The 72,089-nt window shown below is 41.5% G+C and overlaps 1 protein-coding gene across 1 annotated transcript; it reads left to right on the top strand.

Annotated features, from left to right (window-relative positions):
- Positions 1-41,750: 41,750 nt before the first annotated feature.
- On the top strand, positions 41,751-52,892 carry sall1a (spalt-like transcription factor 1a). Its single transcript, XM_061668954.1, has 3 exons — positions 41,751-41,935; positions 45,997-49,385; positions 51,552-52,892. Exons 1-3 carry the CDS (start codon positions 41,863-41,865, stop codon positions 51,999-52,001), a joined length of 3,912 nt encoding a protein of 1,303 aa, XP_061524938.1. The 5' UTR covers positions 41,751-41,862; the 3' UTR covers positions 52,002-52,892.
- The last annotated feature ends 19,197 nt before the right edge of the window (positions 52,893-72,089 follow it).

The raw sequence follows: 72,089 nt of genomic DNA on the forward strand, positions 1-72,089 counted from the left end.
CCTCACAGTTCTGAGGACCGGGGTTCAATCCCCGGCCTCGCCTGTGTGGAGTTTGCATGTTCTCCCCGTGCCTGCGTGGGTTTTCTCCGGGCACTCCGGTTTCCTCCCACATCCAAAAAACATGCAATGGTAGGTTAATTGACAACTCTAAATTGCCCGTTGGTGTGTATGGGAGTGCGAATGCCCACGACCCTTGGGAGGAGAAGCGGCTCAGAAAATGGATGGATGGATGGATGTTTCCCATGTTTTTTTCTTTGTACAACCTTTCAAGGAGAGCAGTCACACAAAAAAGTTGAATTTTTACAAAAGACCCCATTTTTTGACTCCATCTGTTGTTTGAGTTTGAAATGTCCCCCGGTAAAAACTTTTTTTATTTGTTTTTATTCAGAAAATGAACATGTGTTGTGATTCATCTTTTTTTTTTTTTTTTCAGAAAAGTTCAATGTTTGAATATCAATTGATCTTGAAAATCTTGACACTTGCAATGTATCAAACTGATTTTTGTTGTCTTGTAATTTTAATTAAAATTACACCACCCTTTACACACATTTTACAAGTAGAAAAGTAAAAAGTAAAAATGATCCATTCATCCATTTTCTACAGTATATACAGTATAATAATAATGGGCGCCACGGTGTGCGGCTGGTTAGCAGATCTGCCTCACAGTTCTGAGGTGCAGGGTTCAAATTCGGCCTCCCCTCTGTGGCGTTTGCATGTTCTTCCCGTGCCTGCGTTGGTTGTGTCTGGGTACTCCGGTTTCATCCCAAATCCCTAAAACATGCATGATTGGTTGTCTGTAGGCGAGAATGTGAATGCGAATCGTTGCTACATGTGCCCTGCGATGATGATAATAATATTAACATATTTGTATGAGTAATAATAATTTTAATAAATTGTCTTTTAATTCGACAGCATATAGCATCAGCTTTAGCATGTTTCTCAAAGCTTTCAGAAAGTTTGGACGTCCCTGCGTTTGTGTAAACGATGCATGGCCCAGCATCAACACATAAGCTGTGAGGTGCTATTGGAGATGGGCAGTTCGCATAGCTGCTGTGATGAAAGTGTGTTTGTGCAAAACAATAACTATATCCACAGCAAATAGAAAAAGCTGTGAGTGTGATGGCATCGACAAAATTATAGTTGTTTGGCAGCAATAACAGCCGCTATTCTTTTTGTTGTTTTTCTGTGCTGGCTTATATCACAAAGTCATTTCACTTGTGATAAGTACTTTGACAAAATAGAACAGAGACCCTGAGCAGCTGTGAGGGGTGGGGAGGCCCTGCAGCACTTCCCCCGCTCTGCGCTCCCCCTCCACCTCCACCCTGGAAACGAGCCGAACGCTGAGTTAGGCCTTGGAACTCCTCCTGTATTGTGTTACGCACGGCAGCCAGGACAGCAGCCAGGCGAGCCCACTTTACTTGGCTCCCAGAGCCCCGGCCCGGACCACTTTGTGGCCCTCGGCTGCCCAGTAATTGATGCCTTATACCGGGGATGCATTTAATCACCATAAAGACAAGTTAGTCAGATTGAAATGATCTTGTAAAGGTTATGAAAGTATTTTCCAGCAAAAGCTGCAGAAGATTATATTATCAATAATATTATGGTCCTCCCCTTGAGTCGATTTTCTCCAGGTACCCTGGCTTCCTCCTACATTCCAAAAACATGCTTGTTATTTTTATTGAAGACTACATAGGTGTGAATGTTAGTGTGAAAGCTTGTTTTTCTACAGATTATATACCCTACAATTAGCTCACCTCTTGTTCAAAGTCAGCTGGGATAGACTCCGGCTCACCCACAACCCAAATGTTGATAAGCAGTCGGGAAAATGGATGGATTTTTAATGTTACAGGAGGAAACATTGTAAAAAGAATCCGGATCATACAGCCCAGCAAAACAAATAAATGAATAAAAAAAAAAACCTGCAAACTCTGTATAAGCATGCCAGGCCAGTAGTTGGCAATGTCAGTGGGAAAAAAAATAATAAAAAAAAACATTACTCTTATTCAAACCAACCACTTGCCTTGCAAATAGACCCAACAATTATTAACACTTTTACAAATGACCATTTTCAGCGTTTAAACACAAACAATAACATCCCTTTTACAAACACTCCTTTTTCAGTTGATTTTCATTTTCGGGGTAAAATCAAGGCCAGTTATTGTGGGGAAAATAGCCAATCAACTGCTGTTTTTACAGATGACCATTTTCAGCATTTAGACAAAAATGACAAAACGGTGTCACTTCAAGCTTCAGCAGCGTTTATGTTTTCATCCTTCAAAACCTATTCTACCATTTTCACCGCTGACAATTTTCCGTCTTTTGACACAAGCATCACTTTAAAAAAAGTATCTTTTTGAAAGAAGATAAATAATATATTTGCAGTTCCAGGGTCTAAAGCATTTTCAAAATCACCCAAAATAGCTTTTAGTTTTTGCAATGGACAATTTTTAGTGTTGAGACAAAAACGAGAACAGTGTCACTTTCAAAGACATCCACTTTCAAACCCATTTAGAAATGTTTGTGTTTGCAGGCTCCAAAACGCTGTTGTAGGAGACAAAAAAGTTCAGAACAACAGTTTTCACGAGTCCATTCTGACAGCCGTTATCATTGGAGAAAAACATTAAAAAACACATTTCGACAACTACTTTTTAGGTTTAAAAAACATTGACCGTAAAACCTGCTGAGAAATGTTTGCATTTTCAGACTCCAAAACACAGTTGTTGGGGGGGGGATCATCCAAAACTATAGTTTTTTTCCCAAAGTTTTTTTTTTTTTCCAGCAAGCCAGAAGTATATGCTTTAAAACCTGTTTGTGTTAACATTCTCACTTTCAAAAACTTTGAGAATCATTTTCAAATGTTTGGATTTTTAGGCTCCGAAATACTGTTGTTGGAGGAAAGAAAAAAACAAACACAAACAAAGGCGACAACCATTTTTCGTCTTAAGATAACAATGCTTTCAAAAATGTTCAGACCTGTTTTCAAATGTTTCCCTTTTCAAGCTTCACAAACATTGTTTTCATGGATAACAATGTATCCAAACCTACATTGTTTATCAAATTTTAGTTAAAGACAGACCCTTGGGCTACGCCATTTGACTATCCATAAATTTGTTCTCATATTAGGAGGTTTACTTGTCGACTTTACTATTCGCTTGCAGCAACAGATGAGTGCGTAGAATGAAATTAGTAAGTCACCTTTTTATTTCTGAATGAGCAGCTTTGATAAGTCAAGGAGAACCAGTAAAAGGGGAAAAAGCCTCGCTAGGCTTTTGAACAATTTTTTAGCTTACACTATCAAAGTGGAAGCAGAAAAGTATACCACCGCACACAAAGAGGTGCGTGATTGTTCGCAAACGCCGCAAATTCTCGCCACGCTGAGTCCGCTATTGTGGTGGGCTCAGAATGGGGATGGGTTTCCCCATTTGGTCATGTTGTGCAAATGTTACCTAGCCGTCCCAGCAGCAAGCACACCAAATGAGAGGATTTTTCTCTGGGTGAAAATATTAATATGTGACAGTGGACGAGCCACATCAACGCTTTTTTTGTTCTAACATATACGTATGTTCTCTGTAAATTGTGTGTATGAGCATTGAATTTAGATTCATTCCCTCCTCCTGTGATTTCTTTTTAAATTATTATAGTACTCTACTGAAAAAATATCAATTACGTCATCAGCGACTCGTCGACTCGACTTTCATCGCATTAAGAAATCTGATGTCGTGCAACCCCGACTTCATGCACAGCCCTATTCACTGGTGCATGCATGTCATATTCCCATGGGTCCGCAACAAAAGAGGGAAGAAAAGTGCAGTGTAGAGGGGTCACCTCATCCACCCCTTCACTACCCTGGACTCCACCCTAGAAAAATACGGCTAGGGGCCTACAAACTTCATTACGACGGCCCTAAACTGTAGCATTTCCGAGCCTTCTAATTATTCCTCTCTCAGATGTGGTTGTTTCTTGAAAGGCCATAAATCAACGCAAGTCAGAGCTCAGAGCAGGCTCAGAACCGCTGAGGAAACTGGAAACAAATGATACTTCCCTAAAAACATGACTATGCGGCCGCAGGCTGGTGGGCTTACTAGGGAGGGCCTGATACACCCTATTTATTCTTATGCCAAATTAATAGCCTTTATGGAGGACTCAACCTGCCTAAAAAGTCGTTTACGTTTTTACAAGTGCATGAATCATGGTGGAAAGGTATACATTTTAGGGGTTCGACCGCTACCCCCAAAAACTCACTCAGTGGCGTCCCTTGGAAAACTGGAAAAATTAGCCCCTGAAGCCAGTTTGACGAATTGCCACAAAATTAATTGGACATTGCTCAACGAGTCTCAAGGGCTAGGGCTCGTACTAACAAACTTCTACGAGGGAATTTGGAATTAAAATTCTTTGTCCATGCCTTCTTATGTGGGAGAAGCACAGCATCAAAGTTTGATGATCACTTCGAGGATTTGCGATGGAAAAGGGAGTGAGAGGGCCACATGAAAGTTCGAAAACTATCTGCGACACAAAAATATTGTATAGTAATATCAACGGAATGAAAAATAAAAATTATGGATAAAAGATTAACTATAGCAGGCTTGTCGTGAGTATAGTTGTTATACTAAAATGATTACTATATATGATGAATTTTTGGTTTTTCCGTGTCAATAATTTAAACGTAAAACATGAAATATAGTAATATTAGTGGACAACAAGAGTTTTTTTTCTTTCACCTATAGGATCAGCATAGAAGAAAACTGTGATTCTACTTGATAAAACATTATTTTTTTTTATTAATGACATTAATGAGAGAGAGAGAGAGAGAGAGAGAGAGAGAGAGAGAGAGAGAGAGTCCCCTCCAAAAGTGTTGGAACGGCAAGGTCAGTTTCTTTGTTTTTGTTGTATACTGAAGACATTTATTTGGGTTTCAGATCAAAAGATGAACATGAGACAAAAGTTCAGAATTCCTTTTTATTTTTATTTCATGGTATTTACATGTAGATGTGTTAAACAACTAAGTACAGAGCACCTTTTGTTTGAAGCCACCCAGTTTTCAAGTGAGCAAAGTATTGGAACAGACATTATTAAATTAACTTTTTTACAAGTGCATGTACATTTGCATTTACAAGTGCATTTACAAGTCCTGTTAAGGAGGCAAAACGTATCCTCTATTGGGTTAACGTCCGGTGATTGACTTGGCCACTCTAAGACCTTCCACCTTTTCCCCCTGATGAAGTCCTTTATTGTGTTGGCAATGTGTTTTGGGTCATACAATGTGTTTTGGGTCATTGTCTTGTTGCATGATGAAGATTCTCTTGATTAATTTGGATGCATTTTTCTATAAATTGCCAGATAGAAATGGTTTTGTAGACCTCAGAATTAATTCTGCTGCTACATCATGAGTTACATCATCAATAAAGACGAGTGAGCCCGTTCCTGAAGCAGCCATGTAAGCCAAAACTGACTGTTAGTCACATTCCAATACTTTTGCTCACTTGATGGTGGGGTGGTTCAAACAAAAGGTGCTCTGTCCACAGTTTTTTAACAGATCAAGATGTAAATACCATGAAATAAAAGCTAGAATTCTGAGGTTTTGTCTCATATTTATCTTTTGATCTGAAACCCAAATGTCTTCAATATACAACAAATACAAAGGAACTGACAATATATATCTATATATATATAGATATATATAAACTTTTGACTTTTTTAACAAACGCTAATATACTGTGTAGCGTACTGTAAGCTTCATACAATGATGTAACTATATATATAAATATGAATTATATTGTAACAAAATAACAGAATTGTATATCAAAGTTGCTCATGAATACTGTGACTTTTTTTGCATGGGGCAGCTCTTGCTGGCATATTTCTATTCTGCTGCTACAAACATCCGGCTGTCACCTGGTGAGGTCATGCCGGTGAAGTGGTGAAGTAATAGACACCTGCAGCTCAGCAGATGTCCCGTCAATTATCACCGCTTGTTCTTTGCCAGCCTTGCCCGCCACCCGCTCCACAAAACGCGTTTCCCAGAGCAAAGGCATAATAGTCCTTTAATTACAGCTTCCCCTCAAAGAAGTCATCAATGAGTTCATCCTTTTTTTTTTTTCCCCTTGTCAGTCCCATCACTGAAATGACGGAATCCTCGCATGCTGTCACCTTGACAGGCGTGTTGCTCAACTTTAATACCAGCTTAGCCGCCGTTTCATGGCATTGTGCGAGGGCAACATCAAGCAGGGTGTCCTTGCTTCTTAAGACTTAGAAGTTAACCTGCTTAAGCATCGGGTGATGCAGGATATCAGGTGAGGATCATTCAGCATGATGGATCAAATCTCATCATTGGCCAGCACGCAAGCGCTGCCGTGCTAAATTAACCGAGAAAGGGAAGGATGGCAGCCCAGACTGGCAGACATTCCATTTTCAAAGTTTGAAACCATGGATTTACTCATTGTCGACTCGACACTCAGCTTCAGAGGTAGTATCATCAATCCCTTTCCCACCACCTGTAAAAGCTATCATTTTCCACATTTTTATTTTTTTATTTTTCACTTTGTATACATGGCACTAACATAGAATGAGTTGTACAAAGGGGACCCAGAAATGACTTACCCTCGGGGGTTGTATCTGAAGTTTCTATTTTTTTTCCGAGTCACTATTTTGTAATTGACATCGACGTAAAATGTGGGACAAAGTCACACCTGCATTTTTCAGTTTCAACGGTCGCAACATAAGCCCCTTTCACACTGCCTCTAAAAGTTGATATTTTCAAGTTTTTTTCCTGTGTGGCTGTTGTGTATGGATGGCACTGACACATAATGGAGAAATGAAGTAGACCCAGCAGTTTTCACCTTCAGGGGTAGTAGAAGCTTGGAATTGCTTCTGAAAACGGATATTTTCCAGATTTCTCTCATGTCCGCAAAGTCCACCTGGCAATCTTAGGTTAGGGGGTAGTACCAGAAGCTCCTTTCCCAACAACTTTTAAAGCTTAGAATTTTCCAGCTATTTTCCTGTGTGTAGGGGATGAAGAAGAGCCAGCATGCTTCACCTTCACCTTCAGGGCTAGTAGTACCTCTTCAGGGCTAGTAGTACCTCTTTTACATTAACTGTAAAAGCTGACATTTTCCGGCTTTTTTACCATGTTGCTGTTCCAAGAGAGGACAACGTTGAACTGGCAATTTTCTGGCTCAGGTGGTAGTATCATAAGCCCCTTTCACGCAACATCTACCTACCTCTTGATATTTTCCAGCTATTTTCTCTCTCACTGTTCTGTACAAACGGCACCGAAACAGACTGTGAATGAGGTCACCTACCTGTAAATTTGCCACTTTTAGCAATAGTTACAGAAGCCCCTTTCCTACTGAGTGTAAACACGAACCCAACATTTTCCCAGTTTTTACCAATATCGGTCTTCTCTATCAATGGCACTGAAAGAAAATGAAGGGGATGAAGCTGGCCCAGCAGTTTTCACTCTTTTAACACAGCCTGTAAATGCTGGCATTTTGCCGGCTTTTTCCTGTTTCGCTGTTCTGTATAAACAGCACCGACATGGAATGGGGGCACAAAGTCGAACTGGTAGTTTTCTGTATTCAGGGGTAGTATCAGAATACCCTTACACACTACCTGTATATCTGATATTTTTCTGGCTACCCCTACAACTGAAAGCGGTTTTAGCGAACTAAAATGGAGTTTGCTTGTGAAGAAAAGCCCCCCCTAAAAAAAAAAAAAAAAAACACAGAAAAATACGACTACAATGAATATTTTTGGAAAATAAATCCTCATCTTTGTGTGGACGTGGCCTCGGTGAACAAGGAATGAAGAGTCAAGGAGAAAGACGAGGGCTATCAGCGGAGCGTTTGAAGTGGATCGGCGCAGGCCAAACATCTGAAGAGGACAAGACTGCAAACATGTCACGCCGCAGCCTGCTTGCACTTAACAGCACATGTTTGGCCTCTTCTTCTTCCTCATCTTTTTCTTCCTCTGAACGTCCAGGTTGCCCTGACCTGGAAAATTAATAACATTAATAAAACCCTGCAGCTTGCACTTGTTGATACCCTCCAGTTTCTTCTATCAGGAGGGCGTGTCCCCAGTTCTTGTTGTGGGAATGCTGAGGAGGAATTCCCACCCAGTTTCCCCACCACCTCCAAAGAAAAGGCTCTTCCTCCTATAATAAACCTCCTCCACCTCTTTTCGAGTCAACTCCATACATTGTGTCCACTCACTTCGCAGCAGAATGCTCAGCCACGTTTCCTGTTTCTGACGTGTAATTACACGGCATTCCCCACCGCCACAGTTAAATTTACGGCTTCGGGTTTTAATATTATTTGAGGCATACACCGACAGGCGGAGCGTGATGGATGTAACCCAGGGCCCAGACCATTGCGATTCCGAGCATGACGCGGTATTGGCAGCCGGCAACTTTATGCCACCGCGGCCCCTCTAGGCGGCTGCCGGCGGCATGAGAACACAGCCGGCAGCGGGAGCTCGATGAATTATAGATGATGAGGCGGAATGAGCGGGTAAGCGGGAGATCAAGGTGTTGACCTGTTTGGATTCTCACATGGATTTATGATGGGATGTTGAAAAAAACTTGTGTGGTTAGTAGTGAAGCCATCATGTGAAGCTGTCACTCCACTTCCTGTACAAGTAAGCTTTTTCCGCCTTTTTACTGTGTCGCTGTTCGGTATAAATGGCACTGATGCAGAATGGGAGGATGAAGTTGACCGTTTACAGTGTCGACTTTGCCGCCATTCCATGCTTATGCTGTGTATACAGAACAGCGAGACATTTAAAGGTGGAAAACTTAAAAACTCTTCCTGACGGTGTGAAAAGGGCTTCTGATTTTTCCTCAGAAGGTGGAAAATTGCCATGTGGATTTTATCCTCCGTTCAATGTCTGTGCCATTTTTATAGAATAGCAACACAGAAAAGTCATAAAAATGCTAGCTTTTACAGGCAGCGTGAAAAGGGCCTGTGATACTACCACAGAAGGCGGAAAATTGTAGCGTCGACATTTTCTCCTTTACAAGCAGATGTTGTTTATACAGAACCTTGACACTGAAAGAGATGGAAAATTGCTCTGAGCTTCCGAGGTAGTCTGAAAATGGGACCCCATTCCCCAGCAATTTTCCACCTTGTGATATTGTCAGATGCCCCTTTCACACTCCTGGTTAAAGCTACCGTTTTCTCACCTTATTCCACATTATTGTTCTGCATTAAATCTCCTGTCACAGAATGGGGGACTGTTTCATCCCTGCAATTTTTCACCTTTGGAAATTAGAGAGTGCCTGAAGCCCCTTTCACACAAACCGTAATTTTTCCCCATTTCCCCCATGTCGCTATTCTGTAAAAACAACACAGATGTGAAGTGTAGGATGAAGTTGACCTGGCAATGTTTGGCCTGCAGAAATAGTATCGTCCATACTGCGTGTAAAAACCTTCATTGTCTTTTTCCAGGTGTATTTCTCCATTTTTTTCATTGTTGCTGTTCTGTATAAAAGGCATAAGCATGGAATGGGCACAAAGTCGACACTGTAAACTGTTAACTTCGTACCCCCATTGTGTGGAACGGGGGATGAAGTTGACCCAGCAATTTTATGCCTTTGAAGGTAGTATCAGAATCTCATTTGACACTGCCAGTAAATGCCGACATTCTTCTTCCTCTTCTTGTGTGGCTGGTCCCGTTTTTTTTCAGACGTTTTTTGTGTTGCTGAATTGTATAAATGTCACCGACACGGAATGGAGTCAACGCAGCAATTTTCCAGCATCTTAGGTTGTGTCAAAATCCCTTTCACCCTGTCTGTTAAAAAGCCCCCCCCCGTGTTAATGTTCTTTACCAGTATGACAAAGTGGTGACCTGGGATCAGAATGTACTTACTCAGGCCTTTTAAATTCCAGTTCGGCTAATTTTGGAACTTGTGTGTGTTAATGTATGAGTTTTTAAACAGAGTTGAAATCAAATTGACAGTTTTCGGGAGTTCTGTTATGATGTTATACTGAATCCATAAACCACTTTTGAGCTGCCGTTCTTCGGGAATTAAAACATTTCGTTGTAATGAACCACTTGTTGGGAGGAGCATTGATTGTGCAGACATTAAGCTGAGATAAGATAACACAGTAGTACATTCTCTAATCTCGCTCTGTCCTACTTCACACTTGACCAGATGGAGATGTTTTTTTCTTTCCACTGAAACACCAGATAGAATCGCTTTAAAAATGAATACATTATTTACACCAACGTAGCGCTTTAGTGCAAATCAAGCACACGGCAGGGCTCTTCGCTTAATGAATTGTAAAACATGTTTCGCCCTCTTAATCGCTCTATTTGTCCTTTATTCAAGCATAAAAGATAGAGTTACACCCTGTCATTTCCGCAGTGACAAGAACTTAGAAGAGAGGAGGTCATAGAATCTGCTATGGAGGAGGTGGTATTAAGCTTGACCTGCTGTCTTTGTCAACATTTGTCAGATAAAGCAAAGCCATTGTGGAAGCAGGTAACTGTTTCTACATGCATCTTACAGGGGGTGGGTTAACACAAGAGGAGAAGGGGGGGGGGGGGGGGGGGGTCAGCACCTGAGATTTATTTAAATGGTCAGTGATTTAAAAAATAAAAATAAAAAATAAAAACAATGGGGGCTTAAACCTGGGTGCGTATAAGTGAGGGAACTAATTCACGACAGGAAGAGGAGCGCACCTCCAAAAAGAAGGAGGATGAATACGGTTCGCAAACAAGCCTCGCTGGCTGGGATTGTCCCACAGACAATTGAGACAATGGACGTTTGATGCGGAGCAGGCGGGACAGGAGATAAGTTGCAAGCTATTGTATGTGTGACGGCCTGGCTGCAGAGAGATGCCTTTCTTTAGCGCCAATTAAATCAACCCAATTGTCCCAACGATGCTATAATATAACTATCCCATCTGTGGGGCCTTACAAGCTGTCAACAGAGTGGTGGACATGTTTGAAACCACTACAGCCTGTAAGAGACAGAATCTTGACACATTTTTCAGTCTCGCTGTTCCGTATAAACGGCCCCGAAACAGTGAGATCGGATCAGAAGCCCCTTTCACACTGCTTTTAAAAGCAGACGTTATTCCTTTTCTGTATTAAAGCTTCTGTATGAACAACACCAAAATGGAGTAGGGAACCAAGTCGACCCAGCAAACTCTCCGCCTTCTGAAGTAGTAATAGAAGTCTCCTTCACATTGCAGGTAAAAGCTGGCATTTTGGATTTTTTTTTCTGTGATTTTCTGTATAAATGGCAAAACATGGGAGGCAGTATCAGAAGCCCCTTTCACACTACCTGGAAAGCCGGCATTCTCCCCCATTTTTCTGTGTTGCTCTTCTGTACAAATGGTACCAAAATGGAATGGAGGACTAAACTGACCAATTTTCTGCATTCTGAGGTATTATCAAAAACGCCCTCCACACTGCCTGTAAAAGCCAGTATTAATTTGGCCTTTTTTTGTCTAGCTATTCGGTATAAATTGCACCAAAATGAAAATGGAGATCAAGTCAACCGGCAATTATCCACCTTCTGGGGTAGTATCAGAACACTACACACTACAAGGAAAAAACGGCATTGTTCCACCATTTTTGGACACTCTTCTGTATAAACACCTTAACGCGCAATGGGGGATCAATTGAGCTGTCAATTTTTCACCTTCAGGGCAGAATCATAAGATCCTTTCACCCTGCCTGGAACAAAAAAAGACATTTTTGGGCTTTTTATGTTCAATGTGACTTGACTCATTGCCTGTACACTTAATAAAGGTTTTATGATGGTGTCAGTTATTCCAAACATAATTGATATTGATGGATTGGCTTTGAACCGCTGATGGGTTGTGCTGGGCCTTGGCAGTACCACTGTACAGTGCACATCATTATCTGTGAATGCTGAGCTCTCTTATGTGGTTTAATAAATATTTTAAGATTAAAAGCTGCGATGGTGCAGATGTTCCAGCCAGCGTATGTTTTTCCGTGTTAAGAGGATACGTTTAATTCAAGCAGAAAATAATTATTGAAAATGCCCAGCCGCAGTCCTAATCTGGGGTCCAATCAAAGCATGATAATCTTAGTCAGATTAAATTTATCCCCTACCGCCATCCTCGCACATTTCCATCTGCTTCAAGACATTTCAGAGGAAATACACATTTTCCTTAAGAAGGGAATGAATTAAATGTTGTTGAGCATGTTTGGCGTCACTTTTTGCTGCATCAGGATGGATTAAAGCGAAGGCCAATGAAGTAATGTCAAGCATTACTCAGTCAAATTTTAAACAGCTATAATAGAGAGATGAGCGAAGTATGTCCAATTGATACAAAGCCCGGCAGGTTTGTTTATCATGACTGGGCACAAAAATCAATAGCAACCTATCCTGTGAAAGGCACGGGTAGTCGGCCGTTTTGGTTTGCATTTTTTTTTAATTTTAGTTTGGACATTTCCAGGTGTCGTACCTAAAAACAACTTCTCATAGGGAATCCACCCAATCAACTCTATATTTTGACTGAGTATATATTTTTTTCATATGGGTAGAATTATGACTTTTCATAATCGGTGTGGACAGAGCATGGCGGCTTTATTATTCACTTGTGTTAGGGTTCGGAGTGTTAGGAAATCGTCACGTCCGCCCCCAGCGTGTCTGATGGACACGAAATCTGACACACATTTTCATTATGACAGGATGCACTAAAACAAAGAAGAACCGTTACTGTAAAATCCAAAAGTTGTCATCCCTTTTGGTTTGAAAGCATCGTTTTTCTGGGATTTTTGACATTTCCAAGGGTCGTACCTGAACAAACTCCTCCTAGTCGTTTGCCATTTTGGTCTGAAGGTGCCGTTTTAAGGCCTCTTTATACTCCGCTGTCGCGCGGGCCGAAAACGCCCGCATTGCATCACGTGACCGACGAATTGCCCCGCGCGGCCCGTCTGCGTAGCTTGATGCGCACACGTCCAAAATTGTTGCTGCGCGTCGAACGCCGCGGAGACCATCTCTCGTGATTGGTCCGTTTTCATCACATGCTGTGATGACGTACTCGGCATTCCCCTTGGTTTTACATACCATCTACGCCGCCGCCTCCTCGATCGATTTTGCAGCATAATTAAATTAAACGAATCATCTGGTCATCTAGGTCCATTTGTTCTAGCGCACACTGTTCTACGGTCGCCATTGTTGCTTTGGTCCTTGTTACGGAAAGGAAAGTAAAAACGGCTACCGGAAATGGCCATAAAAGATGCAGAGGAAACTCTACCCTGTGGTGTCCTAGCTAATACCAGCCGTAGCGACACCCCCGACTTGGAAGTGAACTGCAGTATATTTTCAAAACAGCGCGCGTTGGTTGGGCTCGAGTATAAAAGCAAACTTCGCGCGGGACAGCCGCAGTGACGTCAGCGCGAGTATAAAGAAGCCTTTAGAAGGCATTACGATTCAAAGAAAGTTGACCAGACTGTAAAGTTTGAGAGTCACACATCAGCAAGATGAAGACTACATGTATTTACACACATTTCTAGGCCACATTCTTAAATCTCTCACATCTTGAGAGAAGAATGCATCATCAGGCCAATAAAGCCAATGACATCATCACACACATACTCTCAGTTTCTGTCGGGCTGTTTTAGCTTGACCCTGGTCCCGTCTCCTTTATGAGGCACAAAGTGAACGTCTCTCAGTTCGTAGCAGATCGGGGCAGCTGGGGGGAGCCGAGGCTTTAAATCTTGTTTGTGGGGCTCTTGCCCAGCTAGACAGCACTTAACCTCCGACTGTCACCTGTGGTAAACAGTCTGACTTGTTAGTGTGACTGGTTGGGCTCGTCTTCGAGATAAGAAGAAGTCTCAATTCTGATAGAAACAATGTACAAATGTGTGCTCGCCCCAAGTTCAACTTTGCAGGATGTACCTTTGACCCCGAGACAAACTTTCTTGACATGGTTGACCTTAAAGCACCCTCACGATGGTGTGTGTGGTCCACATTGGCGGTTCCTGTTTGCTGCTTTAAGTCTCCTTCAGACTGAAGAGTTCCAGTTTTCTGACCCACATTGGGTGGTTCTTACATTTCTTCACTAAATAAGACCATTAGTAGTCGCTGTTATGGGGTTTTTAGTAGTCGCTGTTATGGGGTAAATAAGATACCTTATAATTTAAGACAAAATGTCTTTTTTTTAAGACATTTTGCAATGTTTTCAATATAGCACAGGTCGGCAACTAAGTTTGGCCATGGGACAATTTTTTTTCCTGACAATTCAATCGCGGGCCGAAATTACATTTTTATCAGGCAAACCTTGCTTTTCCGACAGAAATGTTTTGTTTTTTCCTCATTTATCCTATTATCTCATGGACAAAAATGTAATTTAATGCACTTATAATTTAAAATATATGAATTTACTACAGGCTGTTATTACTGCGTTACTGCTGCAGCGATAATGAGGCAGCTATCTTTCATCACTTACACAGTCTTTTAAGACTTAATGGTAAAAATAATAATAATAACAATAATAATTGTCATTTTAAATCATAAACATTTCTATGAGCCTAATCAATATATTAGTCATTTAGATGACATTTAGCCCTACCGTAATGATTTGGCTATTTATGAGTAACTTTGCCTATTCTCACGTGACATCTTGATTCTGTTGTATCTTTATGTTGGTATGGTGTGTGAGACATTAGCTCAAGATTGCTAGCGAGCAAACTGGCAAAATATCACTGTCAATAGCGATGAAAAGAAAAGTTGATAGCAAATTTTAGAAAGTACAAAGGAGAGTGGAAAGAAAAATATGCATTTATCCTACCTGTGTTTATAAATTCCAAGGCAACTGGTTGCAGCGGGGAATTGGACGGGACGTTGGCTGCACGAAGCGGCGATCCACCGCAGCTGCCGGAGGTCGGAAGTGACCATGATTTGTCCTGCAATTCACATGAGTTACAGCCGCCTTTTTGCAGACATTACTTCCGTATTGAACATCGCATTTCGGTCACTTGGGCAAGTCAGCCCATCAGTGTATTTCTTGTGATGTCGTCACGTCACATGGGTTAGGCACCCAGGTGCTTAAATAATGTAAAAAGGAAGTGAAGTGAGCGCTGTTGCAGCCTTTTTTTCCCACCTCCATTGCACTGTAACAGCCAGGCCCGCGAGCCGCTAGTTGCCAACCATTCCAAGTTACAGTAATGTGTTCACCCCCTTAAACATCCAGAGAGATCCACACACACACACACACACACACACACACACACACACCCTCAAAAAAGTCAAGATTGTTGTTTTTTTTACAGCCTTTTATTGCAAACCTAAGTTGCCGCACTCCCTCTACCCCAGACACGCCCTCAAAAAAGTGAAAAAAAGAAAACATTCATTGCTAATTTATGAATTATTCCTAATTCAACATCCTGACAAAGTTAGCGCACCCCCCCCCCCTTTCTCAACAAAGCAAAAAAGTCTGAAAAAGCTTTAATTGTAAACTTTTTAAGCATGTAGTTGGTGCACCCCCTTTCCCACACATACCCTTAAAACCAGTCAACAAAGCTTTTCTTGCATTCATTTTGAACACACACCTTTCGACATCCTTGGTTGGGCACCAACGTCCTCCTGTATACCTCCACACAAAAAAGCTTCTTTTGCTAACCTTTTAAGCCACAGATACACTTCAACATCCCAGAGAGTTACTCTTTCTTCTGGGCCGTCCATGTTGTCAGTTCAGTGTGTCTGACCAATAAATCATGGAGAATAACTAGAACACTTTCAGTCAAGCTTGTTATAGTGCGTCTTATTTTTTAATGAGCGTGACCAATTGGATATGTTCAGTTGGCAACTGTTTCTCTCGCGTCTCTATAACACTGGCCCATTGTGAGCTGCCTCCACGGTGGAGATGTTTCTTCTTTAGCCTTCTTTTAAGCAAATTTCCCCTTGAGGGATTATAATCAGGATACAGGGGGAAAAAAGTAAAATAAAAAAATAATAGATATTAAATACTTGACAACACTAATTTGCACAAATCAGAGGCTTATTATTCGAGGGAGACAATAAAATGTTCACTGAATCACATTTACAGGTAATTGCTCATTTCGTTGTTGTTCAACTTGTATTTATTTGCTTCAAAACAGAACAAACTGTCTCTATTTGATCATTTGTGTGTGTAGAAATGACAGAAAAGTCACATCATAAAAGCAGGAGGAAGTATCATAATATCTCTTTACATCATTCATGGAGGTTATTGCAAAAACATAAACCACGGCTGCAGGAAATGACTTGACAACTGTTATAAACGTCAGTTGAATGGGATTGTTCCGTTTGGCCCTCGTCTGCAATGCATTTGCAGTGTTGAAATGACAAAGGTGCTGATTCCCCCCCCCCCCTTTTCTAACAGCATCTTGTCTTGGTGCTTCTGGATTTATTTTCTAAATAGTCTTCCCCTGAATTGTTTAAACCAAGCTCACCTTCAAAATCTCTGCTGAATTGGTGAACCTCATTTTGCTGCATACACCCTCAAATAAAATCAGAAACGCTTTTATTACAGCTTTTTATTGAAAACCTTTTAAGCCACGCACCCCCTTCAACATCCCAAAAGAGTTGGCGCACTCCTTCTCTCCTGCATCCAGAATAAAAAAAATGTCACAAAAGCTTTTTATTGCAGCCTTTTATTGCCAATTTCTTGAAAATACGTACACCCTTTAACATCCTGACAAAATTGGTGCACCCCCGCTTCCTCACACACTCCATCCAGAAAGTTGGAAAATCATTTATTGGAAACGTTTTCATTGGTGCACGCCCTCCCCACTGGCACACATCCTCAAAACAAGTCAGAAATACTTTTTAATCATAAACTTTTGAAGTCCCTCACCAGTTCCACCATCCCATCAGAGTTGGCACACCACTCTCCCTTGCTTACACCATCCAAACACCCTGAAAAGTGTCACAAATATTTTTATTGCAACCTTTTCCAAACATTTTAAGCAACACACTTGCTGCAACATTCCGACAGAGTTGGCGTCACCCCCTTTCCCATCATCAGAACAGTTTTTATTGAAAACTTTTTAAACCCCTAAAGAGTCCGTGCGGCATGGATTGCAGCCTTATATTCCAAACACTGTAAAAGAGCAATTACAACAGCCCGGTGTGACACGATTCAACTCCCGCACCTCCTGAAAGGCGCACCACAGTTTTGAGACTCCCTGTTGGAGATGAATATGACCACAGTGCTAACATCACTGGTGAACCCCGAGTCCTCATTAAGTCAACTATAGGCTTCCGCTGATATTTCGCAGGCTGATTCCCACAAATTGCTTGTTCGTGCTGGTTTGGGGATGGTGCGCAGGGGCGGACTTTGAAGCAGGCGGCCCACGTCCAGATGACTTTGTAGATAAAAGACATTTAAATCTGGGGGACAACACATCAAATGGAGTCTACATGTGGTCAAGAATATCACTGCAGTGAGCCTTTTATCCATGTGTAAGCCACCCTCCAAATAATTGTCCAAAACCTTGCGTTGGAGAGATATCAGTCTTCCTTGCAATGACCTATTGGACACTTTGCTCAGGTGATGCGTCTTATTATTTTCTCAACTTTAGGACCTCCGTCTCAGCAGTGTCCTAATTATCTCTGCAGGCATCTGAATGTCAGGAGTGTCTTGTGATTTTTTTTTTGGCTCCCACAAGCCTTTTTGTGCAGTGAATTGGGTAATTAGTACCTGTGGGATGTGTCAGTGTGATCAGAAGGGCTTCATAAGAGATTTTTGCTTCTAATAACAAACCCCCTCGAATCAGAAGCTATAGTGTGGGTGCAACCTCTTAAGTCACATTCCCACTAGCACTGCGAGAGGAAAAAAAGTTTTCAACTACAACAGGAAACTAGTGTGGTTTGTGTGGATTCCTGCCGTAAATAATCAAAATTTGTGACTAATAGACACCTATTTTTATTATTATTATATTGTACTATTAGTGGCGGCACGGTGGCCGACTGGTTAGAGCGTCAGCCTCACGGTTCTGAGGACCCGGTTTCAATCCCCGGCCCCGCCTGTGTGGAATTTACATGTTCTCCCCGTGCCTGCGTGGGTTTTCTCCAGGCACTCCGGTTTCCTCCCATATCCCAAAAACATGCATTAATTGGAGACTCTAAATTGCCCGTAGGTGTGACTGTGACTGTGAGTGCGAATGGTTGTTTGTTTGTATGTGCTCTGCGATTGGCTGGCAACCAGTTCAGGGTGCACCCCGCCTCCTGCCCGATGAAAATGGATGGATGGATGGATGGATGGATAGCCGCAGTTACGTCCGCGCGAGTATAAAGAAGCCTTTGGAAGGAGTAAGATGTTTTGGTGGCATCTAAGGGCATTACATAAAGAGCACAAAGTACGCACATAGGCGTGAATAGGTGCATTCGAGTTTCTCCGCGCGTGACTTGTAAGCTATGCTAGGCGAAGATCCAGAAAGTCAGTAAAAGTATGAATTGTATTTTACTTGTGATGGCAGTACTACATCACCAAGCCTCCGATTTACATTTTTCAATTTGTGGAGCAGGTAGTGCAAGTGGCACTTACAGAGGATACATCACATCACAGCTTCGCTGAACAAAAATGTGCCGTTTATCAGAAGCTAACGCTGTCAGCTAACGCTACTCTGCAAGTCTAACTGCACTTACTGCAGTTATTTGAAGCGTCCATTGTAGCTTCATACACCAGCTAACAATAATTGCATTGCTGTGATCTTGTCACTCCCCAATGGTGGTCAAAAACATTTATTTTGGAGAGAAAGTGGTAATTAGGGCCAGAGCAAAGTGGCCTTTCCAGTCATTACAATATTATCAGATCTTCAAGCATGAGGTTGGCATTTGAATACTTTTGAGCACACTTTTAACTCCACCTGTGCTGCAGTGCGTTCAAGCGCCTGTAACTAAGAGCACAGGTGATAAAGCAACGCGAGCGCATCGACCGATGAGGTCCCGCTTGCCTCTGGTGTCTCCATTTTATATAAGAGCCATTCTATGCAAACACGTCTTCCTTGTCCTCCTCCTCCTCTTCCTCCCCTTTTTGTCACTTAAAGAATGCCGGGTGCCCGTGTGGATTAATTAAAGTCCAAACATTAAATATTGATTGATGCATTATCAGCGGCTCACAGTCGCCTCCTCTCAGATTGATTCCTGCTGTGATTTATTGTCATATTTGCGGAGTCATTTCACTTGATAACAAAGAGAAATTGCTTGCAACCTGAGCAACCCCCCAATACCCCACACCACCCCAACCATTAGACACCCCACCTCCAAACCACCTCCCCTCTTTCCTCCACCCATCCGTTCCCCCTTGTTTTCTCTTGTCTCATTTATTCATTTACCTCCTTTATCCCCACCGAATTTTCCCTCTTCATCTTCGCCGTCGTCCTCGTGTCACTCGACAATACGTCAACTCCTGACAGCTGCTTGTTATGCTCAATTCCCCCCAATAATATACAGCTGCCAGCCACATTATTAGGTACACCTAATCCAGGGTGGGTCGTGTTTGATATGGCTACTCTACCATGTGATTCGAAAAACAAACAGAACCTCAGAGGAGTGCCCCCAATACATTTAACCTACACATGCTTATAATATATACAATAATAAACATTTACTTGATCATTGAATCATGCTCTTTTTCATGAAGGTGTTATGTAAATAAGTGAAATTTTCATAAATGTAGTATGGAACTAGTGTACAATTTAATTTTAACCTTGTAAATCGGGTATTTAATTAAATTTTATTACATTTTGTATATGATATAATTTTTATGAATTCAGTTTAAAGATTTATTTGAATTCATTTTCATTTTTATGACTTTAATATCTTGCTGAAGTCGTATGTAATTTATTTATTAAAATTTTCATAAATTCAGTATGTAAGTAAATTGAGTTTCATTTGAATGCATACAAATGAATTGGAAAAAAGGTTCCTCACCATTGGCCTTTCCTGAGAGTAATAATGCTCAGGTTAGGTTTTTTCCTATTTTACTCATACCGAGCACTGTTCCTAATGTTTCAGACTTCCGTGTAGCTGTAGCCAAACAAATAATACTAATATAAATGTAAAGGTATTTTATTTTCCGTCAAAATTTTCATACACCAATGGAAACTCTGTCATTTACTCTTCCAACAGGGGTTGCGCGTCCTCCCGCAAGTCTCGCATAGCCTCGGCACGGTGCTGCTTGCTAAATTGTAACTCATTGAAACTCAAATGGCCCACTGACAAATCAGCTTCTTGTGTTGTTGTAGACAATCTCAAGAATTACATAAACTACATAGAACAATTCCTGCCAGACTTCTTAATCAATTAATCAATCAATCAGACATTGGACTATTGTCAGAATCAGAATCATCTTTATTTGCCAAGTATGTCCAAAAAAAACACACAAGGAATTTGTCTCCGGGAGTTGGAGCCACGCTAGTACGACAACAGACAGTCAATTGACAGAGAACACTTTTGTGACATAAAGACATTGACAAAAAAAAATACTGAGCACTGAGCAATAAAGGGTTGCTAGTTGTCTGGTAATGTCGCTACATTTATTTATTTATTTATTTATTTTTTTACAATTGTGCAAAAGCAATCAAACCATTGTATGTGTCCAACTTTGTGATAAGAATTTCGGGAAGGCCCTTTTCTCTCCCCAATACACACTGCAAAGAAATAAGAAAATTGCTACTGACTAAGGATGGCTGAAACGATACGGATACAATATCAATACTGTTACAATATCGACACTGATTTAGTATCAGTACTTTGATTCACAAACTCATTTGGTAATTTACTGCAAAAAGTTACTTTTTTCCAACTACAGCTTTTGTTCATATTGACATCTTCATATATAGGATTTATAATATTCTCATATTATATTGATACTTGTATAGGTTTTAGGAACCTACAATGCTGCTGGGCCATCACGGTGGCCGATTGGTTAGCACATCTGCCTCACGTTTCCGACGTGGGGGTGTTGTACCCCCGCTCTTGCCTGGAGACAGCTGGGATCGGCTTCAGCACATCCATTCCCTAGTGAGGATGATGAGGATGATATCGAAGATGGATGGATGGACAGTACATATGTAAGTAAAAGTACAGTATTAATACCTGCATTAATCAATTTATCAGTGGAATAATACTGCAGTATCAATAGTTTGATAGTCAGTATCATTTGGTATAGATACTTTAATAAAAGTACTGTTCTGAAAAAAAAGAAAAGAAAAGAAAAGAAAATATACTTACAATGCTGTGAAAAAGTATTTGCCCCTTATCAAATTCTTGTTTTGGCACAGCATCTGTACGTGAATGTTTAAGATCATCAAACAAGAGCATGAAGGCTCATCTTACGTTTGAAAAAAATAAAAAATAAATAACAAAAAAAATACATCTGAATAATTCCCAAGACTTGTCATCAATGCAGTCACTAAAAAAAAATTTTTTTTTTCAATATATGGATCATTTTCATCTAATTTGATCAATAATGATAAAGACATAGCCCACTGAATTTTATTTAGAAAATCAATGAATTTTACTGATATGAGTATTTGAATTATCGCAAGTTGTTATCATTTTAAATTGTTTCTAAGAAAAATAATTGTTCTAAAGTGATCATTTTCAGACTTTTAATGCCAAAATGTCTTCACCTTTATTTGACCCAAATGAAATGTCATGGCGGCACGGTGACCGACTGGTTAGAGCGTCAGCCTCACAGTTCTGAGGACCGGGGTTCAATCCCCGGCCCCGCCTGTGTGGAGTTTGCATGTTCTCCCCGTGCCTGCGTGGGTTTTCTCCGGGCACTCCGGTTTCCTCCCACATCCCAAAAACATGCATTAATTGGATACTCTAAATGCCCATAGGTGTGACTGTGAGTGCGAATGGTTGTTTGTTTGTATGTGCCCTGCGATTGGCTGGCAACCAGTTCAGGGTGTACCCCGCCTCCTGCCCGATGATGGCTGGGATAGGCTCCAGCACGCCCGCGGCCCTCGTGAAGGGAAGTGGCTCAGAAAATGGATGCATGGATGGATGAAATGTCATGATTTGCAACATGTTTTTTGAACATGCTCATGTTGTTTTGGATGTATAGGATTTTTCTCCTATGGCTTAATATGCCATTTCCATGCAAACTAACAGAAATGCATCTTAGTGTCTTGATATTTATTTATTTTTTTGGTTCTTTAACAAACGGCCATTCTATGTCGCACAAGTTGTCTTTGCCGTTAACCAGTTCACCAGAGGGAATCTGTGATCTAAAGTGCCAAGATGTGGTAGCCATTTTGCATTGACTCAATTGCAGACAGCAGCAAAATAAATGGTGTTATTTCTGAGGTACAGTATGTGTGAATTTGTCTTTATCGTTAATAAGATTATACAAATACAATAATGCAATGGTCGTTAGGATAATTAACGCACTTGTATCCGCAGAGTTTGAAGGGCAACGTGTGTGAATTGCGCAACTCACATGGTTGCTATTAAACTAGATTTTATATGTTCTAAAAGTGGAGTTCCGTTCTATTCAACTCAGCTCCCCATGAGTCAACCATCCATTTCCAGAATTCATGTTCACCTTGCCGGTGCAGGACGTCCACAATCAGTGAAAATTAGCCCATTAACCCTAATTAGTGTTCATATTCTACCAACTAACCTTGTACTTTGACTCCATTCAAAAGCCTGTTCAAACACGCTTGTCCCCGTTACAAGCTCATCTATTGTGCCCCGCCGCTTAATTAAGGCTAAATATGCTAATCGTTCATTTGTATTTTTCCCATTGGCCCCGTCGTGATAAATGGGCGCACTGTAATTCATCTGCATCCGATGTCATCTGTCTCTGTCGTGACAGAAGCTCGGCGAGATGAAGCGTCCGTCGTTAACCGTTATCCGTCACTCTGTTGGGAGAGCAGAGTGACACCTTTGGGATTTGCTTGAGCTTTTACCTGCGGAATATGTCGATGTGCAGCTGCAAATAATGAGATTATGTTAGGATCATAACAAACTTGGCAATATAGATAATGTTTGTCTTTATTTCTTTTTTCCCTGTAAGAAATAATGGAAATGATCCATTCCTGGGTCAAACTTTATTTTTAAACATGTTAACATTCTTTATGTAGGTTTCTTTCAAGCTGGCCTGCTCTCTACTTACTATTGCAGTCATTACAATACAATAGACTTATAAGAACTATTCATCTCATTTCATTTCTCTAAATGTTTGTATTTAATTTCATTTTCATAAATGTATATAAATTTAATTTAATTATATTTTCATCAATTTGGTATGCAATTTGATTTAAGGCTTGTTAACCTCCATCCATCCATTTTCTGAGCCGCTTCTCCCCACTAGGGTCGCGGGCGTGCTGCAGCCTATCCCAGCTGTTTTTATATTTTAATTAATGTGTTTAATCACTGCATCTTTTTTTCTTAAATGTTTTTGGGAAATGGATTTAACTTCATTTTCATACTTTTTATGTCATTTTATTTTCATAATATTTTATATGTCCTTTTATCAAATTTTCACAAAGTTAGATTGTAATTACAATTAATTTTCATAAAGTTTGTAATTATTTAAGTTAATGTGCATAAATTTAGTATGGTTGAACTCCATACTGTAATATAAATATATGTCATATAATTTTCATGAATTTAATATTTCCTTTTATTCCATTTTAAGGAATATAGCATGTAGATTAATTACATTTTCCTAAATGTCATATCAAATTTAATTTTCATAAATCTAAAATTAAACTACATTTTCATAAATACACTTTATATCCTATTTTCTGGAATGTAGAAATGTTTTTTTTCTGTCTGTATGTATTTAATATTTATTTTAAATCCGTGTTCCTAAATCTAGTATGTAATTTATCCATCCATCCATTTTCTGTACCGCTTATCCTGACCAGGGTCGCGGGCGTTCTGAAGCCTATCCCAGCTCTCTTCGGGCGCGAGGCTGGGTACACCCTGAACTGCTCGCCAGCCAATAAAATTTAGAGTCTTCAATCAACCTTCCACGCATGTTTTTGGGATGTGGGAGGAAACCGGAGTACCCAGAGAAAACCCACCCAGGCACGGGGAGAACATGCAAACTCCACACAGGCGGGGCCGGTATTTGAACCCAAGCCTCAGAACTGTGAGGCAGATGTGCTAACCAGTCCTCCACCGTGCCGCCGTATGTAATTTAATTAGATTTAATTTTCATACATTTGGAGCCTGATTGGAAATGTTTGGCCCGTACAAACATTGCAACCAGGATCGTACAGCTCGTCTCATTTAGCTTAGCTGGCCAACCTTATTGTTCAAACGCTACATACTGTCGCTTTGTCCATAATCTGCATTTACCTTGGTTAGTTTTTGGAACCAAAGAAAAAAAGCATTTTGCCTTCTGAGCTCTATAAGATCTGGTACAGTGTGGATCAGCCTTTGTCTTTCACACAAAACCCAGTTCACACTGCACATGGCATAGCGCAATCAGATAATTAGATGGCGACAGCACCAGCGTCTGGTGTGACGTGTAAGTACTTGTTGGAGGGTGAGATTTGCTTTCGATACAGTGGGTCGCGAAAGTGTCAGGTGTTAAACTTCACACCTGTCCTGGCATTTGTGGAATGTCCTTAAACAGCAACGGTCTCCCGCATCTAATGACAGTCCTCATCCCCCACATTTTGTGATGGCGACACAGGGGGGAAAAAATCCCGAGAATTCATCTGCAGTAGCTCCCCCACCAATCGTTTTATTGATCACTGAACCCGTCAATCCAACCAATCACCTGCCTCCAGTCCTGACGGGCCATTCATTTGAAGTCATATGCCAATTTGCCTTGTCATTTCCAAGAGGCAGGGGTCTGCAATTATTGTAAATATCTCCCGCCACTCCCTCTGGCAAGCCCTCAACGTCACCCAAAGACATAAGTGCCTTTTCTGTTTGTTTCCTTTTATCTAGGGGAGGGGTTTCTCTCTCGCCCCCACCCCCTCCAACTTACTATTCTATTCTGATGTCTCAGCCAAATGTCATAAATGAAGTCAAAGTGCGCCCCCACCCCCATTCGATTAAGCCGGTAATTAAGATGTAAAGCGTTTAGCGATCACACCTATGATAATAGCAGTGGGCCGTGTACATCAGCTGGGGTCTGACTTCCATTATCAATGTTTGGAGTGTGTTTTAAATACAGGCTGTTGGGAGTCAGCAGTCTTCACACTAATGACGATGTTCTGCGGCTATCGACTCGTGCTGGGGAACTGTCGCAGTCACCTGGTCAAACAAAGGACTTGTAAAGTGTTCCTGAACAGAATCACCTTAGCTGCCAAGTGCAATAATTGCGGGAGAATCTGTCCCAAGTGACGTTTGTGCAGATCATATTGGCAGGACGGAACAGCGTCAACACGCTATTGAAAGACAAGGCTTAAAAAAGGAGATTAAAAACACATCATGCGCTTGACGTCTCTCCTGGGAAGACTTCAAAGTCAAACGGGTCTCACTTGAAAAGTTTTATACTGTGGCACCAACCCTTACATACTGTTAACAAATTTGACCGATTTTTATACTCGACTAGTGGCGGCTAGTCAATAGATGGCGCTAGGCCTCCCCACCACGCATGGTCACCACCATATTGCCATATTACTTTCCTATTACTTTCCTTGAAGCCCAAAAAAATAATTAGAATATTGATAGCAAAATAAAAAAGATCTCAAAATATATCTATTTTTAGATGAGCAGGATAAACAGAATATAGGTAATGATGAGTAAAGATGTTTTAGTCATCTCTGCTGTCTGTCTTAATGACGTCACATTTGATCTGGGGCTCAAAAATCTTTACCCAATGACTCTTGTTAAATGTTTGACGCGCACAGTAGCTCTGATTCGATGCAAGCGATAGACATCCATCCTGCTGTCGGAACTTGGTTTCCATTGGAGTCTATGCCTATATATCCAGATATATGTCTGTGGTTGTCCACGTGTTTCTATGTCTGTTAACATGTCTGGATCAAGTGAGACAAAGTATGTCTGTTGGAATTGCTATTTTACACGATGGAAACAGACGACGGGCGAGACAGACGTCCTCTGTAAATTACCGGATCGGAAGACAAGATTCCAAAAACGTGATTAGCGAATAGTCGACCTCAAGCTTTAAACGTCAACTCATGCAGTCAACTAATTTGTTCAACCCCTACCTTAAATGTATCTATTCAAAAACGATTTCATAAAGCTGTTATGTGAATAACCCCTTCGACGCTTTCTGCTCGAAACTAACATGTCTTCTCTGGGGACCGGTTCGTTCAGTACAGACTGCAGGCACTCGTTTCACAAGCACACGTCACACGCTTTCTACGGCAGACTTTGTTTTTGCTTCCGATTTGCATTCACAGCTTTGATGAGGCAATACGCTTGTGCTCTGGTCCTGTTTGTGTGGCGAACAGATGTGAGGACCGATATGTGTTTTTGGGGAAGACGGGGGCTAGTGAGTGGCAGGGAAGCACAGCCGCTGGCGACCCCCTCAGCGTTTGGGCAATCGCACACTGGCGTTAACGGTTCTGCTCCAGCACAGGGCTAGGGTCACATGTCCCTGGAGATGTTTGCAGGGAGATGTCCCCCATGCCCCCACCCCACACACACACACACACACACACACACACACACACACACACACACATGCACACACACACACATGCACACACACTCTCACCCTGTTGTGCTTGTTTACACTCAACGGGGTAACGTTTGGCTGTTAACAAGGGGAGGCAGGCAGGGGGGGAATTCAAACTGGGAAAACAGCCGTCTTGTGAGCGCCAAGGACCCTTACTGTGAATATTAAAGAGAGATGGAGAAGGGAAGAAAGTGGAAAAGCAGCTATTTGGACCAAAAGAGCCCCCGAGCATATAATAAGCATGCCTCTTTCACTGCAAAAAAAGTGGGGAGGGCACTGAAGGGGAAAGGAAGTCGTTAGAAAAAAACAAACTCCTTTTAAAAAAAAAAAAAAAAGCATTAGAGCATGTGTGCGCTAAAGCATGTGTGCGCAAATGTGAGTGACTACCGGTTGTGTCGTACACGGAGATGCCGAGATCCCAACTATTGGATTGGACAAGGTGTGACGGTATTTGTTTTGGGTTTAAAAAGACAAAACGAGCCGCAAGATGGAGGAAAAGTGGCACTTTGGAGCGTCTGATGCCAGGCTGTCTGGACCAACAAGAAGATGGGGGTGGTACTGCTTGGTTTAAACAAGCACGCAATCACAAAAATCGACCTTATATACTTATATAACAGCACAGGGCAAAACGATGATTTGATTTTTAAAAACGGACAAATGGGTCAGGTCATTTGTAGATGCGGTTTAAAAATGGTTCATTTCATTCTCATTTTAAATATATAAATGTTCATATGTTCTGTAATTATATGTTGAGATATATTTATGGGGGTATACTGTATATGTACTGTATGTATGAATGAATGTCGGTTTGCACTTACTACTCCATGTCAGACCAGCAGTATGTGGGGTTTCAGGATGGATTTTTTTTTTTTACTGTATTATAAAAACAAACATTCTATCAAAAATATATTTAATATATTTAATTATAATTATATTATATTAATTATATTATTATTATGAATTATATATAATTATAATTAATTATCTAATTATATTTAATCTATATTTAATCTAATTATTAACAGTTATTTAATAAAGCACATACAAATATATATGTAGAGTATATTTAAAATTCTTCATTTTCTGTTTACATTTGCTAATTTACAATAAATAAGTTACCAATATTAAATAAATTAACCAATTAATAATTAGATAAATGAAAAAAATATATACTGTAATTATATTTGAACGAACCAATTTTAGGTGAGAAACAGCACGTATATCAGACAGATGGACACCAATCAATGAAAAATACAGTTTTAGCAAAAAAGGTCTTAACATAATCATCATAGCCATGCTTAATGGGGGATTGAACAACAGCGTTGCAGCATTAAAGAAGTTCTTTTGTTCCCAATTTAAGTTTGCGAGGGGACATAATCTCTCTGAAACTAGCTTGGACTATTGCTTCTAAAAAAAATAAATGTTTCATACTTTCCGCAATTTCCTTGCAAACTATAATGGACTGTTTCCCGCAAACTGTCGCTGCAGTTACCACAAGTTGCACTGTTTGGATTTTGTGACTGAGATTCGACGGAATTGAGAAGAGGAAAAAGTGAGGCGACAGGCCAAGGAGAAAAAGGGAAGGGGGCGGCTGAGAGGTGACTTTATTGAGCTCCCACCCTCGGGTCGTCTTTTCGCCAGTCATCAGGGACCTGGCTTGTCTATTGTTGCTCGTCTGACAAGACCTGTACAAGTGGGCTAAATAAAGACTGACAAAGACCCATCACACACTCCTTCCCTACTTTACAAGCCCCTCAAGCAGATTTCAGTCCATCTGACTCAAGCGTTGTTTTGCTCCTTACAAGTGTTGAGAGTGGCACTTTTATTTCCAGAATGCACAATACAGCTTTGGTCGTCTTCATAAAAAATACTAATCTACTAATATTACTAACCTTTATACTTGCATTTTAAACTCACCAGTAATTCCATTTACCAAGATGGCACACATTACTTCCTCTTTGTGCGGCTTAGGTTGCTAATTAAGTCACACCCTCCTACACGTTATGATTATTTATTTTTATTTTTTGTTTGTTTGTTTTTTGGGGCAGGGGTAATTTTTTAGAAAATTAGGTGTGCACTTTTTATTTCAAAAAGGTATTTTTGAGGGGGGAGTCAGTATATCGCAAATGTTTTGCAGCATTCTTTAAGAAAGAAGTATACTTTTTCAGAAAAAGGTTGTAAAGGTACAGAATAGGAAAAAAGTTACAGAAAAAGTCAGGGTGTAATATTACAATAATAAATGTATATTTTTTGAAGAAAAAAATAAATGTTTAATTTATAAGAAAAAAAGTTGTACGACAATCGTCATAATGAGTGCATCAAGAGCATCACTATGTTACAACAACAAAAAAATGACAAAATAAGAAAAGTGACAATTTTATTACAATAAAGTCGTTGTAATAGTACAAGTCCATACTATTAGTTCACATGTGCCACAAGTCGGTGAACTCCATGCAAGTAGTTCAGAAACAGTGGTTGCATAAGTATAAGTTAGTTCAACGATTTACAGGAAAGCAAAATATTTGAGCACTTTTCAATTAATGCAATCATTTTTTTAAATTCACAAATAAAAACACAGCACTTATTTGAAGCAATTGTCTGAAACAATGCGTATACAACTAAATATGAGTTCAATGATGGTGCACGACTGGTTAGCACGTCTGCCTCACAGTTCTAAGGACCAGGTTCAAATCCGGCCTCGCCTGTGTGGAGTTTGCATGTTCTCCCCGTGCCTGTGTGGGTTTTCTCCTGGTACTCCAGTTTCCTCCCACATCCCAAAAACATCCATGGTAGGTTGATTGACAACTCTATATTGGCCGTAGATCTGAATGTCAGTGCGAATGGTTGTTTGTTTTTATGTGCCCTGCGATAGGCTGGCGACCAGTTCAGGTTGTACACTGCCTCTCGCCCGAAGATAGCTGAGATGGGCTCCAGCCCGCCCGCGACCCTCGGGAGAGGAGAAGGGGTACGGAAGATGAATGAATGAATGATTCACTTGAAAGCAAAATCATCAAAAATTGATTACCTTATACATTATAAATTTGAGTTTGCATGGAAAAATGAGAAACAGATGTGAAGCAGTTCTCAGAAACAGTGTTTAAACATTTGAAAATGTGCTTAGCCATTCACAGAAAAGCAAAATCAACAATATTTTTCACTTTTTTCAGTAAATGTTTGGATTTCAAAAGAAACATTCAACGCGAATGTGAAGCAATTCTCAAAAAACAAAATACTTATGATCCTAAAATTGTTTAGCAATTCACAGGAAAGCAAAATCTGCATAGGTTTTTCATTTGATACAGTAAATCTTTGAGTTTGCAAATAAAAATGGAACACAGATGTGAAGCAGTTCTCATAAACAGTGTTTTTTCTCAGTCAATATTAGGTCAGTGATTCACAGGGATACAAAAGATTACATGTTCGTTTTTCCTTTTCAGTTTATAAATGTTTTGAGTTTATATAGAAAAACTCAGGCACTGTTATTTTTTGAATAGCCTAATATACATTTTTTCTTCACTTTCTATTACCATATTTTGTTCATGTTTTTATTTAGAATAGAATGCATATTGCTCCCACTGAATTAGCATATATGGATATAAAATAGATATGAAAGCTTTTGAGCTTGAACTGACTTTTTAAACACACTTCTGTTGTTATGAACACAACTGTATATAACACATAGCCAAGTCTCATTTGCACCTCCAAAAGTGTTTGTTGAACTATTTCCACAACTTTTTCATAGCACGCCTGACATTTTTATCTCCCCCTTTTCTAGATTTTACATGGCGCGGTCACCTAAATAACACACTTTAGCAAAAACAGACATGCATGCAGAGACTCCCTCGCTCTGCCAAACATACAGTTACGGCTCGCGCGTGTGTGTGTGGCCGAAGGGGATGTGAGGAACACACATGAGGACCTCACACTGCGTCAGCACACCGGCCGTGTGTGTGTGTGTGTGTTTCTAGTTTTTAAAGAGTAATTACAAATGGCGTCACATTTTGCAGCTCTCTTCCTGAAATAGACAAATTTAGAGAATGGAACATGCAGAAGGCGAGTAGATGCAGTGCTAACAGGAAATCCAAGGCCTATGCCTCTTTTCCCCTGCATGGTACCAGCTAATGTTACATGGTGCTATCATATTTTTAAGCTTCTAAAGTTTACTGTGCAAGCACGGTGGATGAGTGGTTAGCACATCTACCATACTGTTCTGAAATTTGGGGTTCAAATCTCATCTCCTCTTACAACCCCAATTCCAATGAAGTTGGGACGTTGTGTTAAACATAAAAACAGAATACAACGATTTGCAAATCATGTTCGACCTGTATTTAATTGAATACACTACAAAGACAAGATATGTAATGTTCAAACTGATAAACTTTATTGTTTTTAACAAATAATCATTAACTTAGAATTTTATGGCTGCAACACATTCCAAAAAAGCTGGGACAGGGTCATGTTTAACATTGTGTTACATCACCTTTTCTTTTAACAACATTCAATAAACGTTTGGGAACTGAGGACACTTAATTGTTGAAGCTTTGTAGGTGGAATTCTTTCCCATTCTTGCTTGATGTACAGCTTCAGCTGTTCAACAGTCCGGGGTCTACGTTGTCGTATTTTACGCTTCATAATACGCCACACATTTTCAATGGGAGACGGTTCTGGACTGCAGGCAGGCCAGTCTAGTACCCACACTATTTTACTACGAAACCATGCTGTTGTAACACGTGCAGAATGTAGTTTGGCATTGTCTTGGTGAAATAAGCAGGGGCGTCCATAAAAAGACGTTGCTTGGATGGCAGCATATGTTTCTCCAAAACCTCTATGTTCCTTTCACCATTGATGGTGCCTTCACAGATGTGTAAGTTACCCACGCCATTGGCACTAACACAGCCCCATACCATCACAGATGCTGGCTTTTGAACTTTGCATCCATAACAGTCCGGATGATTCTTTTCCTCTTTGGCCCGGAGGACACGACGTCCACAATTTCCAAAAACAATTTGAAATGTGTACTTGTCGGACCACAGAACACTTTTCCACTTTGCATCAGTCCATCTTAGATGAGCTCGGGCCCAGAGAAGCCGGCGGCGTTTCTGGGTGTTGTTGATAAATGGCTTTTGCTTTGCATAGTAGAGTTCCAAGTTGCACTTACGGATGTAGCGCCGAACTGTATTTACTGACATTGGTTTTCTGAAGTGTTTCTGAGCCCATGTGGTGATATCCTTTACACATTGATGTCGGTTTTTGATGCAGTGCCACCTGAGGGATCGAAGGTCACGGGCATTCAATGTTGGTTTTCGGCCTTGCCGCTTACATGCAGTGACTTCTCCAGAGTCTCAGAATTTTTTGATGATGAAATCCCTAAATTCCTTGCAATTGTACGTTGAGGAACATTGTCCTTAAACTGTTTGACTATTTTCTCACGCACTTGTTCACAAAGAGGTGAACCTCGCCCCATCTTTGCTTGTGAATGACTGAGCAATTCAGGGAAGCTCCTTTTATACCCAATCATGGCACCCACCTGTTCCCAATTAGCCTCTTCACCTGTGGGATGTTCCAAACAGGTGTTTGATGAGCATTCCTTAACTTTCTCAGGCTTTTTTGCCACCTGTCCCAGTTTTTTTGGAATGTGTTGCAGCCATAAAATTCTAAGTTAATGATTATTTGCTAAAAACAATCAAGTTTATCAGCAGTTCTGCCCTTTTCCTGCATTGCTGTTTTGTATCAATAGCACCTTTGCAGAATGGTGGTGCGAAGTAGACTCAGCAATTTTACGCCTGAGCAGAGGCAGGGTGACACCCGGGTGTAAGTGTGTTCCACAATGCCGGGACACGGATGTGAAGTTTGACACCCAACACTCAGATTTCTCTCCCTGCTGCGTTGACAACAATTGTCATCATCCGACGACTAGTATTTTAAAGCACACAGTTGCCGCAATGTCCCGCCTTTGCTGTGTTCTGTGTAAAAGTCAAAGTGCTGGGCTCTGATGCGGCTATTTTTGAGTACCTCTGTGTGAAATTTGTGTTTTTCCTTTATCTTTTCTTTATCTTAATTGAAAAGTAAAAAAATTTAATGTCAAATGTAAAAAAAAATAAAATAAAACTATAAAATTGTGTGACAATTAGATTATTATTGATTTAAAAAAATAAATGTTCATAAATAATTTATGGATTGAAAATAAAATAAAAATAATTTTAAAAAATAATAATTAAATTAAATAATTTAATAATTTCAATGTTACAGGTCTATATTATTATTGTTTTAGTGTTGATTATTAGTATTATTAAAGTATACCGTCCGTGCATTTTCGAGACTGCTTATCCTGTTCAGGGTCACGAGGAGCTGGAGCCCATCTCTGCTGACTTTGGGGCGAAAGGCAAACTACACCCTGGATTGGTAACCAGTCAATCACAGGGCACATTTAGGGCTCTATTATCAAAGATGGTACAACTGCGGCAGGGCACAAATGCTGGCGTATTCAGAATTTCGTGCAAGCGCAAGGCTCGCCGTGCGTGTTTGAGTATTTCACAGACCGTCAGAACGAGGGTCTGTCCTTGGAGATGAAGATGAAGCCCGACGCAGTGGGTAGACTACTGATTTAGGGGGATTTGATCGGGCCACGGGGAGACAGATATACAAACTCTGCTGACATGTGTGGTGGATGTCAGACATATTCTATTCATTAATATGCAAACAGTGGGCATTAAACCCTCGGAATTATTGTAGAAATTAATTCATCCATCCATCCATTTTCTGAGCCGCTTCTCCTCACTAGGGTCGCAGGCGTGCTGGAGCCTATCCCAGCTATAATCGGACAAGAGGCGGGGTACACCCTGAACTGGTTGCCAGCCAATCGCAGGGCACATAGAAACAAAAGACCATTCGCACTCACGCAATTTAAAGTCTCCAATTAATGCATGTTTTTGGGATGTGGGAGGAAACCAGAGTGCCCGGAGAAAACCCACGCAGGCACGGGGAGAACATGCAAACTCCACACAGGCGGGGCCGGGGATTGAACCCGGGTCCTCAGAACTGTGAGGCTGACGCTCTAACCAGTCGGCCACTGTGCCGCCCTATTATTATTATTATTATTATTATTATTATTATTATTATTATTATTATTATTATTATTATTATTATTATTATTATTATTATTATTATTATTATTATTATTATTATTATTATTATATTTTTAAATCATCCCACTGGCTGGCAAACTTATGGGGGATGGGGGGCACACGAACGATCGGGGCAGATACATGAGGTCCGTGGACATATTTAAGTCATAAGTGGTTAGCCCCAGCTCATTCTGTATTTAATATGCGTACCCGCTTACATTGTCTGTTGCCACACCGGCCAAGAGCAGTGACAATGCTCCACGCACGGATCACTGCAATTATGCCTCGTCCTCTTCTGCACAGAGATGTATCCGTCGAGACTGTCACTGCATCACATTTAAAGGGAAAGAGAGGAGCCACTTTGATTGGCCAAGATTGTAATTGGCTATGGTCACTCCCAACACCGCACAGACCTCCCTCTTTTAAATACTTTTACGGGCGGCATGCCGCAGGTGGTAGAGTGGTCGTTTGCCAACCCGACGGTTGTGCGTTTGACCCTCAGCCCTCGTTACCATGTCAAAGTGTCCTTGTACAAGATACTAAACCCCAAGTTCCTCCTGATGCCGTGTCACCAGTAGGGTGAATGAGGAGACAGTGTTCAAGCGCTTTCAGTACCTTGAAGGTAGAAAACCTCTGTACAAGTGAAAGCCCCTTTACCAAATATACTGGCTTGCACTCTATCTATGAAATTATCAAATTATCAACACCCGTTCTAACGCGCCTCTGCGCTAGAAAATAGTGCCCTTAGAGACAGACAACCATTCACACACATTCCCACCGTCACTGAGTAGGAATTGAACCTATGGGGCTTTTCCACCAAACAGTCCGGAACTTTGAGTGCCTGGTACCAAAAGGTTCCTGTGGCCCGCATGGTTTGTGTTTCCATCGCACATATTAGTTCAGGGTAGCTTAACCAAATGAGACTGATGTTGCTCATTATTGACACCTATTGGATCTAAAAAAGAAAAATGCTGGTATTTCAAGATTTCAAGTTAATATCTTATTTTATATCTTAAACTAAGTTTGAAATATGTTTAATATCTTCAAAACCCCGCGACGCTAGTGAGGAGAAGTGGCTCAGAAAATGGATGGATGGATGGATATCTTCAAAACCTAACCCTTTATTTATCCAGGTGAGGCAACTGAGGACAGATTCTCATTTACAATGCCAACCTGGCTGCAAACAGTCTCTGCGGTAGGGATTTGTGTTATATAAAGGTACATTTCAATAATCTAATTTACTGAGATGGTAGAATATATTTATTTTAATTTATTGAGATGACATACCCAAATAGATTGTGCAGCAGAAGCCTGAAGATGACTATTGATGTGATTTATTAGCTGGAAATGAGCAAGACAATGAAGCCTTACACAGTTCCAGTACAGATTTGAGAACAATAAATCACATCTATAGTCATCTGCAGGCCTCTACATTTATTTATTTATTTATTTATTTGTTAGTTTATTTTTATTAAAAAAGAAAAACAATTCTATTGTCTTAGCATTCAGGCAATTACATTTTTTAAAGCAAGTTCTCCAGCTTCAGAGAACATCCGTTCACATGCCTTTTATGGACATTTTATTCACCATGTGCTGTGATTTAATGTAATATGTAACTTGTTACTATATCACATTGTACAGTTTATATGTATTTGCTTCCATCCATCCATCCAATTACTGAGCCACTTATCCTCACAGGCGTCACGGGATTGCTGGAGCCTATCCCAGCTACCTTCGGGCAGGAGGCGGGGTACACCCTGAACATGCAAACTCCACACAGGCGGGGCCAGGATTTGAATACCGGTCCTCAGAACTGTGAGGCAGACGCTCTAACCAGTCGTCCACCATGCCGCACGTATTTGCTTCTGTTTTGCTTTTTTAGTCTGCTGTCTGCAGCCAGGTTGGCATTGCAAATACCTCACCGGGATAAGCTTCAAAAAATAAATAAAAATACATGACTTTATGGACAGCTCTTAGTGAGTTTTTAACTACAGCAGTGGGAAGTACTTGGTATCTGTACATGTACTTGCATAAGAAAAACAAAAACAAATTGTGCATTGCAAATATTTATTTGTGCACGTACAAACACAGACAAAAAGCCGGGCTTCATTCCCTTGTCTTGCACTATGGCAAATGTGGCATTTTTCCACAGACTGGAGAAGCTCCTGCTTGGGAAGGTTTTTTAATTATTTTTTCCCCTCACCCCGCGATTGATTGGATTGGACCATCAGAGGGTCTAGCCTCACTCCCCTCAGCCCCGGCCGAGGAAGACGCACACGCCCGCTTGTGCTCGGACCTCCGCTCTTTAGCGGAACCAAGTCGGCCAGCGGCGGAGATCTCGCCGCGAGCCCGAGGCCTGCTGCCGCCACGCTCGATCGGTGATTCGAAGCTTTGCTTTTCAGTGTATTTTAATCCTCTTATTTTGAGCCTTGCGTAACCCCCCCCCATCCAGTTATGGTGGCTCTGTGAATGAAAAAGTAAACGCTCGTCAGCACAGCCCACCCCCTCAAAGAGTTCCTGGTAGCTCTAGGGAGACACTATCCGCCAGGGGGAATGAAATAATCCAGGGTGAACCTTCCGTACCCTAGTGGTTTTTTTCGGTGATGACACAGGGGGAAGTCAAGCTACCAGGGTAGCTAGGGAAGTTCCTGCAAAGGTTCCTCCGGTGGGAAAGCCCCTTGTGCTGCATGTGAGACACACGTACCCCTACATCTCTGACTCTTAATACAGTAGTATTATAAACATATAATTGCATTACACTTAGTTGCACCAACACAAACAAACACACACCATATTAATGTAGGGTGCGTTGGGAAGTTCACGTCGGGCGCGCTCACCGCGACCCGGAACCTTTGGTAACTCAGAGTGTTGGTAGTCTGTGTGCCACTCGATGTAAGTAAAACGGACACATTCAATATGGCGTATGTACTGACGCATCCCTAGCAATAGCCATCACGTTCAGTAGTAAAGTTATAGAAAGTGGAGCATGTTCTGTCTCTGGGTGGGAACATCAGACTGAATTTCCAACGGACCCCAAACACTAGGCTGGAGCTAGGATTGGTCAACCACTGCATGATCTCACGACGCCCAAAAAACAAGCGGACAAGAACTTTTGCGGTCTCTTTTCCATGGGTGTTGTTCTGAACCAAGTGGAGGAGAGCCCAGCGCTGAACCATTTCCAACCTTTTTGTTTTACTTTGTATTTTCGAATAAATTGTTAAACTTTTCATCCGGCCTAATCATTGAAGTTTTACCTCGACCAGAATTAAAGAACTGGGCAATAGAGGTTTGTACGGCCAGCAGGTTATACGCGGGCCGGCAGGTTTTCTTTGTTCTCTTTTCCTAACATTACAATAAGATGCACCTATTACAATTCTGTAACACCTTTTATGGCAAAATTGAACATTTTTTCTGTCCTTTCAAAACACTTTTTTGTATGATTTTCTATGAAATCCCCACATTGAGGTGAGGCTTGAGATGCTTTATCGTTTGCATGCCAAGTGTGTCCCTGTGTGTGTGTCTGTCCTAGTGAAGCGGTTTGTGTGTGGTTGTGACCTGTAACACCTCTGCGACACCTCTCAACTTGTTTTCCCTCAAACAAGCCGCACTGAAAGGAAATGTGGGGTGAGTCAAGGGGGGATGGGGGGGGGGGGGCATCTGGAACGGCTGTGTAGATCATGTAACAACAAACAGGGGCCATTGATATCAGGTGATGCTGCAGGAAGTTGTCAAGGGGCACAAGGGGGGGGGGCTTGCTGGGGGTGGGGTTAATGGTGTGAGGTGGTGTAAGGCGGGGGCGACGCTCAAGGACAATAGTGGGGCTTGATCTCTTAATTAATGGAGGCCATTCTCTTGCACCGCTGCAGGTTGTGAATTTTAACATGGGTCATTTTTCAGCGGTGTGGTCACCTGTAGGACAAAAAAAAGAAGCAGTCATTTAATAACTTGAGAAAACATCGAGTATGACTGCATGATGTCATGCATTTTTCTCGATGTCTGGGAGCAGGAGGCCGGCTTATGACAATCCCTTTAATCAAGCTTCTAATCCTGGTGCAGGATGTCAAGACGGAGGCCCGTGCTGCGCTTCATATTTGCGAGGGGGCATACTACGGGGGTCAGGGGTTTAGGTTTTCTGGATTAACATGACAGAACTGCTTCTTTTTTTTGTGCACAAAAACAACAAAACACTTGTTTTGTACACTAATGCAGTGATTCCCAACCACTGTGCTGTAAAAGATCATCTGGTGTGCCGTGAAGACTTATCCAATTTCACTTCATTAGTTCAGAAATGCGGCACGGTGGCCGACTGGTTAGAGCGTCAGCCTCACAGTTCTGAGGAGCGGGGGATGTTCTCCCCGTGCCTGCGTGGGTTTTCTCCAGGCACTCCGGTTTCCTCCCACATCCCAAAAACATGCATGAATTGGAGACTCTAAATTGCCCGTAGGTGTGAATGTGAGTGCGAATGGTTGCCCTGCGATTGCAACTGGCAACCAGTTCAGGGCGTACCCTGTTCAGGGCGTACCCTCGATATTTCATATCGAGTAAGTCAATTTATGAATTAAGGAATCATTAAATCGTGATTTCAATAAGTGTACTTTTTGTAACATTTTTGTTTGGTGGTGTGCTGTGACATTTTTATAAATGTAAAATATAGAAATAACGGAAGTTTCTGGGTCAAACAGTCACCATCATAAAGCCTGTATTGATAGATTTGTTTTCCAAAAATTTTAGTAGAATTCTGAACTGTTCAATTTTAGAAGTTTCCCGGAAAGGCATTTTCAAGTAACTAGTCCAGTTATGAACAAATATTAACATTTTATTCAAAAAATGTTTTACCTTAATGTAAAGGTTTATCAATGGCACGTTTCCAGAGTCAAATTTCTGTCACATATGTCCAGTTCTTCGTCAAACTCAGAAGTTTTACGTCCCCTTAAGAAGTAAGTGTTGGTGGAAAATGTACAATTGATCCTTTTATTCTCGCTGAACTAAGGTCTCGTATGACATCATATTTGATGGAAAATGAACCTCGGGAAGGTTTGTGCGACTAATTTTTCAGAAAAATGGGTTCAAATTTTGAATTATATGACTTTAAAGTCCAGCTTTGAACATACGTGGTTCTTAACTTATAGTTTCATTTTGTACTAAAATCCCGCGAGAACACGACAAGCTAATTAATCAATTAACAGAGCCAAATTGTGCTTTCATATCACAGGCATCCGACTCTACTTTTAAGTTTTATGTTACCTGAAGGAACAAGTTTTGCATAAAGCAACAGTCAATTGTACAAATATAAATTCATCAATTGATGTTTTTTTTTCTTCTGAATTTTGAACATACAGCACCGTACAAAAGAAAAAAAAAAAAAAAATTACATTATAAATAAAGTACCCCTGACTGAAACACTGTGTACAGCTGATCCTAAAAGGAATAAGAAGATAAACCTTAAAATTATGTGATCATTTTGTGTGTTTTTCCTTTTGGGGGGGGGGGGGGGGGGGGTGTAACACAACAGCCTGCTGCTGCTTTCTCTCGCATTGGCTGCCAGTATCACACACAGACACACACACTCACACACACAGAGGTGACCCAGATGAGGCTCGTTGTAATTCCACAAGCATGGTTGAGATGGAGGTAAAAGGGTGAGGGGGTGCATTCAAAGAAAAAGCCCACCACGTGTTGAATGTGGCATCACGCAAGAGGAAAAGAGGAGGCTTCCCAGTGAGAGACACTCGCACGACGGAAGGGCAGACGGGTGGGACCCACCTTTTGTCAACTATTGAATGCATCATATGAAGTCAGGACATACTGATTGTGCATTAGAAAAGAACAAAAAGTGCTTTTTTGGGGGGCACTGTAGGAACTTGGTTCCTGAGGCATTTCATATAGGGAACATGGCAATCCAGTCATTTGTTTTAATGGGTTGTTGTAAGCTATTGTTCTGACTGTCAAGCAGTAGTTGATAGTTTTGTGCTATTTATCATTAGTGGCACATGTGGCAATGTTATGGCAAGGTTTTGTCTTCTTTTTTATATTCTAATCCACATGCCCAATGCTCTGTTAAAATCAGAGAGAGACAAAAACAACACACATCTAAATTCTGCCTATAGCAACATGTGTCAGTGCATGTACAATACAGTATCTATTTTATATTTAATACAGAATAGTGATTCAGCTGCTGTCATTCATCTATTGATTTGTCTGCCAGCCTGTCTGTCTGACTGTCTAAATGTAAAGTTTTTAAATGTTCCTATCCGAATCATTTGTGTTATATTTGATGTTTCGTCTGTGCCGGCCATTTAAAAAAAAAAAAAAAAACACGTACACACGCGCTGCACGCACGAACACATCCCCCGCTCGGCTGGACCGGGCTGCAAATCACCTTGTTTACAATCTCACACTAACACTCACATCAATTAACTGCACATTGATTTTGCCGCCTGGGACATTACAATATTGCTGAACGCTCTGCGTGCACTCCTTAGCAATGTTAACTTTGTCATCATTGCACAAGCACACCAATTAATGAGCAGTCTATAAATATGTTTCTTATTTGCTGTGTCGTTGATAAAGCGGATAAATCACGCATTTTTACCCCCATTTTCCGTGCTCTTCCTTTCTTCTACTTGTCTCTTTTTTTAAAATCATGAATAAGTAAAGACTCTCGTCGAAACTAAAAGATAGCTGACAAGCCGGGGGAGCACATCCATCTTGGCCCCGCAGCTGCTCTTTAAAGATTCAGAGCAAAATAATGGCATCAGCCGTCGAAACGTTATTATCTTCATTTCTCAACATCAGCACGGGCCAGAGAGGGGCTCCGTTTGTCTTGTTTCATCCCTTCCATACGTCTAAAGACCCTTTAAAGCATCCAGGTTTGGGAGTAATAATGATTTTCTTTTTTTTTTTTTTTTTTTTTTTTGGGATATATTTTGCAAGAGTTGTGTTGTCCCGGGCGGATGAGTTAGACATTTAGATTAATATCATTTTAATTGGGAGTTAAATGCCACCATGCTGCATATGCGTCCCCGTTTTTTAATAAATTGATGTAAAAAAAAATGAAATTAAGTAATAAGATCAAGGCAGTCGTTCCTATCCTGCCAACAAGCAGTGAGTGGATGGGGACCCAATACGACTTGGTATTATGTATTGTGTTTTATTTTGACAGAATTAGTCGACTTAAAGAAATAAAGATTTAAAAAATGAAAATAAATGAAAACTTGTCAGCACTGTTCTTCGCTGTGTCGGTCAAGAGTTTGCTCGAGAGGAAGAAAAAAAAAAGAGTGAGGTAAAAAGGGGCGGCGATAAGGGCGGGGTCCAGCGTGGTGACTCACCATGATAGCAGCCAATCAGAGATCAGGTGGGCGGAGCATTCCCGCTGTCCTGCTGCAGCACGGGGCCCTCTCCAAAAGTTTGTTTATTCACCCTTTGCGGTGTGTGACGACAACGTGTCCGCCACCCCGAAAATAGAGCGTCCAAACACCCCAAAATGAGTGCATTCAAGTGAAGTGGACGGAGCCTCGCGTGGACTTTTGCAGTCGGGAGGGCACGCGCGAACCAGTTGCCTATCTAAAAGGTGATTTTGGGGGGTGTCGGGGGGGGGGGCGGACGGACGGACGGACGGACGGACTACTACCTGCTTGAGCAGCGAGAGGAGGAGAAAGTTGTGGAACATTTATCACTTGGGACAAGACCAAGGTGACCAAAAAAAAAAAAAAAAGGAGGGGGGCTTCCTTCCTTTCTTCCTCAAGCGGAGTTGGTGAACCTCGAGTTGGGAGACGAGGAGACGAAGAAGACCCCCACCGTCCCTTCCTTCCAGCAAAGCAAATCAGGAGCTAATTGATTAAAGAGACTTGATTTGAATAGGAGGGGGGCTGGCGAGGTGCGTTTGAAAGAAGCCCCTGCCCCCCCTCCTGCCTCCCCAGCCCCTCCTCGTCCACCTCCCTCCCTCCCTCCATGCCTGCCGTATGATTAATCGCGAGGCATTATTGATAATCATAACGTGGCACATGCGCCTTGGATGGGCTCGATGCGAGTGAAATTTTGAGGGGCCCCTCGTTTCATAATTTTTTTTTTTTTTTTTTTTTTTTAATTCTTTTTTTTTTTTTGGTCTTCTTCGCCTCTTCTCCGCTTGGTGTTTGCCCCATGTACCAGCCAGAATGTCGCGGAGGAAACAAGCCAAGCCGCAACACTTTCAGTCCGACCCTCTGCTGCCCGGAGCCGGCCACAATGGTGAGTCCCACCGGCCCCACTTCCTCCTTCCCACCACCTTCCCTCCCACTTGAAAACTGCCACTTTTCAATTTTAATACTTTTTTTCTCCTTTTAACAAAGACACACACACTCGCGCGCCACATCGCCAGTCCTATTACAGTACATTAATTATTTCAATCATTTACCCTTTTTTTTTTTTTTTAACTTAAATTAGTGCTACTTCACCGGTGTGTTTCAAAACTTTATTTATAATTTGTTCGGTTTTCAAAACGAACCCGCTTTCAACCGGCTCGGACCACCGTGGCCGACCTGACACCCGCTTAAAAAAAGTGTGCCCTTTGTAGGCTTAAAGTTGGGCAAAACCAAACGTTGTCCCTCGTATTCGTGCTAATTAACATAACAAGCCAGTTTGCTCATCGTCCTTTCAAAAGTTTTACTCATCGTGAGTCACAAACACACACACACGCTCAGACATAGTTAATAAATTGTGCTTGACTGAACTAAAACCACTTATTGTTGGGGGGAAAAAAACAAAAAAATACGAAAACAATGTGATTTTACTGAAGCGTAATTTACGACATCGTCGGGAAATAAACGTGTCAAATGCTGCATTCACGGTCACAAAAAAATGTTATGAATATTTCCATCCTTTAAGTCTTTTACTGTTAATCTAATCATGTACATTTTAAAAGGTTGTAATTTGTCATACTTTTTGAATGCAAGCTAAGATAAATTGTGTGTTTAAAGTGAAGGGAGTTGTGCAAAAGCAATGTTTGTTGACAGACTTTTTAAAATGAAATTTTATGACGGATTTACTAAACATTTATGTCGTTAAAATATCATCTGTAAGGTAAATGTAAAAAATATATTCATGTGAAAATTGTGTAGATTTTAAAGTGATTATGAAGAAAAATCGATTAATGTCACGTTTCTGGAGTTGCTTTAAGTGTATATTCACGTTGTAATAATATTTTGTATTATTCTCCTTAAACTAAGCTACTTATTGTTGCATTATTATATGCTTCTGTGCTTTTGGACTTATTTGAGTCTCTGTAACGTGCAAAATGTCACTTGGGTTCAACATAATGCCACTTTAAGAAATAGCTTTGCTATTAAGTTATTTAAAAAGTTTTTTCAAGAGAATGAGGGTAGAGATTTTTTTAAAAAGTGTGTGTGTGTGTGTGTGTGTGTGTCTGTTTGTGTGTGTGTGTGTGTGTGTGAGTGTGTGTGTGTGTGGCGCGCTGTGCTGTTTTAACCTTTGCCAGTGTCCCCTATGTGAGGGGCAACCAGGGTTCAGGGCCCAGTGAGATCCACTTCTCGTCACCATTGACCCGACTAGTCCAAACCGCAGGCGGCCAAAACCAGGCCTTGACAGTTTTTTTCCTCTTCTATTAAGCGGTTAAGTGAGGCCCTTATCAATATTTAGCCCCTATCAGAGTTGCTCCCCAGGGGGGAAATTGGCTACCCCCCTCCCCCTGAAACACACTCTGACCCCCCCCCCCATTCTCTCTCTCTCTTTTTTTTTTTTTTTTTTTTTTTTTTTTTTTTTTTTTTTTGTGTGCCCCTGCAAACAAGAGACTGTTTGTCATTTGGTTGGGGGTGATTGTCCATAGCCTCCCTTCCTCCATTTGCCTTAAGCATGACACTGGACCACAACTCTGCCAGTGTCCCCCTGCATGGCCAGACTGGACCGTGGTGTTTTTTGCCGGACCCCCTTTTGGTGTTGAGTACGATGTGAAGCTCCCAACCTGCCCCTAAAATTATACAATGTAGGATTTCGCCTGTTTAAAATCTTCACTTCTTCTTGTTTTGAGGCCTTCTTGACTATGATTCATATGTAGCGGTGCATCCTCCTCACAGCAGCTTTGTCTTGATTCTTAATTTTAATTCGAACTTAATCCCTGCTATTTTGGGAATTAAGCCTAATGCTAGCATCTGCGCTATGTCCTGTGCTCCAGGATTGTTTTTTATTTTTGTCTTAACAGTTTGGCACAAAGCTTTGTTTGTTTACTGAAGTAAAGTAGCACACTTTGGACACAAAGTGTAGATTAAAACTAACCGGCTTTTAAAAGATAACAGAAAACACAAGGTTATTAATGTGACTAAAATGTTCCCTCTGTTTTTGCTCAATTCTTATTTTATTTAAATGTATTGCAAAGTTGCCATCTAGCAGGGTCCATTGACGGAAAGTATAAACATCGTCTTTAATTTTGTAAAATGTAAAGCAGGGTTTGTTGAATCAATTCTTTGAATCAAGTGTTTGTATTCATCTTTTTTATGAATATATTTAAAAATGGAATGTATTTACACTATAATGTAATAATTACATCTTTTTTTAGTACTTGTAACTTTTTATAACTTGTTTAAAAATATGAAAGAGATTAAAAAGATCAGAAACCGAGTTGGAACGAAAATCTTATTACCTTTAACGTCATACTTTTTATGTTATGTTTTTATGTCATTAACAAAATTACATTTGCATTCAATTTTGACACAATTGTACTGAAAATGAATGTGGAATAAATGTAAAAACATGCAGCGACTCCATTTTAATTATTGGTAGGGAAAAGGTGAATTTACTTTAAACATGTACAGTATTCCAGTCTTTTTCCTACATACACACTTCATGTGCTTGTTTTTCTGCAACTTCTTGAAATGCCATGCACATTTTTGGATGTTTTTCGTATTTATGTGGCACTTTTTCTTTTTTTTCTCCTCCCAAAATTAACTTGCAAGCAAAGCTCTGTGTGCTCTTTTTAAAAGTGGGAGATTTGCCATGAAAAGTTAGGGTGTGTGTTTGCATAGTTGGCCAGTGTGAGGTCCAGGGGGTTTACTGTCATGGCAACTTTGCAGTTATCTGTCGCCTGGCGGCGCGGAAGAACACCGAGGGAAGATATAATCCCTTTTGAGTGTGCTTCGGAGTGGGACCTGGCCCCGGGGATGAGCTCGGGGCCGGATCCCGACCAACCGGCCGGCCGACCATCCCCGCCGCTCCCATGCTGCGTGAACAATGGGGAGGCATCCTGTCTCACTGTGGGGCAGGGGGGGTGCACTTCTGCCGGGTTTCATTTGCAACTGAATTCTTGGCCCTTATGAAAGTCTCTAGAATGGGTAGGAGGAGGGTGGGTTGCAGGGGTGGGGGGGTGGGGGGGGGTGCAGTCACAATGAAAGGGATTCATAGAAAAATGCAATTTGTAAATCAACTTGTATGTTAAATACAGAGAATTGACAAACGATGGCAACGAATGTGAACTGAGTCTCCGAAACTAAAAGATTAATTGACCTATCTCAGACTTTGTGTTTTAAGATCCTTTTTTCATCTCTAATCAGTCATTTTGCTGGAGATTGATCACCCTCCATGTGACGCACGTCTTGTGATTTGTCAAACAACATTTATTACCGGTCCAGGTAATTTAATCATAGCCCCTCAGACTATTTAACAGCATTACTATACCCTGTGTGTTGGTATTCTCCCCCGTTCTTTGTTTTTTTCCTTGTATGGCCTCGATCTTCTCAAATGAGTTTAGCCGTGACGATAACCTTCTTCGAGATGGCGGCTGAGGGCTGAAAATGAGCAAAGTTGACAGCGAATTGAAAGTCTAATAAGTCCATCCAATGCTTGGTTTGCGCTGAGTGGACAAGCAGACTTTGAAGAGCTGTATAGGAAATCAATGAGTTTCTATGAAATTTCATTAAAGTGTCCTAGCTGTGTCCTTGCTTCACTCTGTTCTATATTTTTGATGGGTTATCTGAAGAAAATGATTACCTTTGCTTTGGCCTGATGTACATCTTCAAAGATCACTTTTAAGCAATATGTGAGTAGTTCTCATTGATTTTGTATCCCCTCTTGTTTCAGAGGCAATTGCACTGAATCTGGCCCTCTTTCTCGTTCCTCCTTGCTTATTGTTGCTTTTTTGATCGTTGTTGTTTTTTTGTTTTTTTTTGTGAACACATCAAGGGGATAAGTGTAAAACTGATTAATTTAAGATTAGCAACAATGGAACTTTAAGAGATAAAGCCGCCTCTTCGGCTGCAAAACATTTCTAATCACTAATCCTCTGTTTCCTCCTTTTTTTGCAGGGGACACAGAACTTTGCTCTGAGGACCCCCCGTGCAAGGAGTCCGACGCCCGCGTCTGCAACAGATGTTGTGCCGAGTTCTTTGAACTCTGCGAGCTCGAGGAGCACCAAAAGAATTGCACGAAGAATCAGCTAGTCCTGATTGTGAATGAAAGTCCTGCCTCCCCCGCTGGAACCCTCTCGCCCGGGTCCCCTCCCCTTAATCCCAACGACCAGATGAATGACACTGCTAATAACACTGATCAGACGGAGTATGGCAACCTTTCTGAGCCCAGCGCGCTGGAAAAAGACGAATCCATGGATGTGGATGTTTCAGGCATGAGCAGTGGTCACGAAGAGGAAGGCAGCCTTGTGGAGAGTGGGAGCCCGAGCAATGTGGTAGGCAACCTAAGTGGCAAGGGCACCGCCGGGCCTGCTGTGGGTACATCCGCTATTTCTGCCCCTCTTCCTCAGCTCGGCAACCTGGCCGAGCTGGGAAACTTGTCCATGATCAACAGCAACGTCATCATCGAAAACCTGCAGAGCACCAAAGTGGCTGTGGCCCAGTTCTCCCAGGAGGCACGTACCTCCGGGGGGCCCCGGGTGGCGGTGCCTACCCTGATGGAGCAGCTCCTTGCCCTCCAGCAGCAGCAGATCCACCAGCTGCAGCTCATAGAGCAGATCCGTCACCAAATACTGCGTCTGGCCTCCCAGTCCCCTGAAATGCAGGTGCCCCCGACCTCAGCTCCGGGTGCTATGGGGCCCATCGCCGCCAGCCCACTGGCCACCCTGAGCTCCCATCTCTCGCAACAGCTGGCCGCAGCCGCAGGCCTCGCACAAAACCTGGCTAGTCAGTCAGCCAGTATTAGCAGCCTAAAGCAGCTCGCTGCTGCGGCACAGCTACCTCAGTCCAACCCAAGCATCAGTGAGCCATCTCAAAGCATTATCACCCTGGGGCCGTCGACAGGCAATGCCCATCTCCCTGAGAAGAGGCCATGCCACATCACTAACACCCCACTGGCAAAGTCCTCCACGCCGGCGTTCGGAATTGGTAGCTTGCTAAGCTCAGCAGTGAATCCCCTTCTACCTCAGCCCCCGCCAGGAAACCCCATGTTCTCCAGTTCGCTTCCGAGCGTCGGGACCACCGTTGAGGACCTCAACTCTCTGGCAACTCTGGTGCAGCAGAGGAAAGGCAAGGTGCCCAATGTCGCATCGTTCGAGACCAAGAGCAGCTCAGAAGAGGCGTTCTTCAAGCATAAGTGCAGGTTTTGTGGCAAGGTGTTCGGTAGCGACAGTGCCTTGCAGATCCACCTACGCTCCCACACCGGCGAGAGGCCCTACAAGTGCAACATCTGTGGCAACCGCTTCTCCACCCGTGGCAACCTGAAGGTGCACTTCCAGCGTCATAAAGAAAAGTACCCGCACATCCAGATGAACCCGTACCCTGTTCCTGAGCATTTGGACAACATCCCAACGAGCACCGGCATTCCCTACGGAATGTCCATGCCCCCAGAGAAGCCGGTCACCAGCTGGCTGGATAGCAAGCCAGTCTTGCCCACCCTGACTTCCTCAGTCGGCATGCTGCTGCCGCCGACTATGCCCAGCCTCCCCCATTTTGTCAAAAAGGAAGATCACTCTATAGCCATAACCAACCTTCCAGTTCCTTCCACGACAAGTGACTCAGGTGCTTCTGAGCCTTCAGCAAAAAGTAGCAGAGCATCTGAAGATGGCGAAAGTGCAACTCTGCCTACCTCAAACGGTAAAACTGAAGAAGGCAGCCATTCCTCAGGCTTTGTGACCAGTGTCAGCTCAGCTGCCGAGAGCACCACCGAGTACACCACGTCCAACAGCCCGCCCATGTTGACCAACCCGCTCATGCCTCTCATGTCGGACCAGTTCAAGGCGAAATTCCCCTTTGGAGGTATCCTGGATCCCCTCCACGGTTCAGAGACCTCCAAGCTGCAGCAGCTTGTGGAGAACATCGACAGGAAGGTGACAGACCCCAACGAGTGCGTCATCTGCCACCGAGTGCTGAGTTGTCAGAGTGCGCTGAAGATGCACTATCGTACTCACACGGGGGAGAGACCCTTCAAGTGCAAGATTTGCGGCAGAGCCTTCACTACCAAGGGGAACCTCAAGACCCACTACAGCGTCCACAGGGCCATGCCTCCACTTCGAGTTCAGCACTCATGCCCGATATGTCAGAAGAAATTCACCAACGCCGTGGTGCTACAGCAGCATATCCGCATGCACATGGGCGGACAGATCCCCAACAACCCTTTGCCTGAGAATTATCCTGAATCCATGGTCTCTGACACTGGCTCGTTCGATGAGAGAAACTTTGACGACCTGGACAACTTCTCAGATGACAACATGGAGGGGATGGAGGAGGGTCCTGACAGCAGCATGCCAGACACACCCAGGTCAGCGGACGCTTCCCACGACAGCCTGTGCGACTCCCCGATTGCGCTCGACCTGGAGGGACGAGAGAATGTCCAAGGTCTGGACACGGAGGAGCTGCGAGAACTCAAGGCTCTGTCTAATGGCTTAACAGAGGGGGATTGTCTCACCAACGACTCCTCATCTCTCGGCGGGGATGTCGAAAGCCAAAGTGCTGGGAGTCCAGCTGTGTCTGAATCTACCTCCTCCATGCAGGCGCCATCCCCTGCAGGCATTCCACAGCAGCCCCGCAAATCCCCAGGCTTGGAAGAAAGGCAACAGAGGGCATTCTCCATGGAGCACACAGCCCTCCTCCACCCTCACCCCTCCAACATTGGAGCCCTGGACCTGACGTCTGTCAACCCATCCAAGGACCCCCTGGGCATGATTTTCCCCTTCCGCGAGCGTAGCGTAGCCAAGAACACGTCTTGCGACATCTGTGGAAAAACATTTGCGTGTCAGAGTGCCTTGGACATCCACTACCGAAGCCATACCAAAGAGCGACCGTTCATTTGTACGGCCTGCAATCGGGGGTTCTCTACCAAGGGCAACCTCAAGCAGCACATGCTTACCCATCAGATGCGAGACCTGCCCTCGCAGCTCTTCGAGCCCTCCAACACCAGCCTGTCCTCCAGCCCCACGCCCTCCCTGCTATCCGTCTGCTCGCTCGGAAAGCCAGAGGTCAACGGTTTCCTGCTCGGCCTCCACCCGGAGAGCAAGGACCCCTGCGCCTCCTCCGCTGCCGTTTCCGCAGCAACCACTGCTGGCATGGTCACGCCGTCCGCTTCCACCTCACCAGTGCTGTCAGCCGCACCGCCTCGCCGGACGCCGAAGCAGCACTTCTGTAACACCTGCGGCAAGTGTTTCTCCTCATCGAGCGCCCTGCAGATCCACGAGCGCACGCACACTGGCGAGAAGCCCTTCGCCTGCAGCATCTGCGGCCGTGCGTTCACCACCAAAGGAAACCTCAAGGTACGCTTACAAAATTTATAAAAGAGAAGTTCAGTTCAAGAATAATGTGAATTGTTTATCGCGGGGAAGATACGTTACAAAAGCACCCGCTGTAGGTGAAGATCCATGTTATGGAGAGACCACATCATTAAATAAATAAATAAAACCAAACAGTGTTACCCCTTTCATATGCTTGTAATCCATTCAAATTTATAAACAGTTAATGCAATGTAAAACAGTCAAGACAATTTCAGAAAATCTACACCATACAGACAAGCTATAGTTGCCAGATAAAAAAAAAAAAAAAAAAGAAAGACACAGGCTATTGCTCCGGTTATAGTTTAGTAGTACTGTACACATTTATCAATTTTATTGCTCTCCTGTTTGTCCTACATAAGGGGATTCTAAATCTTTGGCCTGAGGCAAGGACCTTAAAGTAGTGGTGAAGAGGATTCCACAGTCCACTATGGCATTGGCCTTTTTGAGGACCTGCTTTGTCAAAAATAGCCATAAGACGAGTCTGTGGGGCACCAATGAGGTTGCCAGATGTATCCACAATTTGAGCAATGTCCCTTTTTTCAATAAAAGAAAAAGTAAGAGCACAGTGGATAAAACATAAAATAGGGACATCGCTTTCCTGTCTGCTTTAAAATAATTTAGCTCCCTCAATTGGAAAATGACTCGTAATGATAGGGGGAAGAATGAAGGAATTAATCTTGTATACGGTGTTCAACCTAAATCACTGATGGGGAATTAGGAACGCTTATATGTTTAACGCACTTATGTTTGTTTCTTTCCTACACCAGGAATGTTTGTGGGTCAATCGGACCATCTGTGTGTTTAGTCATCCTAAACAAACACCAACAGAGCACACTACTAAACCGTTACTATTCAGTCAATATTTAGTGCAACTCCACGCCTCACTTGCTTGTTGTTGTTTTTTTGTCACATTTGCCCAATGATTTTTGGAGAAGAAATGCCCATGCACGCAACTTTGTGTGTTAAATAAGAGTGAAATACTGGAAGGCGTGTGTGCGTGCAGGCAGGCATGTCTGTGATGGGAGAAAAAAAAAAAAGAATGCGTGAATGAGTGTACCATATTTGCAAAACAAGAAAATGTATAAATTTGACATTTATTAATCTCTCTCTTTCTCTCTCTCACACACACACACACATTGACCCACAAGTTGAAAACACCTCTCTATACATATTAAGTTGTTGCCACAAATGGCGAAATTATGCCCTAATTATTCACACTTACTGTAGTCATGGTGTTGAAGTGTGTTCATTTTTGCTTTTCTTTTTTAAATGTATTTTTCTACAGTTAAACGTACAGCAAGTCACACTCACCCATGAACATTTCTGGTATAGCAAAGGAACAAACGTAAAAGAATGGTCAGATGTTTAAAATTTGCTCCAAATGTTTTTTCCCCCCCCCCCCAACAACAGAGTTAACTTTATCGTTGCTAGTTGAGAGACTTGATGATGCCACACCCGCAATAAAAGCGGACAGTGTAATTTTTACCGCTCAGCCCTCCAAGTCCCGCGTGAGACCAGCATATTAGGGATCAGACCAAGCAGCCTCCCCCAAATAAGATGTTTACCACCACAAAGCAAACCAGCTCACTCCATCCAGGGTGTCAAGCTATTTTAATGTGCAGTGCGGTATCATTGTTGTTATTTTTTCCATTGCATCATCTCTCATTTGCATTCCTGATCTTCCCTCCTCTGCCTCTGTCTAGGTCCACATGGGCACACATGTGGAACAGCACTCTACTTAATAGGGGGTTGATTGCAAATTAAGATATAATTTGAAAAATATTGGGTGGTTTGTTTGCAAAAATATACATACTATTTATATAATGACAAGAAAAAAATACTTTTTTCCAGATTTTTTGCTATTTTTTATCTATAATTTTTTGTTTCATTTGATAAATTTTACCCATAAATAAAGAGATGGGTTGATTGTTAAAATATCTTTTTTTTTTTTTTTAAACCGGGACACCTGCAACATAACAGCAGAGTTTATTTTAAATATGTTTTGTTTGCTTGATTATTATAACTGGGTTAATTTAAAAAAATATTTTTGGTAGCTTTTTTAGTATAGGGGGTCAGTTTGACAGGTTATATTTTCATATATGGGGCCACATTTTATTCTTAATTTGTTTCCGCGGTTGTTCTTTGCAGGTCCACATGGGCACCCACATGTGGAACAGCGCCCCTGCCCGACGTGGGCGCCGGCTCTCTGTGGACGGCCCCATGGCCTTCCTTGGCGCCAACCCCATCAAGTTCCCGGAGATCTTCCAGAAGGACCCAGCGGCAGTGTCGCGGGCTGGTGCCGGTGACCCGGCCAGTTTCTGGAATCAGTACGCCGCTGCCTTCTCCAGCGGCCTGGCCATGAAGGCCAACGAGATCTCCGTCATCCAGGGCGGCGGCCTGCCGCCTATGTCGGGCGCAGGCGTGGGTAACGGCGGAAGCTCGCCCGTTGGCGGTCTGACGGGCAGCCTGGACAAACTCCACAGCGCCGAACCCAACGCCGCCCTGGCCGGCCTGGAGCGGATGGCCGGCGCGGAGAACGGCGCCCACTTCAGGTTCACGCGATTCATGGAGGACAATAAAGAAATTGTCACAAATTAGACACACAGAGACACACCCAGAACTGTGAAGACAAGTCTATTGTAGTTTTTTTTTTTTTGTACAATGTACATGTTATAGTTCCCGGGAGCTTATTTATTAGTGGCTATAACCATGCTTGAGACGCAGTGGAAGCATTATAACAGTTAGACCAGATGTGTGTGCGTTTGTGTGTGTGTGTGCGTGTGTGTGTGCTTCTTCTCAAGACGATGTGTGATAGAAATTCTGAACTTGGCATTAAGTTATTTCCGTATCCCCCTTGTAGTGTTACATAGCTATGACGTCTGCCTGTAAGATCCAAAAACGCTGTAAATAATGTACACTGATCTTGTAGTTGGTCTGATGTGTGTTCACAGACCCCCTACCACTTTTCCTCCACCCCCACATTTTATTTAATTTAAGGAAGACGAAACATGGACGTTTAGAGTTTGTTGCTACTTTCCATGATTGTTTACTTCCATACTCCTCCATTCCCCCCAATATTTGGAACTGAGACAGCCAATCGTTCTCCACAGTGCTGCTAACGTGATGTGTTCAAGTCCCCCAAATAGATGATGATGTACATACATGTCAAGAAGTCCAGTGGCCAGGTGACACACAAAAAGGATGGATAGTGTTGTTGTTTTTTTTGTTTTGTTTTTTATATATAAATATAAATATTATATTGGGTTTGACAAACCTTTCGGACTGTTACATGCACTTTCTCGGAAAGGTGGAAGATCTTTAATGGGTCCAGTTTCTCTACACTTTAATACCTACTAACAAAAACTCTTAAGATACTGTAATTCTTTACTCGAATAATAATCAAATACATCAGTTTTCCAAAAGCAGCACTCAGTGTTTGTGTTCGTGTGCCTTTTATTATTTAGTGTCATTTCACATAAATTGATCATTTACGTTACAAAAAAAAAAAAAAAAAGTAAAATTTTGCCTGCGGATTGGCTGGCAAGTCAAAGTCGGCTTGGGTGGCTCTTGCAGCTCGTGCACGACCCGAATGAGGATAAGCAATGTAGAAGCTAGATGGATGCTCGTAATATTTTATAATAAAATAAAAAAAAAAACAGCCTATTCACTGATTTTTTTATTTAAATATAAGTATTTGTGCAATTAAAACTATACACAATGTGTTACACTAATACTATTTGTTATAATTTCCCCTGAACATTTGAGAAATTTAAATGAATAATTGTTGAATTTTGCTCAGGGCTTTAAAAAAGACCTGCTTTCTTGACCTTTTGAATTTTGACTTTCTTATAAGGTTGGATATCGGTGAACTAGTGGTTCACACTTGCATCTCATAGTTCTGAGGTCGTGGGTTCAAATCCGGGCTTGCATATTCTTGTGTGGATTTTCTCCGGGTACTCCGGCCTCCTCCCACATTCCAAAAACATGCATGTTAGGTTCGCTGAAAACTCAACTGCCTTTAAGTGTGAATGTGACTGTGAATGGTTACATGTGCCCTCGGATTGGCTGGCGACCAGTCCAGGGGGTTCCCCACCTCTTGTCCAAAGTCAGCTGGGGTAGAATCCAACACACCCGCGGCCTTCGTGAGGATAAGCGGTAAGACAGTGTTTCTTATACAACTATTATGATTCTTTTTTTTTTAATGATCATTTTACATCAGAGATCATGTTGATTTATCCCAGTGGCAAAAAATAACAGATTTTTAAGTTGAAACGATTTTTTAAATTGTATATATTTAATAGTATACATAAGTGTTATACTAAAAAAAAAAAAAAAAAAAAAAGATTAGTTCATTTATAATTGTGTTTAGGGCAATGAAGCGTCTGCTTTTTAACTTAAGAAACATTGGTTTTACGTTTTATGTCAGTGAAAAGAAGTCCTGAATTTATTGAAATCGAACATGTACATGATCAACGTGTAAAAGTAACATATCCTTTGTTTTCGAGCAAAGGGGGAAATTACTTTAGATTACCACATTTTAATCATGCGCAATCGAAAATTAAGTACTTCTTTTTCAGGGTAAACACACGTGTTATACGTGAAAGAAAATAAACGTCAATTATCTGTCATTTTTATTCAGTGTAAGAATATACAGTAACAGCAATAACATATTTGCATATTTTGTTCCTGCTGTATAGAAACTCAGTGGATGGATGGATAGAGATATCCCAATTGCCATTTTGTCTCTCATGTCATTCTTTCATCAAATTTGCCGATGCCGACATCGCGAGCGTCTAACACTTTAAGACGTAAAAATAATAATAATAATAATAATAATAATAGTAATACACAAATAAAAATAAAGTCGTCCAAGTCGATTTTGTTTCAAATAAAGTTGTTAAAAAGACGGCGGCACGGCGTCATCCGGATTAAAAGGCATTTGTCGCCTCGCTTTCTTTTCTTTCTTCTTTTTTTGTGTCGTCGTCGTCATTCATAAGGACGTTTTTGTGGCTGCTTTTTGAGCGCCGACTGTCGCGTCTTTGAACACATCGCGACGCATCCGATGCTCCGTTCACGCGCCCGTCCTCTCAAATGTCAGATTTGTGACATGCGGCGCTATATGATTCGACATTATTTTTTTTCTTTTTTTCTGCTGAGTCCATTTTATTCCGCAATATGAAAAAAAAAAAAAATACAACTTTAAATTAATGTATGATATTTCTTAGGTAAGTTCATCAATTTTGTTCGGCATGCCTTAAATAAACTGAACAGTTAATTTGTATTGTAAACATTCCTGTTGGTTAACGAAAATGTGCAATTCTATTCTTATGCTTAACTAACATTTTTAATTAATTATTAATTATAAAACCAATTACAATACTTTTTCATTATTGTAATTGGTTTTCTTTATATTCTGCAATACTATTGCTTCAATTAGTGTTATTGTTAATCTAATAATACCCTTTTTGACTTTTATCTTTATTTTGTATGCTCACGAAAGTGTAAAAAAACACGTTTACATATTTTACATTGGGCTTTTAAAATGTATTGAGGTGGGAGTATTTAGTAATTTATTCACTTTCAATTCAAGTATGATGGGAGTCACTAACACTTACCCTCAATGTTCAATTGTCATAACAGTAATATTAGTACAGTAATACCTACATATAATTTACTGGCCCAAATTTGTTTATCATAAAACTATAGTATTATAAATAACACATTACTCTATTTGGAATGTTTAGAATAAATATTAAAAGCATCGAATACATTTGTAATATTCCCAAAATAATACTGTGTAATTTTTTGGGCCTTGCGGCTAGGCTCATACTATGTGTTCATGTGAATACAAAAGATATATATATATAATGTAAACATTATGATATGGAAAACAAATTTGACAGATCATAGCAATATTTTCATATAAATACTCGTGTAATCATATAATCCATCATGCAGTGATGTCTAACTGCCCTGAAAATGAATGATCACTATTTTGTTATTAGAATGCCGTGTAGTGTTGACATGTAAAGGCTTTGTACAGTATGACTCGTGTGAGCTTTTCTTGAAATTGTTAAACTCATATGGCTGAAGGGCTCGGTCATGAGAGGAGAGCAACAGGAAGTGCACGGGAGGAGAAATCTAGCTGGGCCTAGAACAATCTCCCTCTCTCTCTCTCTCTCTCTCTCTCTCTCTCTCTCTCTCTCTGTCTCTCAGCCCATATGCAGGATGGATGGATGGATGGATGGGACGGGTGGATGCACGGAAAGTGAGGCATGCACGCCTACTGAAACATTACAATCTCAGGTGGTGGGAATGTGTTGCATGCGCGGCGTGGCTCTCTTCCAGTGCAACAGCCTGGCCTGTGCGGGCACACACACACACACACACACACACACACACTGAAACACGATCGCAGCTATTCAGGAGCCAAAATGGTTCCCATGTTCCTTTTTATTGGGTTATTGCTCACGAAGCATACATACAATGGCGTTTTGGGGGCTAATTAATTCATGTTATTTATCCTCAGTTTATGTACAGTATGTGTGGATGTTTGCCGCAGAGTCCTTTAGAGCTTTACTTTGGGCAGCACACTTGGCTAGTGCTTAGCACATCCGCATCAGAGTTCTGCTCCAGGCAGGGGCGGTTTTTGATACAGGCGATCAGGAAAGTCGCCCAGGGGCGGCATTCTCTTTGGGGAGCCCCCTCCACCCACCCGACCTCGCCCCCCCCGTTGACAAATGGATTTTCAATGTACAGTGGCCCCTCACGTTTACGGACCGCAGTCGATTGGCGAAAATTTGTCGAGAAGTGAGCGAAGGGTGTTAAACTTCACACCCTTGTTCCAGCATTGCAGAATAATACCCTTACACACGGACGGCATTCTGCCTCTGTTACAGCTTTTTCCTTCAAAAGCGGAAAATTGCCAGGTTGACTTCTTCCCCCATTCCGTATGTTGCACGCATTGATTTAGGAATAAAACACATTTTTTTTTAGCCCCTTTCACATACGCTTCCACAAATATTAACATACCAGACATTAACGTCGCGACAACAGGGTGGGAGAAGTGAGTGTCAGGTGTTAAAATTGCGGCATACCCCTACCCAGAGGCTTTATTATAGTACTGATACTACTACCTCTGAAGCCGTAAAATATTTAAATTTCTCCCCGCATTTCCTCTCAGTATACTCTACAGCTCAACCACTGCGCCACAGCACTTTAGTTACATCAACAAATTTTCACTTCATTGGCAAAAATGTTAAATTGCTTATACTACAATTAATGCATCCTTGTTCATCTATCTCTGTCAGCGACCTATAGTGACAGGCAGAACAATTAAATGCTGTTCCACTAGATGGCAGAAGGTACATCCATCCATCCATTATCTGAGCCGCTTCTCCTCACAAGGGTCGCGGGAGTGCTGGAGCCTATCCCAGCAGGAGGCGGGGTACACCCTGAACTGGTCGCCAGCCAATCGCAGGGCACATAGAAACAAACAACCATTCGCACTCACATTCACACCTACGGGCAATTTAGAGTCTTCAATTAACCTACCACGCATGTTTTTGGGATGTGGGAGGAAACCGGAGTCCCGGAGAAAACCCACGCAGGCACGGGGAGAAAATGCAAACTCCACACAGGCGGGGCCGGGGATTGAGCCCCGGTCCTCAGAACTGTGAGGCAGATGCTCTAACCTGTCCCCACCGTGCCGCCTGCAGAAATGTACAATTAATAATAGTAAAAATAATTTAACACTAGTCAAGTACATTTCTGAGTAAATTGAGACTTTTTTCAGGCCATACTTTTTGTGACATTTGCATTTGGTGGTGGGCCGTAATTTTGTATTTTTTTTTTAAAGGTAAAATGTTCAATAAAGGTTGGCGAACTACTCAGAACAGCAAAATGCCTTAGTGCGAAAGTGGCTAGCATCAAGGAGACCCCCCAACTTTTTGCTAGCCGAACTTGAATGGATAAAAACCGCCGCCTGCGGGTCGGGTACAGCCCTGACTCCCTGTGGATCTTTCTGGACTCGCGGCAGGAGATCAAAGCCCACTTCACTTTTCCCGCCCGAATGTGGCGTCAATCACACGCAGGTGAGGGGCTGAGCTCACGGGGGGTCCAAAACTTTGGCTACTCAAGCAGACCTCCAACACTGTAACTTCACACATGTTAAGTCTGAGGCCTCGGGCATGCGTCCATTGGTCTGCAGACGCTGCTTTGCTTTCGTTTGCTCTTTGGAGGATTTCCTTTTTTTACGCCGCCACCGTCTGTAGCGCATCCACATACAGCTGAGGTCACGTTTCTGGCGCTCCTCCATCTTATTGTAAGTTCAGTCCAAGGGAGAGCTCAAGTTGCTGTTCCCTATTATGTCTGGCAAACAGGTGGGAGAGCAAATGTCAACTCTTTTCCACCTACTCGAGTGGGTCCCATTGTTTACCTCAAAATTGAGCTGGTTGACTTCCAAGTTGGTCTAAATGCAAATTGATATAACAAATAATTAAGCAACATAAAATTTGGTAGGAATGTTTATCATGAGTAGACACACAGACAAGTCTGAAGAAGCTATTCCCGAAAAGACTCAGGAAGTCTAACATTTTGGTTTGAAGGGCTATTTTAGTTAGTAGTATTAGTATTTCATGTTTGCCGTTTCCATGGGCCCTTCATATAGTAGATGAATTTGTCCAAAAGCTTTTGTCTGACTCATACCAAATTTACATTCCGAGACAGATGGGGACAGCTTGGTGGCGAATTCTTAAGAAAATCACCATGAAATAGGAAAATTTGAAACATTTGAAAATTTAGGCCCTACAACCAGTTTTATGGTGGCAACATGAAATTCGGTAGGCATGTCTATCATGTCGAGAACCACAAAAAAGTCTCATTTTGTCATTTCTAAACATTGGACTATAGATTTTGTCCAATTGTAACCAAATTTTAAGCATGTACGCAAGACAGATGGGCGATGTTAAATTGGGAAAAATTTAATTATTGTGTTGCCCTGCGATTGGTACATAGCTGGGATGGGCTCCAGCATGCCCCGTGACCCTTGTGAGGATAAGCGGCTCAGAAAATGGATGGATGGATGGATGCATATTTTATCTGATGCTACCACATCTCAACGACTAGATAGGTGGTTTAGAGTTTTCAATTAACGTGCATGTTTTTGGGATGGGGGAAGGATGAGGAAACCGGAGCCCGGAGAAAACCCACGCAGGCACGCGGAGAACATGCAAACTCCACACAGGCGGGGCCGGGGATTGAGCCCCGGTCCTCAGAACTGTGAGGCTGACGCTCCAACCAATGTACACAAGACAGATGAGTGATGCTAAAATGGTGAGAAATTAGATTTTTCGTTATTGTGTGAGGGCGGAGCATGACAACGAAGTTTGATGACTCTGCACATGTGGCAAAGTTATTTTTTAAATTTAGCCCCCAAAGCCATTTTCGCTGAGTAACATGAAAATTGGTAGGCATGTCTATTATGAGTACATCTACAAAAAAAAAAAAAAAAGTATCAAGAAGCCATGCAGAAAAAAGACCCAAAAAAAGTCTGCCATTTTGATCTGAAAAGGCCATTTTATGGGTATTTTGACCATTTTCATGGGGTCCTTCAAAGAGGACTAGAACATTTGAACCATGTAAATTAGGCGCTGTTTAATAAGAAGCCCTTTAATAAGAAGTCCTTTCCCAGCTAAATCCGGTGGGAATGTTCGGTGACATAAATGAACACACAGTCGTCATTTGTCTGATGCGGAGTGGCCTCGCTTTGTTCGCCTCGGTATATCATCGCTGCTGAAATTACAGGAGCTTCTGTGACAAGCTGTTGTGATGGTAATTCTTTTAAGTTTGTGGTTTGTTCCTCGGCTTTTTAGCCAAGACAAAGCACAAGTCTTTTTTTTTGTCATCTCAGGAGATGAAAACCTGCCCGTGTCACAAGTTGAGTCTTCGCAAAATTGAATTTAACGTGCGTTACCCTTTTAGGATGAATCACGTTTCCTTGTTGTGTACGAGCAGAAAGGAGACGGATCGACTTTCTCGGGGCAGTTTTAAGAGAACGGCTTGAAGATTACGACGGGGCTCTTTTCAGTGTCCGAATTAAGGCTGGAAACCAGAGACCCAGTCTGCTTTTGTGGTGGTTAAAACATTCAAGTTGGGGGGACATTCTCTGTTAATGTCATCTCGCAGATCCAATTTCCTGCCGTCCCACAACCTCTGACACATTTTCTATTCTCTGTTGCGCAGTGGCAACATATTCAAAGCCCGAGGAGGACTGAGCTTTTGATACCCTTCAGCTGCCTTGTCAGGTGCGTTTGATTCCATAAGGTGACGCGGAGACACATCTTGACTTTATTGAATTTGTCATTTTCAGGCCCCCCGGCGAGCGAGAGGGGCACCTGCGAAGCCCGCCCCGCCCCCCACGCCCGCCGTCCGTTCTTGAGCCGCCACCCGCATGATACCATGACAGCTGATGTGCGGGGACAACCCTCAAGCACTTTTGAAATATTTATTTCTTTTCTTTTGAAGGCAGTCTATCAACCGTCAGAGGAGCGGCGCAAAAGTTCAAATCTTGCCGCTTCCTCAGGCATATAAAAATGCATGAAAGAAGATCTTGCTTGCAGATTTAGAGTATATTTACTACAACTGGAAAACAATCAAGAGAGTCACACAGACCTAATTTTTTACAAAGTTTAAAATGTAATATAAGGGAGATAAAGTTAGAATTTTATGAAAAGAAAGTTGTAATATTCCATGAAAAATAGTCATTTGTGAACCAATTGTGACTTTATTCTCATGATTGGAGGAAGTGTTTTGTTTTAATCATGCAATATTATTAAAAAATTAAAGTGTAAAAAATATGGTTTTCTGAGAAAGTTTTACTATCATGAGAGCTATGACTTAAGTTTTACAAGAAAAGTACAAGAATTTTATGAGAGGAAAGAAAGGCACCATTTTTCAAAAGTCTTAATGTTACAGGAATAAAATCATAATATTCCATGAAAAACTCAACATTTTATGACATTAAATCTGTAATGTAATGAGAAAAAAAGGTGTACTACTACAAGAATATTCTCAAGGTTTTAATACAAGAAAAAAGTTGTAATTTTACAAGAATAAAATCTTAGTATCCTGAGAATAAGGTCACAATTTAAAAGAAAAGTTATAATTCTTAGAAAAAAAGTCAATCTTAAAGGAATAAAATTATATTATTGGACAGAAAAAAAAGATGGAATAAACTAATGGTATGGATGAAAGTAATTTGTATGTTTATGAGACAAAAGTTGTAATAAGAGCATAAAGTCCTAATATTAGGTTGGAAGAAAAGAAAATTTCAGCATTTTATGAGCAGAAAGTCAGTTTTTGTGAAAAAAAAATATTTTACAAGGATAAAAGTCGAAATATGAGAAAGTTGTACTTTACTGATAAGAAGCCATAATTAAGCAAGTCATAATCCATCCATCCATTTTCCATACCGCTCATCCTCACTGGGGTCGCGGGCGTGCTGGAGCCTATCCCAGCTATCTTCGGGCAAGAGGCGGGGTACACCCTGAACTGGTCGCCAGCCAATCGCAGGACACATACTGTATAAACAACCATTCACACTCACATTCACACCTACGGGCAATTTAGAGTCTTCAATTAACCTACCACCCATGTTTTGGGGATGTGGGAGGAAACCGGAGTACCTGAAGAAAACCCCCGCAGGCACGGGGAGAACATGCAAACTCCACACAGGCGAGTTAACCATTTGGCCACCGTGCCTATGAGCGCAACTCATAGAATGAAAGAAAAAGTTGGAATATTACGAGAATGAAGTCCAAATTTTACACGAGTAAAGTCAGAATTTAGCCCCCCCCCCCCCCCCCCAAAAAAAAACAAACCCAAATGTTATTTTAGCAGCGTAAGCCAACCAGACTTTCTGTACTTCGCTGCATGGGAACACAAGGAAAGACCTGTGTTAGTGTATTATCTGATGACTCGCCATCACAGGCCTTACTTTAAGGAAAAAAATAAATAAAATAAAAACCTTTGCTCCTTTTATTCAAGGTTACATACAGTGCCGTGAAAAAGTAATTGGCCTCTTCCTCAAATTCTTATATTTTTGCATAGTTTCCCTACTTTAATGTTTAAGACCATCAAACTAATATAACCCAAGTGAACTCAAAATGTTTTAAAATTGTGATTTCATTTTCAAGGAAAAAAACTATTCAAAGTTACCTGGCCTTGTGTGAAAAGGTAATTGCCCCCTTGATAAATCATTAATTAATTGAGGCTAACCAGAAATTTAGGTTAATTTTCACTCATCACGCCCAAGCCAGACCTTTTCAATCAAGAAATCCCTTAAACAGAGCCTGTCGGACAAAATCGGACAAAAAAAAAAAAGAAAAACTCCAACAAAATGACACGATCCAAAGAAATTCCGAAAACAGTTGAAAAATAAAGTCGTTGACATCTATCATTCTGGAAAGGGTTACAAAAGCCATTTCTAAAGCTTTAGGATTCCAGCGAACCATAGGGAGAACCTCAAATGGAGAACTTATGGAACAGTGGTGAACCTTCCCAGGAGTGGCCGGGCTACAAAGGTTACCCCAAGAGAACAGTAATGACTCATCCAGGAGGCCAGAAAGGAACTCAGGACAACTTTTAAAGAACTGCAGGCCTCCCTTGCCTCAGTTAAGGTAAGTGTTCATGACACAACAAGGAAGAGACTGGGGGGGAAAAATGGCAGCGTTCCAAGTTGAAAACCAGTGCTGACCAATAAAGAGCAAAGGCTCGTCTTACGTTTGGAAAAAAACATCTGAATGCTTCCCAAGACTTTTGAGAGAATATTATATTGACTGACGAGATGAAAGTTGAGCTTTATGGAAGGTGTGTGTCTCGTCACATCTAATGTAATTCAGAAAAAGAACACCATACCAACAGTAAAACATGGTTGTGGTAGTGTGATCTTCTTGGGCTGTTTTTCCTCCTTCAAGACCTGGACAACTTGCTGCGATAGATGAAACCATGAATTCCGCTATGAAGGGAAATGTTCAGCCATCAGTTTGTGACCTCAAGCTGATGTGCACTTGGGTTCTGCAGCAGGATTACGATCCAAAACACACCAGAAAGTCAACTTCTGAATGGCTTGTGAAGGTTTTGGAGCGGCCTAGTCAAAGTACAGACTTGAATCTGATTGAAATGCAGTGCCATGACCTCAAAAAGGCCGTTCATGCTGCAAAACCGTCAATTTTTGCTGAATTCAAACAATTGTTCAAGGAAGAGTGGGCCAAAATATCTCCACAGAGATGTGAAAGACTCATTGCCAGTTATAGAAAACGCTTGATTCCAGTTGTTGCTGCTGAGAATGACCCAACCAGGGGGTCCAGTACTTTTCCACAAAAGGCCACGTAACTGAATAGTTCCCCCCCCAATAAATGAAAAAAGCATTTTAAGTTAACTTGGGTTATAGTTGTCTGATATTTACATTTGTTTGATGATCTTAAACGTTCAAGTGGGGAAACAATGCAAAAATATAAGATTTTAAGAAGGGGGCCAATACGTTTTCACAGCACTACAGTTCTTTCACTTGGTTTCCTCTCTGAAATGTCTAATCTAATGTGTGATACGAAATGCATTAGGTCATGGCAATTCCCACATTGTGCCGGTCGGAGCACCGTGTGCGTGCGTGCACGTGCGCGTGTGCATACTTGACGCAAGTTGACGCCACCTGTGATTGATACGAAAAATCCCGTATTCGGCAGGTGAATATTCAATCAATCAAGACGGGTTGAATGAGTGTCACATTAAAAGCAATGCAGCTTTGTTGTGCTGTTAACTACTTTTAAGTATTTGAAATATACAATGATCCCCCACTCATCGCCGGGAGTTACATTACAGAGCCACGACAGTTTCGACAAATCTGCAATGTTTCTCTAGTTAAACCCTTAAAATATCCATCCAAAGTCGTTAAACACTTTTTACACACTTTGTACATCTATTTGAACATAGACAAAAGTTGAGTGTCTAGAACGTATTGAAAATATGTAATACTAGTGGAAATAATATTTTAATATTTTGACAAAAATAAAGTCAGAATTTTACTACAAGAAAAAAGTAGGAATTTAAAATGATTATTTTACAAGAAGGAAGTTGGAATTCCACCAGAAATTTATTTTTTAACTTAACGAGAGGTTTTGTTTATTTTGGAGCAAACGGCAGTTTTACGAGAATAAAGTTATAACTATGAAAGAATAAAGTCAGCTAATGTTCTGAGGAATATATTTATAATTTTCAAATTTTTGGGCAATTCTACAAGCAATATTTCAAATCAAGTCATAATTCTGTAATACAAAAGCCTTAATTTCATGAGAAGTCAATTTTATTGGAAAAATAATTCCTGATTTTACAATTTCATGAAGCTGAATATGGTAAAAGACAAATTAGACACATTACAACCAATGTTGTGGCCAATGCTTACTCTATGTTCCGTCTCAAAAAGGTTTTTTACGAGAGCAGGTGTGATTTATTCGTTTCTCCTCGCATCCTAAAGGAGAAATCTAATGCAGCTGACGTGTTTTTCACAACTTTTAACACCTCTGCGTGTCTGGAGTCAACACCCCACCGCGCCAATAATAACGCTCCCTTTTTTAAAAAAAAATTATTTTACAAAAGAATCGATCCAAATAAAAGCAGCAGATAAAATTGACTGACCCTCATATACTTAATTATTGCAGCTATTTGACCGTACGGCATCTTTCGGACCGCCGCGTGTCACAGGCCATCAATATGGCCTTAATCGCTGTTAGTTATTGCCCTACTTTGTTACTGGCTGCTGGACGGCCAGTCTCCAGCGGTCACTTTGGCCCGGGGCGAGCCAGATGCTAAATGCTTGCGCAAACAATTTGATTATGCCGTTTAATTTCCGTCATATATATAGATCGGCGGGGGTCTGCTGATGCACTTGCTTCTTGAGGGGAGTTGGGGGGAAGGGGGGATAATGCAGCATCACCAGCCCTGAGAGTGCTTGTTTCCCCTTCTGTGGTCACTGGATCAATGGAAGGGTGTGGAGCTGTGTCTTGCAGAATTCACCGCTTACCAACGACCTTTCGCTTCTTGATGACACCCGCTGGAAAATATCTTGTGAAACCATGTTGTCATGCAGGAGGGATGGCGACGGCGCGACGGCAAAAGAGCTGAAACAGCCAAAATCCAAGTGATGGCGCCCGCCAACGCTGGAGAAAGATGGAGATAGGAACGTTGGAAAACTCACCCCTAAAATCAGAGGATTAGATGTTAAAGCAGGGTATAATATTAGTTTCAAGGGTTATTTCCAACCGTAACTATCTGAGGACTGCTGAAATAGCCAAAAATCCTTATTTTGCAACCCTAACTTAAAAAACTTCACCCTCATTAAAAACACCAACACAGGCTTGAAATCCTAAAATACCAAACCTTAATTGAAACCCTAACCCTAGTTTAAAATACCAACCCCAATTTGAAACCCCAACTCTTGTTTAAAGCTTTTCTTTGAAACCCTACCACTGATTTGAAAGCCTAGCTTTGAAATGCTAACCATTGTTTTAAAACCCCAACCCAGGCTTGTAACCCTAATTGCAAACCACGACTTCAAACCTTCATTTGAAAACCTAACCCTGACTTGAAGCCCTACTGAAACTGGAACCTTGGGACCCTAAACATGGCTTGAACCCTTCTTTGAAACCCTTAACCTGGCTTGAAGGTCTACTTTCAAATTCTAATCCTGTTTCTAAACCCTACTTTGAAGCCATAACCATTGTTTAAAACACCAAACCAGGCTTGAAACCATAACTTGAAAACACTTGAAGCTCTACCCAAGCCCTTGTTTTAGTTAGTTAGTTAATCATTTGTAGAGGGTAATAAGAAAGAAGAACACAGTATATTAAAAAAATGGGGGGGGGGGGGTACATTTTTGATAAATGCGTCCATTTTCACTTTTTGACAATTATAAAGCAAAGCAAATTTATTTATATAGCGCATTTCATAAACAATGTAACTCAATGTGCTTTACGTGATTAAAAGCATTTAAAAACAAAGAAAAAAAACATCTTGTAAACATTTAAAACAAAAATAAAAATACAATTTAAACAGCTTACAGTGCAAGAAATATCATTTAAAAGTGGAAATGCTCAAAAACGCATGAGAAAAAAGAAGAGTATTTAACCTGGACTTAAAAACATTCACACTTGGGGCTTATGTCACTTCTGTTGGCAACTTATTCCATTTGTGTGGAGCATAATAGCTAAATGCTGCTTCACCATGTTTGCTTTGGACTCTGTGCTCCGCTATTTGACCTGGGTCTGTCGATCTCAGAGCCATACTGGGTTTATATCCCATTAGCATTTCTTTCATGTATTCAGGACCTAAACCATTTAGTGGTTTTTAGACCAGTAGCAAAACTTTAAAATCTATTCTAAAGCTGACTGGGACCCAGTGTAAAGAATTGGAGTAATATGCTCTGACCTCTTTGTTCTGGTAAGAACCCGAGCTGCAGCATTCTGAATGAGCTGCAGCTGTTTAATGCTATTTTTAGGGAGTCCAGTCAGAAGACCATTACAATAGTCAAGTCTACTTCAGATAAAAGCATGGATGAGCTTCTCCTGGTCTGCTTGACACATACAAGCCTTCACTCTGGATATGTCCTTCAGATGGTAGAAGGCAGTTTTAGTATTTGATTTGATATGACTGTTGAAAGTCAGGTCAGAATGTATTAGTACTCGGACTTGGTCTTTTGTGTTCTAAAGACAGTGGCTCCAGGTATTTACAGTCCACTTGTATTGGGGCCAAGTTGGGTCAGAGACCCACCAGATCCATCAGATGGAGGTCCAGAGTAAACACCTGTAGTCCAGGGGCCACATTTATCTAGCGTGTATATGCATAGAAGCATGCATAAATCGTGCATGTGAACATTTTCATCCAAAGTGTGTGATTTATCAAGCTGGAATTGTGCATGACGCAGCTCTGACCATGCGTACACACAAAACCTTGTGGTAGAAGAGTGAAACGATAAAAAAAACGCACCGAAAGGTTCAACCAAAGCCATCGGAGTGCACATCAAGCTCCCTTCATCACTAGGATTTGTGGCCACCCGGACACTTTAAGGGGAGACTGGAGACATGCACATTTCGCAGTCAACACTAAGCCGAATCATGCCGATGTGCAATTGTTACCCTGGCCGGAATTTACATCCACTTGCCATACAGACATCACCAACAAGCCGAAATTAAAAAAAGGGTCAACCAAACATATAGCTGGAGCCATAGATTGCACTCAAATTCCACCACAAATTCAGCAATGTGAATAGGAAAGGATTTTATTTATTCAATGCACATCTGTGATCCACATAGCTTGGAGGAACGCATGATGCATTCATTAGAATAGCTGTGTTGACGATGCGCCTCCATGGGAGCTGTGGTTGAGGACGACTGGCTGCACGTAGTGACGTCTCCCCAATAATGCTTGCAATACAGTGTATCCATAATTGTCTGTGGGCCGTGGCAGGTTTTTTGGCATTGAGTTTGATGTCAGACTATTTATTTTTATTTCAGAGACTGCTCTTTTCTGTGATGGTTACAATTAACAGCGGCGGTTCAATTTTCCCACATAAATTATTTTCCTTTTGTTAGCAACACCTGCCTGGTAACCCTAAAACTAGCCTTGACCGTAACCCTCACCCTCACCTTGTAACTTGAACAACTGGACACACGTTTACAAATGAATCTAAATGAAAGGCCTACATGGTATTACAAAATGGAAAAGTACTGCTCGGCGGTAATGAGAGCCTCAGTCTGTACCTGGCCCCGACTCAAAAGGGTTAACTACTCAGTCAAGTGAAAAACGAGAAATCCGACAAGTAAGCTCCAAGGCCCAGTTGCCCAGTTCCCCAAAATTAACATTTCAATTCAAAACTAATACTAATGCATTGTGTCTGGCAATGAATGAGTGCTGCAGCAAAAGGGGAAAGGCGACACCTCCCGTTCCCCGTGTCAATGAAAAAGCTCCTTCATGTGCTACTAAAGGGCCCACACAGTCTGAGGTCAGACAGTCAGCCTCGGTTACACTGTGCAGACATGCCTGGCTGGACGGAGCCAGCTTCCCGGGATCTTTTTTTTTTTTTATAAAAAACAAAAAAAACAAAAACAAAAAACAGGGTTGTGCACACTCACACACAGAAACACTCGTTGATGGCGCTCAAGCTTTGGCAGAAAACCACTTAGCTTTGGACCCAACAGCAGCAACTAATTGCAATATCATGTGTCCATTTCCACCTCAGGAGTGTATTCTGATTTGAAAACCAATCGGGATGAATCATTCAATACATGTGCATTCCTCTTTGAGTTGTGGAATCATAACTGTGATATTCAGTAGTGGATTAAAAATGGATAAAGCCAGATGAAAAGTAGAATGCAGACATTCCAAAACCAAGTGGAAATACAACAAATGAAAGATCCTCAAATAAACAAAAGAATGTGTACAATACAGTACAAATAAATACTTTATAGTGCAATTTCTAACTCAATACAAAATCATACATTACACATCATATGATAAATAATATAGATCAATCAGAGCACGAAGTCTGCTCGCCAGAGCCTGAGCTGCATTGTGTTTATTTATAGAATGTTCTGCACTGAAATATACATACCTCTATCTATTCATCCATTTTCAATAGCGCTGTTTGTCCTGATTAGTTTCACAGGTGACTGGTTGCTTAGTCACTTGCAAGGCGCATATAGACAAACAACCATTCAGACTCACATTCGCAGCTTTTGGGCAATTTAGTTTTCAGTGAACCTGACATGGCTGTTTTTGGAATATGAAAGGAAGCGGGAGTGAAAACGCATGCAAGCACGAGGAGAATACACAAATTCCACACAGGGGGACCCAAGAGTCAAACCCAAACTTCTTGACTATGAGGCAGACGGGGGAACCACTACACCAACTTGCTGCCACATCAATATTTATTTGTAAAAATTCTTATTGGAGGGTACGATTTTCTCATGTATCATGTATATCATGTATATCATGCCTTCCTTTTGTAAAAGCCCAAAGGAATTGCATGACTAATATACATCAAATTCTTCATATTCCAAATGATTTTCTCATATGACCTATTTTATTTTTGTAAAATTATGGCTTTTTATGCTCGTAATATTCAGTCGCATTTTCTCATAATATTCTCACTTCATTCTTGTACAATTATGACTTTAAACTCGTAATATGTATTTTTTTTAATCATAGTATAACAACTATATTCTTGTAAAATGATGTCTTCATTCTCATATAAATTCCGACATATTTTCTCATAATATTTTGACTCAATTGTTGTAAAATCTCTTTTGTCCTCCTAAATCTTTTACAGTTCAAACTTATTTTTGCAAAAAAAAAACAAAAAAAAAAAAAACATTTTTGCAATATTAAGACTATTTTTCTGGTGAAATGTACAACTTTGTTCTCATTGTAGTGTTTTTTTTTTTTTTTCTCTTCCGTGTGGTCCACAGATTTCTTTACAAAGTGAGACTGCCAACTACTGGCTTGGCATACACATTACACATTGGAAGATTTTCTGTCACTTTTGTAGATTCTTTTTTTTCCCTCTCAAATCACTTTAGTCTTTTTTTATGAAATAGGTAAATGAAAAATGAGAGTTTGTCTAAAACGAGCTTAAGTGTGCATGTTGTACGTCCAGGTCCCCATTTCCATGGCACGCTCATTGAGACTCACTGTATGCGTGCAAGGCCACGATTTGGTTTCGTGAGCGTATGATTCGGTAGGCGTCAAGAAGGTGTCAGCGCCAAACTCTGCGACAGCTCCCGTCGTCCGAGAGGAGTTTACAAGACCCTGGTGCAATTTTCCGGCAAACACAGCGGCTATTTGTACAGACAATGAGCGGCTGCGAGGTTCTATCTGAATGGTTACCCACAAGAGGCTTGTCAATGTCACTTGTCTATCGTTGTTGTTCGACTCGTCCATGCTGGCCTGTAGTGCATATTGATTTGGACCGGAACAGCAAATACGATAACAGACATTACCTTGTCCTGTTTCCCTGGTCAGTAGATGAATGGCTACAATTTTAAAAATATTATGTTGTATTAATAATCTATTGTGTTATGAATTTTGTGCTTGGAGGCTCCCCTAGTGAGTCAGAGCAAGTGATAAAGCGACACTGAGCTTGGAGTGAAAAATTAATGTTATTGTTTATTTTTCCACAAAATGCAGACAACAATTGCCTGTTGGTACCGTTTTTATGCTTTGTTTTTACTGTGTCTAAAATGTACGCAAATGTGATGCTAACTTTCATTAGCCCATTAATTAGTCTTCATTGTACAGTATACTAGTATCAAGCTAAAGGTCCAAAGTCACCAACATGTTTGCAAATGGCCTTTGTTGGGATTTATATGATCATGCTATTGTCACTGATATGTCTAAATGCTATTCGTTTTCATTATAGTTTTATAGTTCCTTCATTTGGAAAGTACACAAACATTTGGAGTATTGCTAAGCTAGCGAGCTACTAGCTGCCAAATAAGATCAAATAGTATTACTGATATGTTTTAATGCGCTACCGTATATTAGGATGTACGGACATAGAAAAGTGTACATACTGTTTATATTTTAGTTTTAAACTACCATTATTTGGAAAGTAAAAAGTACATAAATCGGCTTTTTAAGAATTGTTACGATAGCTTGCTGTTAAATTAGCTTAAACACTATGAAGTGAAAATAAAAATCTCTTGTAAATTTGACTTGCCACAGACACTATTGTTGCCAAGTATAATGAAATTATGCATCAAAATGGTGAAAAATTGAGACATTTTCTCAGTTCTCGGAGACTGTGGGTGTGTCTGCTGAATGCACTGAAAACACACCCCGCTAAACTTACAGCTGTCAATTAAATTCATTCGTATGTCTACCATATATCTCCACATCCTATATGTTTGAGCCGCTAAAACATATTCCCATAAAGTCTGCGGTGACTGGAATATCCCACCGAGTGATCATGGGGCTTTTCCATGAGACGACAAGAGGCAAATAACGTTCTTTAAATTGTGGCATCCAGGGAAGATGCATTTTTTTGGGGGTTGCAGTCATAGCTAGATAGCTGACTGCACTTTGTCGTGGTTGGACTATGCCAAATAATTATAACTAAGTAACTCAGAATTGCACCAGATAGCCACTGACGGAACGGAGGCACTCAGTTATTATATTGTGGGGGCGACCAATGCTGGATGAGTTCTCCACAAGTCTCAGTCTTTGCACATTTTCAGCAATTTTCTTCAAACATGGATAATGTATTTTGAAATAAATCTCTTAAATCACGTTACAGAGTCTTTCAAATGGATCCATGTATGGGTTTGCATTTGAGTTTTAATGTGCTATTAGTCAGAAAGTGAAGATTGCCAAAGACACGGTGTCCATTTATAAGATCCAAAAGCAGGTATTTATCGACACGTTGGAAACCTTTGACCTGAGGTATGTGCTTCCAAGCTGCAAATATTTTACAGACGTCACCTCACCTGTAGAACTTAAATGAGAAAAGATCGTGAGAGGGCTGGAGGGTCTGCAGCAGTGGCGTTGCTGGGCCTATTTTAGGACTTTGGTAATATGTTTTAATGGCAAAGGTTCCCCCAGTTGAAAACGTTTTAGGGTCAAATTATTTTCCATCACCCCCCCACCCATCCATTGACAATTAATTTGGGGCAAAAAATTGTAGCAGTATCGCCCCCTCCCCCCCTCGACAATTACATTTTGGGTTCATATTATTTTATATATATTATTTTGCACCCCGTTCAAAAAAATGTTTTAGGGGAAGCTTAACCACCCAAAACGTCAAAACGAAGCGTCACCCCTGGTGTGGAGCGTTACTTTTCAACAACTGACGTATGCCAAGTCAGGCAGTTTGAGAGTTCATTTTATGTTCCATTTGTATAGTGCTCCCCCATATATTCATGTTTGGAGACTCAAGTAATCACCTATTATGCAGCTTTTGGGGGGAAACCTATCCTCTGTTATTTGCTGAAAATGTCACCAATTCACCAAAAGTGTTGCTTTTGACACCATCTTGTGGGATCTTGTTGCCAAAAAACTATGGTGACATGAGTTGAGGTGTTTCATTTACGGAAAAATAGCGCACTGCCACCATTTTTTGGTACCGATTTTCGTTAACTGTGTACTCCAAGAAGCTAAAATGTGTAAACGATGCAAAATAATTGAATATTTTGTGTTCTTATGCAATACAGGCATTGATTATGAGCAGATTGGGTTTTTTTGGGGCGGCGATATCAGCGACCCGCTCTGCTAATAAGGTGCTGGCGAGACGTCTGCCCAGTGTTTGTCAATGAGCACGTCTTGAAGTGAGGATTAGGCCGCTCCTTCCAATTACAGCCCTGTGCCTGGAGCTTTGTCAGCCATTGACGCAGACGCCTGTCGATGGCCTGCCGCACAGCGCAGCCTCGAACCCCCACTGAGTGACAGGCGCCAGCATGCCGAGATAATGACGCACTTTGATTGTGTGCGTGTGTGTGTGTGTGCGCGTCTGATATTTATGATCCTGCTGTCCTATATGGTTGCCGTTACACCTACACGACATGAACAAAGAGCAGAAGCTCCCCATCAACCCCAAAGTGGTACAATTTAAATTATCTGAAAAAACGTATGACTCCAAAGTCG

This window comes from Phycodurus eques, chromosome 2, assembly GCF_024500275.1.
Source record: "Phycodurus eques isolate BA_2022a chromosome 2, UOR_Pequ_1.1, whole genome shotgun sequence".
NCBI lineage: Eukaryota > Metazoa > Chordata > Actinopteri > Syngnathiformes > Syngnathidae > Phycodurus > Phycodurus eques.

Coding starts and splice junctions, on each gene's coding strand:
- sall1a (XM_061668954.1), top strand. CDS start 41,863: ATGTCGCGGAGGAAACAAGCCAAGCCGCAACACTTTCAGTCCGACCCT. Junction 41,936..45,996: donor GCCCGGAGCCGGCCACAATG/GTGAGTCCCACC, acceptor CTTTTTTTGCAG/GGGACACAGAACTTTGCTCT. Junction 49,386..51,551: donor CCACCAAAGGAAACCTCAAG/GTACGCTTACAA, acceptor TGTTCTTTGCAG/GTCCACATGGGCACCCACAT.